The sequence below is a fragment of the Salvia miltiorrhiza genome, chromosome 5, assembly GCF_028751815.1.
Source record: "Salvia miltiorrhiza cultivar Shanhuang (shh) chromosome 5, IMPLAD_Smil_shh, whole genome shotgun sequence".
In the NCBI taxonomy this organism is placed as follows: Eukaryota; Viridiplantae; Streptophyta; class Magnoliopsida; order Lamiales; family Lamiaceae; genus Salvia; species Salvia miltiorrhiza.
In genome coordinates, this window is record NC_080391.1 from 41821367 (window position 1) to 41893455 (window position 72089).

At 39.0% G+C, this 72089-nt stretch overlaps 2 protein-coding genes and 3 long non-coding RNA genes across 7 annotated transcripts; 4 read left to right on the plus strand and 1 right to left on the minus strand.

The window, feature by feature from the left end:
• Positions 1-21209: 21209 nt before the first annotated feature.
• On the plus strand, positions 21210-21683 carry LOC131025947 (uncharacterized). The gene has a single exon (XM_057955726.1). The coding sequence runs from the start codon at positions 21210-21212 to the stop codon at positions 21681-21683; it is 474 nt and encodes a 157-aa protein (XP_057811709.1).
• A 6444-nt stretch (positions 21684-28127) lies between these two features.
• On the minus strand, positions 28128-45542 carry LOC131026486 (uncharacterized). Its single transcript, XR_009102322.1, has 4 exons — positions 44372-45542; positions 29155-29252; positions 28857-28933; positions 28128-28731 (listed from the first exon to the last, which is right to left on the minus strand). It is a non-coding gene; the product is annotated as an uncharacterized LOC131026486 (long non-coding RNA).
• Positions 29580-33276, plus strand: LOC131026484 (uncharacterized). Its single transcript, XR_009102320.1, has 3 exons — positions 29580-30498; positions 32455-32518; positions 33033-33276. It is a non-coding gene; the product is annotated as an uncharacterized LOC131026484 (long non-coding RNA).
• LOC131026485 (uncharacterized) lies at positions 40469-44099 on the plus strand. Its single transcript, XR_009102321.1, has 3 exons — positions 40469-41394; positions 43349-43412; positions 43927-44099. It is a non-coding gene; the product is annotated as an uncharacterized LOC131026485 (long non-coding RNA).
• Positions 45543-59533: 13991 nt separating the features above from the next.
• On the plus strand, positions 59534-64798 carry LOC131024612 (protein decapping 5). 3 transcript variants are annotated; one of them, XM_057954123.1, is made up of 9 exons: positions 59637-59775; positions 59904-60087; positions 61326-61426; positions 61747-61824; positions 61902-62834; positions 63639-63701; positions 63826-64014; positions 64104-64214; positions 64293-64798. In XM_057954123.1, exons 2-9 carry the CDS (start codon positions 59916-59918, stop codon positions 64449-64451), a joined length of 1806 nt encoding a protein of 601 aa, XP_057810106.1. In that variant the 5' UTR covers positions 59637-59775; positions 59904-59915; the 3' UTR covers positions 64452-64798. The 3 variants fall into 3 exon arrangements, with proteins under 3 accessions (XP_057810105.1, XP_057810106.1, XP_057810103.1); XM_057954120.1 differs by having other exon boundaries at positions 59638-59775; positions 63826-64020; XM_057954122.1 differs by having other exon boundaries at positions 59534-60087.
• Positions 64799-72089: the final 7291 nt, after the last annotated feature.

The window sequence follows — 72089 nt, forward strand, 5'->3', positions numbered from 1 at the left end:
ATGTTTGGATGGAAATTAGCATTGTTGAAATCAATCTCTTCTTAGGATTCATATGGATTTTGCTTGAGGACAAGCAAAAGGCTAAGTGTGGGGGGGTTGATTTATGCTTAATTGTGCTAAATTTTGGGGTTTGAAAGCGCATATTTTAAGTTAATCTTCTGGAAATTGGTGCGTTTTATGGTTTATTTTATGCTTTGCAGAAGATTTAGATTTTATAGATGGAAGAGTGCAATTGTGGATGAAATTGGCGTTTTTTTTAGGTGTTTTGGTGGCCAGAGCTGAAGGCCCGCTCGCCAGATCAGAGCCAACATCTCCAGAGCAGAGCAGAGCTAAGTGCCAGAGTCAACCACCAGAGCTGACTTTTCAGCTCTGTAAATGCCAGAGTAAAACGCCAGAGTAAAACTGCCAGAGCTGACTTTTCAGCTCTGGACTTCAAAGTCAACTTCCAGAGCTGACTTTTCAGCTCTGGACTTTCCAGAGTCAACTGCCAGAGCTGACTTTTCAGCTCTGGACTTTTCAGAGCAGCGACGCCAGAGCTGACTTTCCAGCTCTGTCATGCCGTTCCAGAGCCAAATTTCGCCAGAGTTGAGGAGTTTTCCAGAGCGCGCATCCAGCTGGAGTTACCTATGTTTACACGATTCTATTCCTTTTAGAGTCCAATTTTACATGGCAACTTTGATAGTGATCAAGAGGGATTTGAGGTCTATAAATAGGGTTTAGTTTTTATTGTAAAATCAATCCTTCTGCCTCCAGGCGTGTAGTTACACATTCCCCTTGCCCTAATCTTTAGTTTCCGCTAGGCAGCCAAAGTTAGGTTTATTGCTTTCTTAGTCTTAGTTTCGAATTCATGTTCTTAGTTAGTTTAGTATAATTCTTTTAATTCATGTTTTAGCTTAGTTCCCGTTTAGAGTTGTAATTACGTGACAGATTACTTCTCGAGACGATTTACGGTATTTCTTTAATCAAGTTTATTTATTTGCTTTTACTTATGCTTTCTTTAAATTCTGCAAATTTACTTATGCATTTTTATGATGCTTTCTTTAAATTATGCAATTTAGTTTCTGCCTAGTTAGATTAGATTAGAAGTTTTAATTAAAGTTATTTAATTTCAATTTGTCTAGTTAATTCTTTACTTTAAGTTCATTTAATTCTTGCCTAGGGTTTAATAGTTTCACGCCTAGATAATTTTAAGATTAAGTTTTATTTAAGTTTAAATTACAAGCATTAGTTAATAATTCCTTTTTGCCTAGTTAAGTTTAATTCACGTTAATTTATTTTCCAAGTTTTAGTTTAATAATCCCTAGTTTACTGCTTTTGTGTGACATGATTAATTGCCCTTAAAGATCTCTTTGAGAGATGACATTGGGTTAACTTACCATCGCTAGGATGTCCTTGTTCTATTGCAAGTCAATCTAGAGGTGTTTCTAGTTGAGTCACGCGGCAGTGGGGTGCTTACGACGACGACGTATAACCGGTCGGGTAGCTACCCTTTATGCTTTCTTCGTAGGGTTTGGTTGGGTTGTAGGTTGTGGGGGGTGCTTACGGCGACGACGTATAACCGGCCACGTACCTTCCCTTCTTTTGGTTTGGGCTCGTTTGAGGTTGGCATTGGCGACGACGTCTCACCGGGCTTTTTGCCTTCCGAGCTGTTTGGGTTTTGGTTCTCGTGGGGTTAGAGCCAGGATTGTTTGGGGACGATGGTTAGGCCAGAGTTCCGGAAACTTTCTCTTCTGCTCTTCCCTTCGTTGTTTTTTTATCTTGTAGACGAGTACTCTTTTTCCTTTTTACGGTTTTTTCCTTTGGGTTTTCCGTAAAAAGGTTTTATGAGGCTCGGCCCTTAGTCTTCTTTTCTTGTCCTTTCAAGGGTTCTTTTTAGGCTTTTTCTTTTCTTTTATATATAAAATCGCAGTTTAATAATAAGTTTTCGAACATCAGAATTCATGCACAGAGAATTTCTCAATAAAGAATGCAAAAAGCAAAAAAATAAGATTTTTATTTACTTTTTAGACTTTAACTTTATATTTTATAATTTTTTAATTATATAATTTAAATAATAATTAATTTATTTCGGGTGGACCAAAAAGTCCGAAAACCCCGGACTTTTTAGCCCGAAAGCCCGATCAGCCCAACGGGATGACTGGGCGGGCTTTTTAGGCCTGATTTTTTCTGGGCCTCATTTTTTAAAGCCCAGCCCAGCCCTAAACCCGGGTGGATCGGGCCGGCCCATCGGGCCGAGTCGATTTTGACAGCTCAACGTGTAATGTATGGAAAATATTTTTATATTTTATATTTATATAAAATTGATATGAATTCAATTATCATATTTATAAATGTAATAAAAAATTAATTTTAATTAAATATATTTGAGTTTGTTGGGAACTTAATGAAATATCCTAGTCCTAGTTTTGATGATACCAAAATCAATAAGTTTCACTAGTAATAGACTAGAGCTGTTCGAACTCAAGTGTTAGAGTTCTTTTTCTAGTTTAGTTGCTGTTCTAAAGACTAAAGACTGAAGTCGGAGGACTGAAGACTGAAGACTGAAGTTGCGGACTGATGTGATGATTAAGGCAAAGTCAAATACTGATATTTGACTAACCAGTCCAAGAATCAATTACTACTGATTACTTAATGCGAGCCACGTGGATTCAGCGGACCGATATTAAAGTCAAGTATCAGTTAAACATTCTTCCTCGGGCCGAAGCTCCAAAGCTTAAAGGAAGCCACGCACTCCAGAAGTACAGCCGCATTAAATGCAGAGATCTCAGGATCGTCCTTTCTCTGCAGATGCCACTCCTTTTGGTGACTACCTTTTCAGAGATGTCCTATCTCCTGCTCTTCAAAGTAGCCATTTTCACCACACAAAGGAACCTCGAAGATTGAAGCCTCAGCCCAAGTTCAAATTACTCTCTAACGGAAGAATTCTTGAAGACCATTTCAGCCAACGAATCTATTCAAGACGTCTCCTATAAATAGAGCTCGAGGATCACTTCAATCTTCACCGATGCAACTTCATAAGCTGAAATGCTGTCGAATTCGTCACTCAGCATTCAAAGCCATTCCAAAGTTTGAATCGAAGAAGATAATCACAAAGCTTAAAAATCAGTCACTGCTGATTACATACATTCTCTTAGAACTTAGGCAAATATTGTATAGCCAAAGCCTAGTATAACTGATTACAGAGAACCTGTTCTTTGTAATCTAGTTGGCAAGTTTTCAAACCTTTTTTCAACCGACCGAATTGAGAGTTTGAGTTGTAAGGAGTTCAGACCAGTGTTCTGACTCCGAGAGATCTTAGTCTTTGCGGAAAGGCATAGTTTTGTCTCAGTGAAGTTAAGAGTGAGAAATCCAACCCAGTGTGTTGGTACTGAAGATAGGATCTTCAGTTGTCTAAGTTTTACTGTGCACCCGTAAGCACATGCCCAGTGAAGTTGTCAGTCTGATCAACTGACCGTGGATGTAGGAAGTGTTTTCCGAACCACGTAAAAATCTTTGTGTTGTTTACAGCTTTCAGTATTTATCTTCTTGTGTTCAAACTGACTCATCCAAAAACACCTAGCGGATGGACTCGAATTTATACGAGGTCGTCCTAGGGCGGTAAGGTGACTCAAGTCGTCTCACAAGGAAGACTTAGCAGGGCTCTAATCGTATTGCTCACAAGAACTGAAATGAAATCTAAACACTCTAATCGGAAGATTGGGTCTGACAAAGTCTCACACTCTATCACCTAGACGTAAATGAGAGTAAGCAATGACAACAACTAAAGCAGTAAAGATAAAATAGCTAAGAGCAAAGCGATGGAACATTAGGCATATTGACTAGGGTTTCAATCAAGCTCTCTAACCAAACGATCATAAACTCATGAATCATCAACAATTAAACACTACCTAGGCATGAACTAAATCAAGCATAAATTCAAATTCAAAGAAAGCTTTAATCACTATAAGAGAGAAATTCCTAATCATACTCAACTAGAGAAAACCGTAGGCACAACGATGAATCAACAAAGTAAATAAATGCTCGAGACTCAATAACACCAAGAGAATTAATCCAAGACCAATTCATTCAACAAGAACATAAGAGAACAATGAAATAAACCAATGACACAACAATCTTCAATTGGGAGAATAACGAATTCTTACAAAAAGCATGAACTAGAAATCCAATCCAACGGAATGTAAAAAGGGACTTCAAACTTTGATCCAAAGATTCCACAAGTGTTGTTGATGTTCTAATCCCTCAAAAACTAAGCAAAAGAGGTGTAAAATGTTTTGGAGGCTGCTCGGACCAGGATCTCCGCCAAAAAACCTAAAAATGGGTTTTAAACCCCTTGAAACGTAACTGCCGAAAAACGTGGGCGGCGGCCGCCTGGGAGGCGGCGGCCGCCGCCTACCCCCTTCGCAGCTCTTCTCCAATCAGCAGCAGGCGGGCGCCGCCAGGCGGCGGTGGCTGCTCCAATGCTCTTCAAAACGGCCTCCAAAACTTCTAAAACTCGCCCGAGAACCAGATAACCTGCAAGTAACACCCAAGAGCACAAAAGATGAACGAGCAAGTAAAAGAAGATACTTTAAGGCACAGAGCATGCTCGAAAGAGTGCTAAAACATACAAAACGAATACTCAGAAATGAGGTAAACAACCCCCCCACACTTAATCATTTGCTTGTCCTCAAGCAACACCCAAATCATCAAACGAGAATCACTTGTGATCTTACTCACCAACAAATCTCAAACCAATCCATGTCCCTCAAGATTTCAACATTCCCACAAAGTGTCCGAGGTTAACGCTTAAACATGCAACAACAAGATAATACAATTTAATCCGATCAGACCCAGTTCTCCGCTAGGAGTGAGCTTCCTAATGTAATCGCCTTTACAATCAAATCAAATTCATTCTTTTTTTTTTTTTTTTTTTTTTTTTTTTTTTTTGGAACTCGTTATTTTTGCTCTTGACAGATAAGCCATAATTCACGAGATTACAACATTTGGAGGTGATCCAAAGTGTTCTCGCGTGGTTTCCCTTGCTCATGACAAAACATCAGCGGAGCAGAGACCAAGAGCTATCAAGAACTCAATAACAAACCCGAATTCACCAAATTTCAAAAGAGATAAGATATTAGGCAATTACAATGAAAGCACTCCTCCTAGCATCTACCGGACAAATCACATCAAAAATTGCTCATCAAGGTGTTGCACCCAAAACGTTAATCCAACAAGACACTATGCATGAATAAATCAATCAAAGTGGACAAGGACAACCACCCAACAAACACAAAACCAAGATCACAAGGGGCTCTTGCCAGAAACAAAGGTGCACTCAAAAGCAAGTAAAAGAATCATAGTAGGGGGGACCATTTGCTCAACAACAAACAAGCAAAGTAACACAACGTGGGAACCAGTCGTCCCAAGCACCCAAAGAAGAGGCACCTACATCCCCCCCCCACACGAAAATATGCGCTGTCCTCAGGGCAAAATATAGACAAGAATAGAAGAGAGCTTCCCTGAAAAGAAGTGCAACCACGGAGTCAGCGGTGGAGGAGAAAAGCGGTCCAAAACGGCGAGCTGCAAAGACAAAACAAAGCAAACAAACCAAACAAGAAGAAGAGAACGAGAAAAGACAAAGAAAATAAAAATATGTACAAAGGGAACGGAGGAAGGTCAGCTCACAGTGGCCCCGAAGGCGGGGGCGGAGGGTGGTGGAACTGGTCGCGATGCTGCAAAGAGAAGGCCGCCCACTGTGCTTGGATTGCCTGAAGACTGTCATCATTAGTAGCCAGGTGCTGGTTGTAAGAAACCATGCGGGTGTCGAAGGTGGACACCTGGGTGCGTAGATGCGACATCTCCCCAGATAAGGAGTTAAGTTGGCCATACATATGGCCCATCTGTGTCTGCATCGGGTGAACATGGCCCTCAAGGTTGTCCAGATGACCATAGAAGTCATCCATTCGGCCATATAACCCGGTCATTGTGTCCTGCACTTCATCAAAGCGCTGGAAAACGTCTTGACGGAACTGGCCCAATGATGAATCAAAGTGAGCCTGAAACTGGGCAAACGCGTCAGAAGGACCAGCAGGAGGGTCATAAGTATATGTAGGTGGCGGTATTGGATCATCCTCATAAGCTGCCTCCTCCTCTGCAGCGTCAGCATCGGGCACAGCACGCGACCTAGAAGAGGTCGCCCCCAAGGTCCGGGTTTGCAAGAAGGCACGGACCAGCGGACGCTGCGACTGGGGAATGATGGAAGAATCTGCGGTGACAAAGACTTTCAGTTCGGCAAGATCAATAGACCGGGGTGCGACGATAGTCTGAGAAGCCGGGACAGCTGTCGCAGGGAAAATGGAGAAGTGGAGGGCAACGGCTGTGACAACTGGACTAAGAGAAGGCATGAAACTCTCACGTCGAGCCATGAGGTCCATCTGATTCCAAATGAAGGCGGTGGCGTCAATCTTCCTCTTATGCAACGCACACCACAACAAGTACACTTCCGAGGAGTTGACCTTGTTCGCCTGCTCCTTCCCGAAAATGCAAAAAGCAAGGAACTTATGCAAAATGCCCAGCTCGGCATCCTTCAGAAAACCACTTCGAGCGCCCTGCGCGGTCCAGTTATCAAACCCAGTAAGCTCATGCCAGGCTTCTTGCGCAACCCAATTTGTTGGCTTATTGTTCAAGGGACAATGATGAAAACCAAAAATCTCCTTCATCACCCGGTAAGAAAGGACGATGGGCTGACCGAGAAGGCGGCAATGGAGTTCTGATCTGTCGGCAGTGAGGTTCAAAGTGCAAAGGAACTCCAAAGTCAGCGGCTCGAGACCGGAATGAGATGTTTTGGCATACGTGAGGAGGCCAAGGTGCTTAAGATATGTCTCAATTTGCTTATCCACCTTCAAAGTTCGCAACAAGGGCCACTGCAAGAAGCGGGGTTGGGTAATTGTCTTGTTCTTAAGTTCCGTATACCTCGTACCTTCCCATGCTTCAAAGATTGCGAAGGGGGCGCCATAGAGATGCCGACAATCCTCCCGTGGTGTAGGAGGGCGAGAAATGGGCGAAGAGTTGCCCCGCGCTTCGGTGTCGGGGTCAGAGGTGCCAATTGCCCGGCGCTTAGCACGGCGAGACATAACGTCGGCTGGCAGAGCCGCAGAATGCTACAGGCGGCGGTGGCAGGCAGGCGGCGGCGGCCGTAGCAGGGCGGCGGTGGCTGTTGGGCGGCGGTGGAGGGCTCAGCAGCGGCGGCTGCGGAGGTGCGAGGAGGATGGTGCTGTTGACGCTAGAAGGCGGTCGGTGGTGGTGAATGACGGTGGGAAGGTGGTGGTTGGGGTGGGGTGGCGGTGGTGGGCTGCGGTGGTTGGCTCAGCAGCGGCGGCTGCGGAGGTGCGAGGAGGATGGTGGCTGGTGGTGGGCTGAGGTGGGGAGTGAGGGTTGTAGTGGTGGTGGCGGCGGTTGTGGCGGTGGCCGAAGTGGTGGTGACGGCGGTTGTGGCGGTGGCCGGAGTGGTGGTGACGGTGGTGGGCTGAAAGGTGGGTGCGAGTGGGTATGGTGGGGAGTGAGGAGAGGTGCGGCTGGGGGGGTGGGGAGGGAAAAAGTGGGCTAGGGTTTAAAAGGGGCTGGGCTGACGGGCCGGGCCGAGTCGGGCTGATTGGGCTGGTTGGGCTGGGAGATGGCGGCGGCCGCCTACGAGGCGGCGGTGGCCGTGTGCGGCGATGGCCGGGTAGGCGGTGACGCCCACTAGGGTGATCGTAGGAGGGAGCGGGCGGGCGCCGTAGGTGGGCGGGCGCCGTATACGGCGGGCGCCGGAAGGCGGCGGTGGCCGCCCCTGTGCGTTCAGAATTTTGCCCAACTTCTTAGCATCCCAACAAAAACCTGTACCACAATAAAAACAAGTCACAAACGCAGTAGAGCTCCCACAAAACGCGAAACACACTATTCCTAAAAAGATAACAAAAAGAAAAGAAAACAAAGGAAGGGAAAGAAGTGGGTTGCCTCCCACAAAAGCGCTCTAGTTATGGTCGAGAGCACGACAAAAGGTAGGTCGGTTAAGAATCCGGATCATGAAGCACTTGTCTTTCTACCACAACGGAAGAATGATCATGCTCCAAGTAGGGCTTCACCCTATGTCCATTGACCGTAAATTGCTCATCTGTGCCTTCCTTGGTTAACACCACAACTCCGTGATTGAGCACTTCTTTGATGATGAACGGGCCAGTCCAACGGGACTTGAGTTTTCCGGGAAAGAGTTTCAACCGAGAGTTGAACAACAGTACTTTCATGCCCGGGTGGAAATCCTTTTGCACGATACGACGGTCATGTATTTTCTTCACTTTGTCTTTGTAGATGCGCGCATTCTCATATGCTTCATTGCGCAACTCGTCAAGTTCTTCCATTTGTAAGGCTCGGTGCTTCCCTGCGGATTGAAGGTCCAAGTTCGCGGCCTTGATAGCCCAATAAGCGCGATGCTCGATCTCGACCGGCAAATGGCAAGCTTTGCCATACACAAGACGGTAGGGACTCATCCCAAGAACTCCTTTGAATGCGGTCCGATATGCCCATAGGGCATCCGAGAGCTTGATGGACCAATCTTTGCGCGATGGTTGCACGGTCTTTTCAAGTATGCCCTTGATTTGCCGGTTGCTAGTTTCGGCTTGCCCCGAAGTCTGCGGATGATAAGGAGTTGCAACCTTATGGGTGATGCCATTTTTTCTCATAAGCTTCTCAAACAATTTGTTGCAGAAGTGTTTTCCCCCATCACTAATGATAGCCCGGGGGAAACCAAAACGGCACAAAATGTTCTCCTGCACAAACTTGAGGACAACATTAGCATCACAGGTCCTCGTGGGGATTGCCTCAACCCACTTGGACACATAATCAACCGCCAATAAAATATATTCAAATCCATAAGAAACGGGAAATGGCCCCATGAAATCGATGCCCCATACGTCGAAAATTTCCACAACTAAAATGTTAGTTAGGGGCATCTCATTCCTACGACCAATGTTTCCCACCCGTTGACAACGGTCACAAGCAAGATAAAATGAATGAGCATCCTTAAAGAGGGTTGGCCAATACAAACCAGATTGGAGAACTTTGTGGGCTGTCTTTTGTCCGCCGAAATGGCCTCCACAATGAGCGTCATGACACCACTGTAAGACTCGTTGTTGCTCTTCATTGGGCACACACCTTCGTATCACTTCATCCTTTCCCAACTTGAACTGTCTTCCCAATAGTATTGCCTGCAAAGAGATAGAAAACGCTTCCTCTCTTGGGAAGTGAGGTTAGGTCGGAGTTCTCCACAAGCAAGATAATTGACAATATCTGCAAACCACGGGACTGAAGCCAATGCGTATGCATGCTCAAATGGGAAAGACTCATGAATAGCGGCATCGTGTGACTCTACCTCATTTTGTTCAAGTCTAGACAAGTGATCGGCCACAGAGTTTTCACTTCCTTTCCTATCCTTAATCTCAACATCAAATTCTTGCAACAATAAAATCCAGCAGATAAGACGTGGCTTAGCTTGGGACTTAGTCAACAAATATCTAAGAGCGGCATGATCACTATGTACAATTACTTTAGACCCGATAATATAAGCACGAAACTTATCTAAAGCAAAAACCACAGCAAGCAACTCTTTTTCAGTGGTGGTGTAATTCACTTGTGCACTATTGAGAGTCAAACTAGCATAGTAAATCACACGCAACATCTTATCAACACGTTGACCAAGAACCGCACCCACAGCGGAATTAGAAGCATCACACATGATTTCAAAGGGCATTGCCCAATCGGGTGCAACCACGATTGGAGCTGTGCTCAACTTAAGCTTAAGCAACTCAAAAGCATGCATGCAAGAATCATTGAATTCAAATGGCACATCTTGGGCAAGTAAACGGCATAGAGGTTGACTAATTTTAGAAAAATCCTTAATGAAACGCCGGTAAAACCCGGCATGACCTAGGAAGCTTCTAATCCCTTTCACATCAATAGGTGGAGGCAACTTTTGAATGACCTCTACCTTGGCCTTATCGACCTCTATACCATTTTTAGACACGACGTGGCCAAGAACAATGCCACTAGTCACCATGAAGTGACTCTTCTCCCAACTTAAAGTTAACCCACTAGTTATGCACCTCCGCAACACCAAATCAATTTTCGCCAAACAATCATTAAAAGAGCAACCAAACACGGAAAAATCATCCATAAAAATCTCAACAAAATCACCTATCATTTCCGCGAAGATCGACATCATGCACCGTTGGAAAGTCCCCGGTGCATTGCACAATCCGAACGGCATCCTCTTCCATGCAAAGGTGCCGAAGGGAGTGGTGAATGCCGTCTTGTCTTGGTCCTCTGGTGCAATGGCTATTTGGTAGTACCCTGAAAGTCCATCAAGAAAACAGTAAAAATTATGACCAGCTAAATGATCAAGCATTTGATCAATAAAGGGGAGGGGAAAGTGGTCCTTTTTGGTGGCTGCATTCAATTTCCTGTAGTCGATGCACATGCGCCATCCCGTCACGGGGCGGGTTGGCACCAACTCTTGATCGTCATTAAGAATGACGGTGATCCCTCCTTTCTTCGGCACCACGTGCACCGGACTAACCCACTCACTATCGGCGATCGGGTAGATGATCCCCTCCGCCAATAGCTTGAGGATTTCCTTGCGTACCACCTCCATGAGGACCGGATTCAATCTCCTTTGGCCATCTCTCTTGGGCCTCGCCCCTTCCTCAAGGTGGATCCTGTGCATGCAAGTGGCAGGGCTGATGCCTTTAATATCGGCAAGACCCCATCCGAAAGCTGCCTTGTTTTTCCGCAAAACCTCCATCAATGCCAACTCTTGCTCGTGCGTGAGCTCGGCAGATATGATCACGGGCTTTTCCACCTCTCCTTCCAAGTATACATACTTGAGGTGCTTGGGGAGCTCCTTGAGTTCCACGGTCGGCTTAATCTTCGTGGCATAGTCAATCACCACGGCCTCATCAATGGGGAGCTTAGCCTTGCGGGCCCGCTCTCTTTCTTCGGCTTCACGGGCAAACTCCTCCATGTCCGCGGACCCTGCAAAAACCTCAACAACTTCTTGCTCCTGCACAAAGAACATCTCGACCAAGCCATCAATAGCATCAATGTAAGAACATTCATTAGTGAGTGAGGAAGATGGCATAGCACGATTATGATGCACAGAGAAAGACACTGACTCTCCTAACACAGTCATTTTAATTGTGCCATTTTTAACATCTATCAGTGTGTTAGTAGTTGCCATGAATGGTCTTCCTAGCAAAAGGGTATGTTCTTTGCCATTTTCATGTACCTCTCCTATTTCCAAGACAACAAAATCCACAGGTACAATCAACCCACCCACTCGAACAAGGATATCCTCAACTACCCCATGAGGATACCTCACCGACCTATCGGCTAATTGCAAGCACATGCGCGTGGGTTTCAAATTTCCTAACTCTAATTGCTTGAAAATAGAGTAAGGCATTAGATTTATTCCAGCCCCCAAATCTAACATCCCCGAGGCCTCCTTACCATTCCCCAAAGCAATATTAATCACAAAGCTACCTGGATCTCGTTGCTTGGTCGGTAAGGGCTGTTGCATTATGGAGTTTGCAACCTCGGACACCAAAATCTTCTCGTTGTCCTCGAACCTCCTCTTCTTGGAGGCCAACTCTTTAAAGAACTTCAAGTAAGCTGGGACATTCCTGATCACGTCTAGCAATGGCAAGTTCACGTTGACCTTTGCCAACATGTTGTAGAAATCGGTGAACTGTTGGTCCAGCTTTTCATTCTTCAACCGGCTTGGGTAGGGGACCGGTGGCTTATATGGCTTGATAGCCTTGTGGAGCTTCACCTCGGGCTCCTTTTCTTTCTCCTTTTCCTCCTCTCTTGGCTGCAACGGCTCCTTTACTTGTTCTTCCATGCGAGCTTCTTTGGGTGGTTCTTCCACAGGGGCTTCCACTTTGTTATTCACCACCTTCCCATTGCGTAAAACAGTAACTGCTTGGGCTTGGTGGGGCTGCAATCCTTGTCCATGGAGCTTCCCTGGTTGTTGCTGCTGCTGCATCTGGTTCAATGTCCCGGAGAGCTGCCCAACGGTTGTCTCGAGACGCTTGATTGTAGCCGACTGGGACTCCATGCTCTGCTTGGTCATCTCCATAAAAGATTGCATGGTGTCCTCGAGAGTCGGCTTCTGTGGTTGGGCTTGCTTCTGAAACTGCTGGAGAGCAGTCTGAAATTGCTGCTGCTGCTGCTGAAAATTCCCCTACTGCATAGGGAGTTGTTGGTACTGCTGATACTGCGGGGGCTGCTGCTGGTAAGCTTGAGGGTAGTTCTGCTGCTGAGGGAAGGGGAACTGCTGTTGAGGTGGGTAGAACTGCTGCTGGTTCTGATACCCAAATTGCTGAGGAGGACGGCGGAATTGATTTCCTTGATTTGATCCCGACCCTTGGCCAGGCGCTTGGTTCCTCCATCCAGAATTCTGCTGAGTTCTCCACCCCGAGTTGGAATTTTGTTGCCCTTGATTAAACATGGGCCTCTGCTCAAATTGAGGTCTCCCCTGGTATCCCTGGGCAGCATAGACCTCTGCCTCCCCTTCAAGTGTGAACTCCCCCATTCGGTGGCACTCGTTGGTTCCGTGGCTAAAATCGCCACATATGCCACATCCTTCTGCTGGCGGTGCCTGAGCTGGCGGTGCTTGAGCTGGCGGTGCTTGAACGGGTTGAGGCTCCACCTGATTCATTCTTAGATGCTGAACTTGCCTCATCAGATCCGCTACTTGCTTCTGCAGTTCATTGTTTGGGGCTACAGCATTGGCTTCGATCCCTCCTTCCTCTGACTGATTTTTGTTGAGAACTCGCGGCAAGAGTGTTGAAGATCTCCTTGAGCTGATCAGCTGTCTTTCGGGCAATGTTGCCCCCAGCGGTACTATCCACCATAAACTGTGCCGTCTGAATCAATCCGTCATAGAAGAACTGCATCAACATGACGGGGGCCAACTGGTGCTGCGGGCACTGGCGGAGAAGCTCTTGGAATCTCTCCCAAGCCTCGTGAAGGGGCTCGTCAGCTCCTTGCATGAAGTTCATTATCTGTGTCCTAATCTCTTGCGTCTTGTGATTAGGGTAGTATTTGAGCATGAACTTCTCACTCGCCTCTGCCCATGTGGTGATGGAGTTTGGCGGCAAGGACAGTAACCACGTTCTAGCCCGGTCCTTGAGTGCATAAGGTAAGCACTTGAGTCTCAACTGATCCTCGGTGAGCTCCAAGTAGTGGGAAGGTCTGCACTTGAGTGCAGAAGTCACGGATGAACTGTAAGGCGTCCTCACTCGGCATCCCATAAAAGAGCGGCAACAGGTTTGAATCGTTGGGCTTCAGATTGTAATTTCGGACTGCCGTGGGGAGCACTATCGCTGACGTGCTGGTGGTCCCAATGACTGGCCTGGAAAAATCTCCCATGTACTGGACATTCTGCTCCGCCATTGCTTCTTGGTCAAGGTTGGGCCGAGCTTCCTCTTCTTCTTCTTCAGAGTGCTCTAAAAGCGTCTCCTCAACGGCTTCCAGGATGGGATTGGAAGCAATTCTCTCTGCACAGTGTTCCTCTTGAAACTGTGATTCCACAAGGCTTCTCGAACTGGACTCGGACTCCTTCTCCAGGCTTGAAAGGACCTCACGAGGTCGATGAATGTTGTCGTAGTAAGGTGCAAGCTTTCTCTTCAAGCTTCTACGGCCTTGCATACACAACACGAACAAACAAATCAAACGCACCGGAGGGAGAAAATAACCAAGTCAAAACAAAGAAATAAAATAAACACGAAAACAAATGCAACACAACTAAATGCCTAAAGCCTTCCCCGGCAACGGCGCCAAAATTTGACTCATCCAAAAACACCTAGCGGATGGACTCGAATTTATACGAGGTCGTCCTAGGGCGGTAAGGTGACTCAAGTCGTCTCACAAGGAAGACTTAGCAGGGCTCTAATCGTATTGCTCACAAGAACTGAAATGAAATCTAAACACTCTAATCGGAAGATTGGGTCTGACAAAGTCTCACACTCTATCACCTAGACGTAAATGAGAGTAAGCAATGACAACAACTAAAGCAGTAAAGATAAAATAGCTAAGAGCAAAGCGATGGAACATTAGGCATATTGACTAGGGTTTCAATCAAGCTCTCTAACCAAACGATCATAAACTCATGAATCATCAACAATTAAACACTACCTAGGCATGAACTAAATCAAGCATAAATTCAAATTCAAAGAAAGCTTTAATCACTATAAGAGAGAAATTCCTAATCATACTCAACTAGAGAAAAACCGTAGGCACAACGATGAATCAACAAAGTAAATAAATGCTCGAGACTCAATAACACCAAGAGAATTAATCCAAGACCAATTCATTCAACAAGAACATAAGAGAACAATGAAATAAACCAATGACACAACAATCTTCAATTGGGAGAATAACGAATTCTTACAAAAAGCATGAACTAGAAATCCAATCCAACGGAATGTAAAAAGGGACTTCAAACTTTGATCCAAAGATTCCACAAGTGTTGTTGATGTTCTAATCCCTCAAAAACTAAGCAAAAGAGGTGTAAAATGTTTTGGAGGCTGCTCGGACCAGGATCTCCGCCAAAAAACCTAAAAATGGGTTTTAAACCCCTTGAAACGTAACTGCCGAAAAACGTGGGCGGCGGCCGCCTGGGAGGCGGCGGCCGCCGCCTACCCCCTTCGCAGCTCTTCTCCAATCAGCAGCAGGCGGGCGCCGCCAGGCGGCGGGCGGCGCCGAGGCGGCGGCCGCCGTGAGGCAGCGGTGGCTGCTCCAATGCTCTTCAAAACGGCCTCCAAAACTTCTAAAACTCGCCCGAGAACCAGATAACCTGCAAGTAACACCCAAGAGCACAAAAGATGAACGAGCAAGTAAAAGAAGATACTTTAAGGCACAGAGCATGCTCGAAAAAGTGCTAAAACATACAAAACGAACACTCAGAAATGAGGTAAACATTAACTGCAAAGAGAAACCGAATAACCAACAACGTGCTCCACCGAGGCTGTTGCGAAACTAAGTTTAATTTCTGCTGCGAATGATATCAGTCTGACTGATCTATCTTCTGATAGTCAGGAAGAGTGTTATCATCTCTGTTTTAGCAAACTCGACTGAAGCCCTTACTTGCATCAGTTAAGTTCCAGCAACTTAACTGATAACTCTTTACTGAAGAGCTTTCAGTATCAGTCGTCAACCCTGTTTGGTCAAAACTGATTTCTGTTAAACAGGCGTCTTTGTTTGCATGTAAAGTTTCGTTTTGATCTCTGACTGAGATCCCTCTGATTGAGGATTTGTTAAAAATAGCCCATAGGTGTATTCCTCCCCCCCCCATACACCTATTCGAGACCCTCAGGACCTAACACTTAAGCTCGTTTATTCTTGCCTAGGGTCTAATAGTTCATTTTGCTTACGTTCTTGCTTTCGTTCTTTCATGCCTAGTTAATTACAAGTTTAATTTCACGTTAAAGTTTACTTTACAAGTTTTCAAATCCAAGTTTACCGCTTTTTCGTGACATAATTAAAAGCCCTTTAAGATCTTCCTTAAGAGACGACGTTGGGTTAACTTACCACTGCTAGGATGTCCTTGTTCTATTGCAAGTCAATCTAGAGGTGTTTCTAGTTGAGTCAAATTTTGGCGCCGTTGCCGGGGAAGGTTTTAGGTGTGTTAGTTGTGTCGCTTTTCTTTCTGCTTTTATTTACTTTATTTAAATTTCAGTTTTTCTCATTTTTGTTACTTTTTCTCCCTCCGGTGCGATTAATCCGTGTGTTGAAAGGACAACTGGTGTCTCCGTTGGATAACACGAGCACAAGGGTTTTTAGAAAGAAAGGAGAGGAGAGCTCTGATTCTAGTTCAGACGAAAGGGAAACTGACAGAGCTGACGAGCTCTACTCTGACACCAACCGTCCAGAGTTGAATCCAATACAGGAGGAGAAGGAGATGGCGCTAGATAACCCACAGTACATGGGCGACTTTTCACGACCTATAATTGAAGCCACCTGCTCTGCCATAGTTCTACCTACCGCAGTCCGCAACTACATACTGAAGACCCATGATGCCAACCTTCCGCCGTTGTACTATGGGCTGCCGCATGAAGATGCGTTGAACTTTGTTAGAGATTTCTGCACCCAAGTGCAGACGTTCCCACTTATCAACATCACAGAAGATCAATTAAAGTTGAACTGCTTCCAATATGCGCTAAAGGATAGAGCACGGAGCTGGTTGTTGTCTCTGCCGCCAAATTCGATCACTAATTGGAATGAAGCTTGCGAGAAGTTTATGCTGAAATATTATCCAATCATAAGACGCAGGAACTTCGTGCTAAGATTATGGATTTTATACAAGGAGCTGATGAGCCTTTTCATGAGGCTTGGGACAGATTTTAGGAGCTTCTACGGTAGTGCCCTCATCATTAACTTTCAAAGACGATGGTGATGCAATTTTTCTACGACGGGCTAGTGCAAACTGCCTAATTCATGGTGAACAGCACTGCCGAAGGGAACATAGCTCGGAAGACAGCGGAGGAACTCAACCAAATTGTCCAAACTTTAGCCGAGAGTTCTCAACAGAAATTGATCCGTGGAAAAAGGGTTGAGGCCAGCGCGGTATCACCGAATGGAGATTGGCAAAAGTAGATGGCCTCACTTATGAGAGAAGTACAACAGCTCAAGATGAGCAAGATGGAACCGCCTCCTGTCCCTATGCAAAATGTAGAGCCTTGTGGAATATGTGGAGATTTCAGTCATGGAGTGAATGAGTGCCACAGAATGGACGAGTTTACACCAGAGGGTGAAGCGGAAGTTTATGCCGCACAAGGATTCCAGAGCAGACCTGGCTTCGGGCAGAGCTATAATCAAGGGCAACAGAATTTCAATGGTGGCTGGAGAGTTCAGCACAACGCTGGGTGGGAAAATCAAAATGCAGGAGGAAGTCAATTACGTAGATCACCACAAATGGGATATCAAAATCAGCAACCATACTTCCCACCGCAGCAGAGCTTTCCACAACAATATCCACAGCAGTATCAGCCTTTTCCAATGCAGCAAGGGAACTTTCAACCTCAACAATTCCAGAATGCGCAGCAGTCTCAAAAGCAAACTCCACAACAGAGGCCGTCTCTGGAGGAGACTATGCAGTCTTTTATAGAGATTAGCAAGCAGAATATAGAGTCTCAATCCGAAACCATCAAACGCCTTGAGACTACGGTGGGGCAACTGTCGGGCACTCTGAACCAGTTGCAGCAGTAGCAACAGCCCGGGAAATTTCATGGTCAGCCTTTGCAGGCTCATCAGGCTTAAGCTATCATTGTTCTCCGCAGTGGTAAGATGGTGGATAATAAAGTGAATGTACCAGAGCAGACTACGGTACCAGAGCAGACATGGATGCCAGAGTTGATAAAGGCACTAGAGAAGACGGTACCAGAGCAGATGTGGATGCCAGAGACTACGGCACCAGAGCAGAAGAGGGTGCCACAGCAGACTATGGTACCAGAGCAGACATGGATGCCAGAGCTGATAAAGGCACTAGAGAAGACGGTACCAGAGCAGACATGGAAACCAGAGCAGACTAGGGTACCAAAGTAGACAAGAATGCCAGAGCTGATCAGATCGCCAGCTCTGACCAATCCAGCTCTGCAAAATCCAGCTCTGCAGAATCCAGTCCTGAAAAGTTCAGCCCTACAAAGTTCAGCACTGTCGAGCTCAGCTCTGACGAGCCCTTGTGAAGAAGAGAAGGTTGAACAGCAGAGGCAGCCAAAAGACGGAGAGACGGAGAAAGGAAAGGAGGTTAAACTTCACAAGTCTACTACACCTTATGGACCACCGATCCCTTTTCTGAGCAGATTGAGGAATGAAAAGCTGGATAAACAGTTTGCCGACTTCTACAACATGCTTGCTAAGGTCAACGTGAATTTGCCTCTTCTTGACGTGATCAGAAATGTCCTTGCTTATGTGAAGTTCTTCAAGGAATTGGCATCCAATAAAAGAAAGTTCGGAGATAATGAGAAAGTGCTGGTCTCAGAAGTGGCGAACTCGATCATGCAGCAGTCCTTACCACCGAAGTAGTGAGATCCAGGTAGTTTTGTTATTAATATTGCTTTAGGGAATGGTAAGGAAGCTACGGGTATGTTAGATCTAGGTGCGGAAATTAACTTGATGCCTTACTCTATTTTTCAACAATTAGAGTTAGGTAATTTGAAATCTACTCGCATGTGTCTACAACTCGCTGATAGGTCCGTTAGGTATCCTCGTGGGATAGTAGAGGATATTCTGGTCAGAGTCGGGGGATTGATTGTCCCCGTTGATTTTGTAGTGTTGGAGATTGGGGAGGTTCACGAGAATGGTAGAGATCACACTCTGTTGTTAGGAAGACCCTTTATGACACCCACTAACACATTGGTTGATGTTAAAAATGGAACTATTAAAATGACGGTGTTAGGGGAGTAGGTGTCTTTCTCGATGCATGAAAGTCGTGCAATGCCTTCGGCAAGTTTTACTAATGAATGCTTATATATAGATTCTATTGATGCCTTGATTGAGAAGGTATTTGTGCAGGAGCAGGAGTATGTGAAAGTCTGTGCAGGATCGGCCGATATGGATGATCTAGCTTGGGAAGTTGACGAGATGGACAAGGCCAGTTCTAAAAAGGCCAGCTCTGAAAAGGCGTGCAATACAGCGCTGCCGTTGGATGAACCGGTGGAGTCCAGGAAGCCAGAGCTGGAACTAAAGGAACTCCCTGCCAATCTAAAGTATGTGTTTCTAGAAGAAGGAGAGGAGAAGCCAGTCATCATTTCGTCTACTCTGACTCTGGAGCAAGAAGCAGCGATGCTCGAGGTGCTGAAGAGAAACAAGGCAGCGCTGGGATGGAGTCTGGCGGATATACGTGGCATTAGTCCAGCCATATGCATGCATAGAATCAACCTCGAGGAGGGAGCTACACCAAAGCAAGACGGCCAGAGACGACTGAACCCTATTCTGATGGAGGTCGTGCGCAAGGAGATCCTTAAGCTACTGGCCGAAGGGATTATCTACTCTATCGCCGACAGTGAGTGGGTGAGCCCAGTGCATGTCGTGCCCAAGAAAGGAGGGATTACGATTGTGCGCAATGACAAATTGGAGTTGGTACCGACTCATCCTACCACGGGTTGGCGGATGTATGTCGATTATAGGAAATTAAATGTCGTCACAAAAAAGGATCACTTTCCTCTCCCTTTTGTTGATCAAATGTTAGATCGTTTAGCGGGGCATGAATTTTATTATTTTCTTGATGGCTTGTCAGGATACTACCAAATCACGATCGCGCCGGAAGATCAAATCAAAACTACCTTCACCACTCCTTTTGGGACGTTTGCATGGAAGAGGATGTCGTTTGGGTTGTGCAATGCACCCGAGACGTTTCAACGATGCATGATGTCCATCTTCTCGGAAATGATTGGTAAATTCGTGAAGGTGTTTATGGATGATTTTTTGGTGTTTGGGCAGTCCTTCAGTGATTGTTTAACTAAGATTGACTTAGTTTTACAAAGGTGTATTGAAAGTGGCCTAACTTTGAGTTAGGAAAAGAGTCATTTCATGGTTATACGTGGTATTGTCTTGGGTCATGTGGTGTCTAAGCATGGATTAGAGGTCGACAGAGCTAAGGTGGAGGTAATTCAAAAGTTGTCGCCCCCTATTGATGTCAAAGGAATTAGGAGATTTTTAGGTCATGCCGGATTTTACCGGCGTTTCATAAAAGATTTTTCTAAAATTAGTCAACCCCTATGTAAACTGCTAGCTCAGGACGTACCCTTTAAGTTTGATAATTCTTGCATGAATGCCTTTGAGTTGTTGAAACTAAAGTTGAGCTCTGCCCCGGTTGTGATTGCGCCTGATTGGTCTTTGCCGTTTGAAATTATGTGTGATGCGTCTAACTCTGCGGTAGGAGTTGTGTTAGATCAGCGTGTGGACAAGATGTTGTGTGTGATTTATTACGCTAGTTTAACTCTAAACAGTGCTCAAATAAATTACACCGTAACTGAAAAAAAGATGTTCGCCGTGGTCTTTGCCTTAGATAAATTTCGTGCTTACATCATTGGGTCTAAGGTAATTGTTCATAGTGACCATGTTGCGCTAAGATACTTGATGACTAAAACACAAGCTAAACCTCGTTTAATCCGTTGGGTGTTATTGTTGCAAGAGTTCGGTGTTGAGATAAAGGATAGAAAAGGGAGTGAGAATCATGTTGCTGACCATCTTTCACGCATGGATAATAATTTGATTGAATCTGGTCATAACATCATCCCTGAGTCTTTTCCTTTTGAGTATGCATATGAATTGACCTCTGCCAAGCTCAGCTCTGCCGAGCTCAGCTCTGCCCAGTTCAGCCCTACGAGCGCTGTACCTTGGTATGCGGATATTGTTAATTATTTAGTATGTGGAGTATTGAGGCCTAAGCTGACATCGCAGGAGAGGAAGAGGTTTTTAGCTCTGTGCAGGCACTATTATTGGGAGATTCCTCACCTTTTCAAGCTTGGAAAAGATGAATTCATTCGACGGTGTGTGCCGGTAGAGGAGCAGCAGCAAGTTCTGAAAATGTGCCATGAAGATCATTGTGGTGGACACTTTGGGAGGCAGAAGACAGCGCACAAAGTTCTTCAATCAGGTTTGTTCTGGCCTTCTATTTTTAAAGATGCACATATGTTTACTCTTGCGTGCGATAGGTGCCAGAGAGTAGGAATGAGATGCCCCTCCAGAGCATACTAATTGTCGAAATTTTTTATGTATGGGGCATCGATTTTATGGGGCTGTTTTCTGCTTCGCATGGATTTCAATATATATTGCTTGCTGTAGATTATGTGTCCAAATGGGTTGAAGTTATTCCCACGCGGACATGTGATGTTAATGTTGTGCTTAAGTTTGTGCAAGAGAACATTCTTTGTAGATTCGGATTTCCCAGAGCTATCATTAGCGATGGAGGCAAGCACTTTTGCAACAAGTTGTTTGTAAAGCTCATGAAGAAGAATGGAATCACGCACAAGGTGGCAACACCATATCACCCGCAGACCTCTAGGCAAGCTGAGACAAGCAATCGGCAGATCAAAGGCGTTCTAGAGAAGACAGTGCAGCCCTCGCGCAAGGATTGGTCTGCAAAGCTGAATGATCTTCTCTGGGCGTACAGAACTACCTTCAAGGGCGTGCTTGGGATGAGTCCGTACCGCCTCGTTTATGGCAAGGCTTGCCATCTGCCGGTGGAGATTGAGCACAAAGCATACTGGGCAATCAAGGCTGCCAATTATGATTTGGACTCTGCCGTGAAGCAGCGCACGCTGCAAATGGAGGAGTTGGATGAACTATACAATGAGGTGTATGAGAATGCAAGGATTTATAAGGACAAAGTGAAGCGACTGCATGATTGCCGCATTTTCCACAAGAAGCTCTACCCCAGAATGAAGGTGCTATTGTTCAATTCTAGACTGAAGTTGTTTCCGGGCAAGCTGAAATCTAGATGGAGTGGCCCTTTTCTACTCAAGGAGGTGTTTGAGCATGGTGCGATAGAGCTATTTAATGAAAATACGAAAGAGAGTTTCAGAGTTAACGGCCATCGCGTGAAGCCGTACTATGAGCACCAGAGCCCGCCGATGGTGGTGGAGTCTCAAGCTCTGCACAATCCAGGCTGATGACCAGAGCTGAAGTCGGGCTGGCGACTTTAAAACTAGCGCTTGGTGGGAGGCAACCCACTGTGGTTTGGTTTTAGTTTATGTTTTTCTTGTTCTTTGCTTTCCGTTTTTATGTTTCTTTGGTTTTGGTTGCTTGTGCGGTTGCTTTGATTCTGGGTGTTAATGTTTTTGTTTCCAGCGCTGCAATTCTACTCTGACTTTGCCGCCAGCGCTGAAGAATGCCAGCGCTGAAAAGTCCAGAACCAGAACTGAAATTCCACTCTGACACGGACCAGCGCTGACATTTCTACTCTACCGAAGACCGCAAATCCTACTTTTCGCCGCCTCTCACAGAGCTTATGCTTCTCATTGCCGATAATCAGGGATGTTTTTCTAACTCTTTTTATCTTGTGTCCTGAGGACATGGCATTCTTTAAGTGTGGGGGGGTGATTTATTTTGCTTATGCTTTCAATTGGGTTATTGGTCCCTTTATTCTTAGCTTGCTCTTGGATACTTACGAATTTTATATGAATTTGTGGAAGAGAAGATGGTTTTCGATGTGATTTTTGGGTTAGTGTGTTGTTTGGTGGTTATTCTGATTTTACTTTTGATACATGTTTCTTGTTTGTGCAAAGAATTATGAGTTTTGTTGCAACACGATTGTAAGTAAGTAAAACGTGATTTGTCCGGTAGATGCTAGAAGGAGTGTTGTCATTATGATTGCCTACGATCGTATCCTTATCTGTGAAATGTTGGACGAATTGCCAGCTCTGAAACATCTGGCCAGCTCTGAAAATGATAGCTCTGAGTCTCTGCTCCTCTAGTTTAACTATGAGCATGGGAAACCACGTGAAAAGACTTTGGATTACATCCAAATGGTTTTTATTTCATGAATTATGGATTAACTGTCGAAATTTAATTGTTTAAGCACACAAAGTGTGAAAAATGGAGATATTGATTATAAAGGCGATCACATTAGGGAATTCACTTCTAGCGGAGAATTGGGTCTGATCGAATTACTTGCATTACTGTTTTGTTGCTTCGTAAACTTTAAGTTACTTGCATGATCGAGAGATGTGTGTTGATTGGAAAATTTTGAATTGACTCGTTGAATGTTTGCATGGAAATAAGCATCGTTGAAACGCTCTCTTCCTAGTATTCATACTGATTTTGATTGAGGACAAGCAAAAGGCTATGTGTGGGGGGGTTGATTAAGTCCTAATTGTTTGTATTTTAGGGGTTTGCATGTGCTTATTTTGAGTTAAATATCCTGGAAATTGGTGCATTTATGGGTTTGTTTTATGCTTTGCAGGAGATTCTGATTTTATAGATAGAAGAGTGTTATTTGGGAGATTTTGGGTCAGAATTGCGTACTTAGGCGCAAAATGGTGTTCAGAGCTAAAAGTCCGTGCCAGAGCTGAGCTGAGAAGCTGCGCCAGAGCAGAGCTGCGCGGATAGGTCTGTACCCAGAGCATAGCTGACTTGCATAGTTAGAGCTGACCATCTCCAGAGCTGAACTTCACTATCAGAGCTGAATTCTCCAGAGCAGAACAAACTTGTCAAACTCGACAGAGCTAACTTTATGCGCCAGAGTAAACACATTCCAGAGCTGGGAAGATTCAACAGAGCTGAACTATCCAGAGCTGATTTCCAGCTCTGACTACTTTCCAGAGCCGCCTATTTCGCCAAAGTTGACGTTACTTGCAGAGCACGCTGCCAGCTGGACTTGCCTTTGATTGCACGATGCTTATCCTCAAGAGTCCAGTTTTGCAAGGTCGATTTTGATGGTAATTAGGGTTGGAATGAAGTCTATAAATAGGGTCTAAATATTCATGTAACAATCATTCCTTTGCCCTAATCTTTCGTTCCACCTTGGAGAATCATCCTTCCGCAAGGCAACCAAAGACTTAGGCTTTTCAAGTTTTCATTGTTCTTCAAGTTCTCGTTACTTTTTGTTCTTGTTATTTTCAAGTTTAGTTTTACTTTAGTTTTGTTTCGAAGATTGTAATTGAGTGACAGCAATTTTATCTTTGCAACGTTTACGGTATTTCGTATTTATTTCAATCTCTTTTGTTTTGTTATGTTTATGATTTGCTTTCATATTTATGCTTTGATTTCAATTATGCAATTTCAATTCTGCACTTAAATTTTAATTTCCTTTAATTTACAAGTCTTTAAATTCTTAGTTAGAAGCGTTTAAATTCTTAAGCTCGTTTATTCTTGCCTAGGGTCTAATAGTTCATTTTGCTTACGTTCTTGCTTTCGTTCTTTCATGCCTAGTTAATTACAAGTTTAATTTCACGTTAAACTTTACTTTACAAGTTTTCAAATCCAAGTTTACCGCTTTTTCGTGACATAATTAAAAGCCCTTTAAGATCTTCCTTGAGAGACGACGTTGGGTTAACTTACCACTGCTAGGATGTCCTTGTTCTATTGCAAGTCAATCTAGAGGTGGTTCTAGTTGAGTCAATAATAATTAATTCATAAGTATTAATTCATTCCACTAGAGAATCAATACTGACTTACCCCTTTATTACCGGTGATGAGTCGGGGCTTGTATTTAGACTTATTAAATCTCCGTATTTAAAATATCCGGCTTCCATTAATTAGTTAGAGCTCTGACAGCTTAAATTAATTAATCTCTTTGTGATCCTTAAGCAGTACCACTCAAACCTTATTATTGTGCCTGAACATAATCAACCTGCAGGGTTTAACGCAATCAACCGTTTTGAGCTCCTTAAGGGGATGTCATTATCCTATACCGGATACGGGTACTAATACAGATAACCAAATATCATATATTAACCGCTATCACCCAAGATACAGAGTACTCAAGTTAATATATAACTCTCACCCATAGTAAATCAAAGTGATACACGAATCAACATATATATCTGAAATCTTATTAGTATTAAGATTTTATTAAGTCACCGAGATCTTGATTCTTCACTTATGTCAGATAGAAGAATACATCTCACTGTGATCATATCAATACGTTATGACGTACCAGTATAGACAAATAGTCAAGACAAACTATTTCCATCTATACTGCAGCCTAGACCAACGACTCGTCCTAGAGTCATCTCGGTTGTGATCTATTTATATCTCTTAAGTTTATTCCAATTATATGACCTTCTGTGATCCGTTAATCACCATATAATCAACTTATATAGAGATAAAGTGGTGAAGCATGAAATCAATGCCTAATCTAAAAAGCAATAATCGAGACAGGATTTATGTGGGTCGGTCATTAAGACCTACGTCCACGGGAGATCTTCGAGTTCTTCCACTATACTTCGAGATAATTACATTTTACAAGTGTTGCCTATAAATAAATCATACCCTTAATGCTAATGCTAACCTTCTAGTTATAGATGTGAGAGTGGGCCCTAAAGGCCTTAGGCCCATGAACTCTAATAATTGGATTTATGCCCTTTAATGTCTTAATACACCTTAGTCTTGATTTGACCCATCTGTGCTGTCCTTCGTTGCCCGTGTTGAGTAGCTCCCTTGAGCTGCGCAGGCGAGTCTGTGCTGCCAAGTAACTTGGGTAGTCTGCGCCGCCAAGCCCCTTCGTCTGCGCTGCCGAGTCCCTTTATTATCTGAGGTCTTCAATTAGACCTACGCTGGTTGGCTTCGTTCAATAAGAATAATAATAGCAATAATAGTAATCAAGTAAGATGTTCTTGTATTGCTAAGCACAACGCTGATGAGTATTCTAGTCCTCATCAACTACTCCCCCTAGTCTGGTTGAACAGTGTTGTCTTTGTTCAACCAGTGGTGTGTGGTGTGAAATCAGCGTTGTGCTGCTCTCCCATGTAAATTAAGCATACATGATTCCCTGCACTTGTTAGATAAAAACTTGTCAATCTTTACAAAACAATGGTGACAAAGTATTTCAGCGCTGCGAATGAACTAAGATAAAAGAGATAGTCACTTAAGGCTCAAATATCCGCAGAGCGGCTGAGTTGCCACTTAAGGCTCATCCCCAGTCTAACTTTCGCGGCTTATGATGTTTCTACGCGGAGCATAGACATTGAGGTCTGCGTTGCCATGAAGGCCTAAATTTTGCAATTAATGCCTGCGATGCCACAAGGGCTAGATTGCGCAATTTATGCCTTCGTCGTGCAATTAATGCCTTAGTTTTTGCAATTTATGCCTTCATCGTGCCAGAAGGGCTAGATTTTGCAATTAATGCCTTCGTCATGCCACAAGGGCTAGATTTTGCAATTAATTCCTTCGTCGTGCCACAAGGGCTAGATTTTGCAATTAATGCCTTCGTCGTGCCACAAGGGCTAGATTTTGCAATTAATGCCTTCGTCGTGCAATTAATACCTTAGTTGTGCAATTGATGCATTCGTCGTGTAATTAATGCCTTAGTTTTTGTAATTTATGCCTTCGTCGTGCAATTAATGCCTTAGTTAAGATAACTTTAGACGATCTGCGCCGAAGATGACAATCACACTAACTGCGCTGAGATAACCACACTAGCTGCGCTGATATAATCGCCCTGATTACGCTGAGATAGCCACGCTGGCTGCACTAATACAATTGCACTGACTGCGCTGAGAAAGCCACGTTGGCTGCGCTGATATAATTGCCCTGATTGCGCTGAGATAGCCACACTGGCTGCGCTGATACAATCGCCCTGATTGTGCTGAGATAGCCACGCTGGCTGCGCTGATATAATTGCCATGATTGCGCTGAGATAGCCACACTGGCTGCGCTGATACAACCGCCCTGATTGCGCTGAGATAGCCACGCTGGCTGCGCTGATATAATTGCCCTGATTGCGCTGAGATAGCCACACTGGCTGCGCTGATACAATTGCCCTGATTGCGCTGAGATAGCCACACTGATAATTTGAGCACTGATTGTATTGAGATAACTGAAATAACTGAGATGGTTGCGCAGGCTGAGATAACTGAAATAACTAAGATAGATGTGCAGGCTGAGATAACCTGTCCTGACTATGCTGAGAAAGCTCAGATACATTCTGAGGCTGATAGCTGCGCAGGCTGAGATAGCCTGTCCTAACTGCGCTGAGAATGCTCAGATACATTCTGAGGCTTACAGTTCCGGATCGTGGCTAAGTTACCATTTAAGGTTTTAATATCCGCTACGCGGCTGAGTTGCCGTTAAGGCTCAAATATCCTGCTAAGTTTTTCGAGAAAATACACATAGTGGCACATACTCCACTCCCCCCCTCCCTTAGTAACATGTGCATGATTCAACAAAACATGTTATGTGTATGCTTGTGATTGATGTTCCTACTTGTGATGCTAGTGGCAGCGCTGTTATGACTATGGCCCCAAAGTATGTTATTCAAATTATATTCCAAGCCCTAGCACATATACAGAAGGTGTGCAGCTTTGTGTACTTAGTCAATTTATATTCCAGCCCTAGGCACATATTCAGAAGGTGTGCAGCTTCGTGTACTTAATCAATTTATATTCCAGCCCTAGGCACATATGCAGAAGGTGTGCAACTTCAAAGACATAATTACTATTGCATAAATCCCAGCATAGATAATATAAGTCATGCTTATGGCCAAAAACTAAGGTATAACATTTCCTAGTTCCTAATCATGTTTTTATGCTTCGATGAAATAACTAAGATCATGTAGTAAGGGACTATAGTTCTGCGAAGTACCTGAGTCACCACTTGTTAGTGGGTGACCTTTCCATATGTATGGTGTTTACCATATTTATTCAAGTCTTTCCCCAAAGTTGTTTATCCTGCGCTGTAAGAATTCTTAAGCAAAAGTATTAGTAAAATATGAGAACCCCTTTAAACAGGGCTGTAATCCCATTATTAAGAAATATATATATTGCGCAGCTTCGTGCTACTTAACATCAAATTTTCACCTCCCATCAAAGATAATATAAAACATTAGTATGCCCAAATGTTCAAGTAGAGTATCTTTTGATTCCCAATCATGCTCACGTGCTTTGATAAAATAACTAAGATCATGTAATGAAAAGTTTTCGTTCCGCAAAGTACCTGAGTCACCACTTATTAGTGGATTAGCTTTCAAGTGATGGTGTTTACTATCTTGACTTTCCTCATATCTGTTTACCTTGTGTTGTATGGTTTCTTAAGCGTGAGATTAGTAAAATATAGCGGCCCCTTAAAATAGGGCTGTGAATCCATTGCCAGGATAACCCGAAGCTTCGATCGTGTAATATATTATTGTGCCTTTATTTCACTATGTTTATCACAACAAGGTATTCCCTGTTCTTAGAATCAATCAAGTCGTGCTTAAACACAGCTCAACACAACAAAACTCCCTTCCATATTTTCACTAGTCATGTTGAAGATAGCCGCAATCATTAAAACGAGAAAATAAACTCTTTTCCCAAGAAAACAGAAATAGAGCAGGTTCTTAGCGCCATCGCCGGAGATAGTAACTGTCTTAGCTATGAAATCCCCGTTGTTTGGTACTTCTATGGATGTCGGTGATATGGAAATAAAAGGGTCCATAGCTGGTTGCGCAGCTGAACATCAGAAGAGAGAGATGACCATAGGTGGCTGCGCAGTTGAACATCAAAAGAAAGAGAAGACCATAGGTGGCTGCGCAGCTGAATATCAGAAGATCATGAATCCGCGCTGCCCATTTAGTCCTTTTCGTGAACCTATGCTGCCCTTTAAGACTACAGTACTGCGCTGCCCCTTTGTGTGTCAATAAGCCATCTACAAGACAGCCACATGGGCTTGGAAGTCCAGTAGAGTTGGAGGCTACATCAGGATGAATAGCAGACCCGCCGCAAGAAGCGTGTACCCGTTTGTCGCTCCAACTGATGAGGAGTAAGGATCTCATCAGCCATCCTACCCTAGACGAGGGTCAACGGCGCTGATTTAGGCCCCAAACATGCTTGATTCAAAGAACATAGGTGCATCACATGATGGTCAAAGCAAGTCAGTGGCGCAGACTAGAAGAGACAGCCTAACCCCAAGGTAACACTCGGAAAGGACTCAAAGAAGTAAACATCTTCAGCGAGAACAAGGATCAGAAGAGCTGCGCGGACAAGACCAGAAGGCAATACATACGAGGGGGCTGATCACGCCCTGTATAAAGTACAACGCAGATGAAGGCTCGTCTCATCTAAGACGGCACCGACACAGGGCCATCCCGTTCCAGGAAACGCAGACAAAAGTTCGTCTTGATTAAGTTAATACAGATGAAAGCTCACCCTGATAAGGTCTGCGCAGACAAAGAACGGAAGCAACCAACGCCGAAGCTTGGAAGGACCACATGTTCAACATAAAGCTGCAAAGTAGTTAGGAAAAGTTTGTTAGTAGATAGGGAATCATTCACGTACGCTGCCTAAGGAGCACGTGAATGACTTGTAAAGTCTCTTTTACCCCTCGCCCTAATGTAACTCTATAAATACTCCTAGTAAGTCATTATAATACACACGCAAAATTACTTTAAGGAATTCATCTGCAAGTTTCAAGCAAGTTTTCTCTCATATCGCTACACAAGTTAACCTGATCTCATTTTTCGACTTGTTTAGATTTAGGTTTAAATGTTGAGCTTCACCACCAACGCTGAGCTATGGACTGAGTAACGATAATCTCCGTCCCACCTGTACTGTAACACCCCGTACTTTTCCTATGTTGTGAGATAGTGTCTTAACACTATTGAGAGTACTGAGATGTCGAATTACGAGACTACTTTTTTTTATGACCAAATAAGACTGATTGTCTTTTAAATAGAAATACGAGTGAATAAACCGACGATGGAATTAGAGTGATGAGATTTGAGAAATGAGTTGAGATAGAGATGCTGATTGAATTGAGCTGAGATTTTATTTTATTTCCAACTACCGGGAATAGAGATACCGGATACTGAGATATCAGAGATTGACTGTCATATTAAGAAAATAGGAATAATGAGTTGGAAATAGAGTCGAGAAAGAAAGAGTGAGAACCTTGATGAAAATAGTCGGTTAGAGAGAGACGTTTAGTCTGTTTGTGTTTGCCGACTGCTTTGATGTGATGTTATGTGAAATTACGTGACTGATTGATTATGTGATTTCTGTTACGTGTGTCATTATGACCAAATTATTGTGATTTTTATTTGAGACTTTAGCACTTGGAATTTTGATTAAGTTTCCAAAGCAAGTGCGGTTTATTTTTACCGAGAAATCGAATGATGCCGGTTTATGGAAATTTTTCCAAGCATAATATTTTTAAATTATTTTTCCTATGATGAGGAATATTATAATTGAGTGAGTGCACTAATATTAGTGCTATAATTATTTTATTTTGGGTCACATGAATAATTATACTATGGTACTTTATTAATGAGTAATATTTCCATAGTTTTTGTGATTATTATTTAATCACCCTTCTCACACTTTATTTTAATTCTCTCTACCATATGTTATATGCCTAAATTTTGCTAAGTATAGAATTGAGAGAGTAGAGAGTTGAGAGTATATTATGGAGAGAGTAAGGATTGATAGTGTAGAGATTAGAGAGAGATTAGAGTGAGAGAGAGATCAAAGGCATTAATTGCCAATATTCTTTAAGATTTGCAAAATCTCTATAAGATCATCTAAATCTTGCAAATCCATTCATATCTCTCAAGCAACTCTCTCTCTCCTTCATCCTCACCAATCGGCCACCTCTCTCTCTCCTTTCTCTCTCATAATTCCTCCATTGTCAACCATTGGAGAGACCTCCGAAGCTTCACCAAAATATGCCAAACACATAAATCACCAACAAAATTCCACCTAAACACCTCCTATCAACTTGAATCCAAGGAAATCCTTGAAGATGGGCTTCAAGACTAGTGAGAGAAAGTTTGTTTGTTGGTGAAAAACTTGAGTAAGTGATCTCTATATTCATAGATTAAACTTGTGTGATGATATATATGAGTATATTTGAAGGATTGAAGCAAGAAAATCACCCCCCTCTTTTATTCTTCAAGATTTTCGAAAATTTGGGTGTTCTACCCTTCAAAAAAAATTTCTTCTTCTTTCCTTGAATAGAAGTGAGAAAAATGATCTATGTGATGTTTGGTAATGATTTGTGTGTGTTTTGAAAAGCTATGCCTTGTGATGTAAAAATTTGGTTGAGTTAGTTTACCCCAATTTGGGAATTTTTGAGTTGATGATCAAGGTGATGGATTGATGATGTATATGAGTCCATGAGATGTATATGATGATGATTAGTGGAGTAAATTGAGCATATGATGTCAAATGATGATTTTGATATGAGTTAGTTCACTAAAATTAGGGCTATGTGTATCTATGCTCTAATTTGTAAATGGATGGAGTATATGTGAGTTTAAATGACTAAAATTGATAGATATATGATGAGATTAAAGATCCATGTGAGTTTATAAAATTTCAAAGAGTTTAGTTTGGTAAAAATTAGGACTTTCTTGTCTATGTGTCTATTAAGTGATTTAGCTTAAGATATATGTTTTTGAGCATGATATTAGTGTTTTAATATGTTTGATTAAGTCTAATGTAAGCTAAATAAAATTTGGACTTAGTTTAGTTTGAAGGAGTTTTTGAGTTCTCATATGATGTGGGGTTAACGAATGATAAAATGAGGTCAAATTGATTTATGATCATTTTGTGAAGTTGTCATGTTTTTGTTGAGAGTTTATGTGAATATATGAGTTTTTATTAAAGTTTGGTTGGTATGATTATAGGGGATTGATGTGTATAAAATGAGTTATATGAAGTATGAGGTCATTTTGAATGATTGAGTGTTTTTAAGCATGAAATTGAGAAGAGGATTTACTTGATACGTTGTAGAAACGTTTTCCTTGAGATTTGAGTTAAGATGTAAAAGAGGAGAGTTAATTTGAGTATGATGAGTATTTTAAATGTTTTTGAATGTTTTTGAGTGTTATATGTGTTTAAAATGAGCTTTGATTGGTTTTCTTTGAAGGAATGTTGAATTGAGCATTTAAGAGTTTGAGATGAGTTTTTGGTGATTTTTCGTAGGCTACTGACCTACTGTGATCGACGGGTTGTCGATGTCTAATGGCTTTTAAAATTGTACAGCATGTCCCTACATGAGTCTTAAGCATACCGGTAAAATTTCAAGTCATTTGGACTTGATTTACTATTTTTATAAAATGAAAAACCAAATCTGCACATTTCTACCGGGAATTTCAGAGAACAGGGGACAAAGTCATTCATTTCAGTAGCTTCCTGTATGATCTAGCTTTCCAAATTTTTATGGTATCAACCTTACTGTATGGGGTAGATATCCACCAAATTTGAGCTCAGTTTAACAACTTTTACTATTTTTCAAAAATCAATGTTCCCGATTGCTCAAAACTGCCGAATATGGTAGACCATGGTAAAAACGCCATATCTCCCAAACCACTTGGAGTTTCTGACTTTACTTTTTTTTAAATGAAACTAGACTCAAATACCTTTCTTTTGGTATGAGTCTGGAGTCCAGGAGATGTCGGAGTCAGAACGTGTTAAATTTTGAAGTTGAGTCAGTGGGAAAACAGGACATGATTTGTTGATGTTTGATTGTATTTTCTTATGTGCCTTATGTGTTTATGTTGCCTAAGTGTTTTAATGAGATTAGACGAGTCTTATATGAGAGATAAATCGAGACTTAGAACCATGATTTTCTTGAAACCTATCCTTGGACTTAAGGATTTGAATTGAGTGAAGAAGTTTATGTAGAGTTGATTAAGAGATAGAATATAAGATAGAGCATGAGTTAAGGCATGAGTTTTTGTCGTTGAGTTCTAATCGAGATTCATTTTATGACATGAACCTTCGATGATGACGATGATCCCTGAAGACACGAGCAGAGCAGGGAAGTAAGTAACTCCGCTTTGACGGGAGTTTTTGAGTAAGGTCTTCAGGTGGGCAATATTTTGAGTATACGTATATCGTACGAGTTTTCTAAAATGATTTAATGATATTATGAGTTGATCACATGCTTTGAGATAAACGATATTTGACAATTGTTTGACTTGCCAATTTTTTGATGTTGAGCTTGTGTGTTACCCTCTACTGATGAGACGAATTCGGTCCTGCCACAAGCGGGATTTTGTGCACAGAGGTGACTGTGAGCCGTCTTCGGGTCGGCCGGTCACGGTACTTGAGAGGGAGGCCTACTTCTCAGTACCTTTGATAATGATGAGTTGTAGATGTGGTACATGCATGATGAGTACTTTGATAGCGCTATCGTTTCTTTATGATATCATGATTATGAAAACTGCATGCACAGATTCATTTAATGCTAACTTATTTCTGTGTATTGCTGAGATGTGGCAAGCTTCAAACTTATAGCTCTAAGAGCGCCTTTCTTGTTTTTCGGCGTTTGCCCACTGAGTATTATATACTCACGCCCTGCATGTATTTCTAAATGTGCAGACTAAGCGAGGAGCGAGATTGGTCTGGTGCTGGCGGGGAAATGTTGGAGGATGTATTTACTTTATCGTATTTCCATTTTGACGATAAAGTCTTGATGATTGATATACTTTAATTTTCTTTTGAAGTTAAGCAATGTACTCACGGTTATATGTCTTCATACATATAATCGGTTCGCCTTTTGCTGCGATACTCTGCATATTATGATTCCTTACGAAAAATGAGCGATACCCGTTTTGTTTTTGTTCGGGAAATTCCTGATAATTAAAAAGTTATAACGACATTGACGATTTTACCCTTGGGTTCATTTATAATGATTTCTTTAACACCTTTTGATGCGAGCTTCCGCTTGATGTTCGACCTATTCTTCTTATCTTTTATTCTTTTAAAAATAGTCGTATCGATACTCGTACCCCACTATCACTAGTGTCGGGAATCGGGCTGCGACAGGGTGGTATCAGAGCAGGTCGTCTGCTCTGAGTCTATTGCTTGACTGAGTTGAACCTTTGATTGTTTCTACTCTTTTAAAATTGAGTACTAGCCTAATTTGAATTCTTAGGCTAATTTGAGAGAGTCAGTTTGAAACGAAACCCCAGCACCCCATCTCCTCCGGCTTAACGAGGTAAGAGGTTGATGTTGTTTCTTGTTGCTTTCTTGTTGAGAGCTGAGTTTGATTCACTAATGAGTTATGTATTGTTTTAATGACGAAATTGTGTGAGATGATGAATTCTGATACGAGGCAGTTGATGTGAAATACGAGGAGAGATGTTGAGACTAGTATCTACGGGATTGACGAGGCTGAGGCCATCACTCACCTGATTCCACAGCTGCCCCTCGAGTGGCAAGACTGGGCGACTTCGCTGGTGCCGCAGTATATCAGGAGGACTGAGTTTGGGCGGTTGGTGAGCGCCAATTTTCGTGGTTTCATCGCGACGTTGAGCCACCGCTACCTTGTTTATGGCGAGCCACCTTCACCGCCGTATGGAGAGTCTGAGGGACCAGCCCAGGGAAGGGAGCTTGTTGTTGTGCCCCCACTTCCCGAGGAGCCGTTTCCGATTGCCCCTCTACCCCCAGCTGATCCGATTCCAGTTTCTTTTGAGCCTGATGTTTCAGAGCCGATGGTTTTCGAGGCGTACTCTCCAGTGGTAGAGCATGACCCGTTTGCATTTCTATCCCTTATTCTTTTTCCCAGCGCTGAGTTACCGCCTTGGGATTTGACACTGGCAACGGCACCTTTGCCATTGCCACCTGTTGAGTCGGCATAGCCGATTGTTTCTGTTGAGCCTCAGATACAGTATGTGCCCTTTGATCCTTATCCGAGGGTTGCCCCGTTGCCTGAGCCGGGCATTTTGGCTTTTCAGACGTATATACACTCGATTTTTTTTTCACCGTCCCGAGACGCCCAGGAGGGAAGGTCTCGGCCAGTACACCTGGACAGTGATGAGGAGGACCCGGATGAGGAAACTCCAGAGATGACGGTCGGCCACGGACGGACCCAGCCATTACAGCGTCATATCGCTGTCAACGGAATCGAGACATGGGTACCTGTTCCCGAGGTGCCGGTTTATGGTCCGATGATGGACACCGACGTCGAGGATGAGCCGAGCGACGATAGCGTCTGCCGACTGATCGACGAGTACGAGAGTCAGGAGTCGGAGCCGAGTGAGGAGACGGAGTCGAGTGAGGATATGGAGGTTGACGATGCGACGAGCAGGATTTCAGGAGACGACGACTAGCGATCACGTGTATCTAGTAGACGCGTACATATGTATAGATGCATAGTTGATATATACGTATATGTATATATATAGGTAGAGAGGCATAATATAGTGTGTATGTGTACATAGCATAGATCTATAGATGCTTAGTACCTATGATGCTTGTATAGTTAAAGCATCATTTTAGTGTTAGGACCTTTCTACATAGGATCCTACTTTTGTAAAAGACCTCGAGAGAGAGGCAATTTTCTATATATATATATATACAGAGATGTAGATGATTAGTGAGTTTCACTATCTTTATCAGAGCTTTGAGAAAGATGATGATGTTGAGGCTTGATGATAAATGAGAAATAGAGATTGATGAGAATTTCGAACGATGATAGACGAGAATTTTGAGAACTTTGAGATCACAAATGAGATATAGAAGTGAAGTAAGAAAAACGAGGATTTGTATTTTGTAATGACGAACGGTTAGTTTAGAAGTCGATAGTTATATAACTCTTTTTCCTTTATAGTATACCTCCGAGAAGAAGAGGGAACCGAAGGAACATAAACCGAGAAGAAGATGAAGAAGAGGAGCAGAGAAACCAACCGTTGAGATAATACGACGAGAGTTAGAGTTTTCATCGCGATTTATAGACACGACCTTAATAGGACGAACGTAGTATGGAGACCTCATGGGATGCATAATACTATTGACCAATTGTACTTCGCAATAGAGGTACTTTCACCGGGACCGCGCGTATTATCGCTAGAGTAGTCATGAGGGTAGACTTATTGAGTCCCTATCCCGCTTGGTCGTATTTAAAATTTTTCTGCATCCATTTGAACTCCCACAGGAGAAGAACTATTTACTATTGAGAAAATTTTTCCGGATCCACTGTATTTGAGCCTGACCCGTTTGTGTTGGAAATTTTTACCCCTTGCTTTAACAGTGGACAATATATTCATTTTCCACTTAGTGGATTGTTTCTACCTCCAGTATTGATTTATTCCTATCATATCGTATCTCAGTTTCATTCTAGATTCTGTTCTAGCTTTTGATCTTACCTTGATTTTAACTTCCTCATTATCCTTGAAATAGCACTGGCTATTATGGAATTATTCCATTACTTGAGCTCGTCTTGTTCAAGATCGGACATTTTATTCATCACATCCTATTCCCTACCACATCCGACAAGAGCTAGGAATGTCTAGGTAACTAGGATGGTATAATAAGAAGAGTGTTTGGAAGAAACACGAGTTATGGCAGCAGTCGTAGAATATATTATTACGGGACGAGCACAACTTTTCGATTATGGATTTTCTTCTATTAGCCAAGTATGTAGAAAGCTAACCAATTCGAGGATGAGAAGAAGTGATGCTAAGCCAGAATAGGCAACAGCAAATTCAAGGAGATCGAGATGACAGACTAGAGCAAATAATGTTTTCCACGATAGTAGACTGAGATGACGACTAGCATAGATGTAGCATCGTCGTAGTATTAGGGGATGTTTTATTTACGTTATGCCCCGCAATTAGTAAGAGCTCTCGAAGGAGAAAATTTCCTTATATATATGTCTATAAGACGATGACCAGAGAGTCTCTATGCTTGAGTAGAGTTTTGAGCTAATGTTGCGATGATAGACATGAGATATGTCTTTGACGATGAGTTATGAGAATCGAGAAAATAATATGATGTCGAGTAAGAGTCTTACGATTTGTGAGTTATGAGAATTAGTTCTAAGGTTGATATATGTTCCCTTAGACTTTTGTCGAGAAAGAGAAACAAATTGAAAGAAAGAAATAGAGTTGATGATATGAGATAAGGCAATAAAACCGTAGCTGAATACGAACGTCAGTTTCGCGACTTGGTTCGGTATGCCACATATCGAGAAGAGATGAACGAGAAAATGTCAGATTTGTTTCGATCAGGTTTGAGATAAGAGGTTCGAGACGATTTAATGAGTCAGAATGCGGTTATGTGTACTGAAGCATTAAATAGAGCATTTGATATAGAACTGGCAATGCAGCCAGAGAACGTGATTTGAGTTTCAGCACCCAAACGAGTTAGAGCACACAAACGTGCAATCCATCCTTTTCTGGATGCGGGCAAAAAGAAAAGAGAGAATGGGACGACCGAAGTCAAGATCCCTAAGGAGCCGTGACAGAGTCAAAATGCGCCACCGCAATATCAGATCTGAGACGAACAGCCTTATGTTGACCCGACTGCCCAAGCAGCAGTTTTTCAAGGACCGCGAGGGTCATCGACTTGTCGAAGAGAAATAAATTACGTCGGAGATAACGCAAGATGAAAAAGAATAGCTGTTACACCTGCGGAAGGGTCGGGCACTACTCGAAACAGTGTTCGAATCGTCAGCAAAGTGGAAGCGGAGGACGACCAAGTCAGTTTCGGCCGCAACTCAAAGCAATGGAGGGAATCATATCGCTACCTCCACCACAGCGACAACAGCCAGCCTATCGACCACGTCAGTTAAGAAGGCAACTACCAGCCCCGCAGGCAAATCAACCGCATCACCAGAGACTGTTTGCGCTTAAGTAGAAAGCACCAGACGAGAATAGAGGAAATTTGTCAAATATAGGCAAGTTGAATGATGTGCCCATAGTATTTTTGTTCGACACTGAACGTAGAGCTTGCTCCACAACCTCTAAAGAGTAACTGCACCCATAGGTAGAATTACTACGGTTTTATCCGTATGCCCTAACTTAGAATTTAAGTTAAAATCGATTAAGCTCGAGGTTAGAAACCTGAGATTGATGCCTATGTGGCACTTGGATATAATTTTGGAATGGACTGGTTAGAGGGAAAACCATGCGAAGATACAATGCAAGGAGAGACGGATATCTTTTTAGCCACCTGGCTAAGAACCTACTTCCTTCATTGGTATTGAGAGAAAATGGAAGAAGACGCCGATCATCTCGGCACTGCAAGCAAGAAATCTCTTGCGAAGAAAAGATACAACCGCGTATGTTGTATAGCTGAACCAGAGAGACGAATCCTAGGCAAATGTCGATGACGCGCCAGTCGTGTGAGATTACAAAGACGTTTTCCCTGAAACTTTACCGGGATTTCCCCAGACCGACAGCTTGAGTTTACGATCGATTTAGAGCCTGGCACGGCACCGACGTCGAAAGCGTCGTACAGAATGACCCCTGCTGAGTTACAAGAGTTAAAGCTGCAACTCCAAGAACTTCTAGATATGAGTTCCTTTCGACCTAGTGTTTTTCCGTTGGGAGCACTAGTTCTTTTTGTTAAAAAGAAGGATGGAAGCTTGAGGTTGTGTATCGAATATCGAGAGTTGAACAAAGTGACGTTAAAGAATAAATATCCGTTACCCCGGATCGATGATCTATTCGATCAACTACAAGGAGCGAGCACTTTTTCAAAGTTTGACATGAGAACGGGATACCATCAGCTGAAGATATGATCGGAAGATATTTCCGAAGACGGCATCGCGTATGCATTATGGCATTACTATAAACTCAAAGATGTTTGGAAGATATGTCTTTCGGTTTGACGAACGTCCCGACAGTATTCATGGATCACATGAACCGCGTTTTTCGTGAATACCTAGACAAGTTCGTGTTAGTCTTCATAGACGATATCCTGATTTACTCGAAGAGTAAACGAAAACACGAAGAGCATTTGAGGATCGTGTTGGAAAGATTACGAGTGGAAAAGCTGTATGCGAAGTTTAGCAAATGCGAGTTTTGGCTTAAACAAATCAATTTTCTCGCCCATATTGTTTCTGCGAGAGGAATTAAAGTGGACCCAGCGAAAGTCCAAGCGATACATGAGTGGAGATCGCCAACCACAATGCACGAGAGTCATAGTTTTCTGGGATTAGCAGGATACTATCGACGTTTTATTGAGGGCTTTTCAAAAATCGCTAAGCCATTGACGCACCTGCTGAAGAAAGAAGTCAAGTTCGTTTGAACGAACAAATGCGAGCGAAGTTTTCAGAGTTAAAGAAGAGACTTACTATTACCCCAGCTTAGCTGTTCCGAAAGCGGATAGAGAGTATGCAGTTATACTGATGCGAGAGGAAAAAGTTATAGCGTATGCTTCGCGACAACAGAGACCACACGAGATGAGTTATCTAACGCATGATTTAGAATTAGCAGCCGTAGTGCTTGCTTTGAGGATCTGGAGACACCGTCTCTACGTAGCACTGTGTGAGATATACACCGATCATAAAAGTCTCAAATAATTCTTGAGCAAGAAGATCTGAACATGCGATAAAGAAGATGATGAAAGTTAGTGCAGGATTACGATCGAGGAGCAAATTATCACCCTGGAAAAAGCTAACGTTGTAACTGACGCATTGAGCAGAAAGAATCAGGGAGAGTTAAGATTTCTCCTTACACGAGAAGTGAACCCAATCAAGGAATTCGAGAAGATGAATTAGGAGGTAGAGATACCACCACCAACGACAGAAATAATAATTTCTGCACTGAGCATGACACCTGACTTACGATCGAGAATAGTCACAGCTCAGAGAGAGGATGAGAAGATGGAAAGATTGCGAATGAAGATTCGAATCGAGAAAATAGAGAATTATCAAGAGGCGACAGATAATGCCATTTTAGTTTTAAGAGAGCGACTGTGTGTGCCCGATAAAGAAGAGCTGAGAAACGAAATTTCGAGAGAAGCTCATGATACCCCTTACACCGCACATGCGAAAAGTATAAAAATGTGCCAAAACTGAAACGACGTTTTGATAGGAGAATAAGAAGCGAGAGAGGGCATCTTCCGTAGAAAGATGTTTGACGTGTTAACACATGAAGGCGCCACTTTGGCAACCTTATACAATTATACCTATTAAAGACTTCCACAATAGAAGTGAGACCACTTAGCCATGAGTTATGGCAATCGATTAGCAAAATCGAGAAAAGAAAACTCAACAATTGAGTAATCACTGATAGATTCTTTTGACGTTAGAAATGATGTTTGTGTAGGTTTTTCCCTATCTCGGGGAGCATGTTATTTTCGAGCTAACAAGAACTCAAACCGAGATATATAGGACCTTATGATGTATTAGAGTAAATAGGCCATGTAGCCTATAAGCTAGCGTTTCCTCTGAGCTTCGCGAACGTCCATGACGTTTTCCATGTTTCTCAATTGAGAAAGTTCGTGTTTGATCCAAAACACGTCATCTGTCAAGAAGAAGTGTCCCTGGAACCAGATTCGAGCTATGAAGAGAGACCTGATGCTATGCTGGACCAGAAGATCCAACAATTGAGGAACAAGACGATTTCTTAGTAAAAATCCAAAGGAGACCTCACAGTCAAGAAGAATCAACATAGGAACTTGAAGAGAAGATGAAAGAGAAGTACCCAGAGCTTTTTTCCAAAGAAGAATAACTCAAATTTCGGGACGAAATTTTTTTTAAGGGGGGTAGGATGTAACACCCCGTACTTTTCCTATGTTGTGAGATAGTGTCTTAACACTATTGAGAGTACTGAGATGTCGAATTACGAGACTACTTTTTTTTATGACCAAATAAGACTGATTGTCTTTTAAATAGAAATACGAGTGAATAAACCGACGATGGAATTAGAGTGATGAGATTTGAGAAATGAGTTGAGATAGAGATGCTGATTGAATTGAGCTGAGATTTTATTTTATTTCCAACTACCGGGAATAGAGATACCGGATACTGAGATATCAGAGATTGACTGTCATATTAAGAAAATAGGAATAATGAGTTGGAAATAGAGTCGAGAAAGAAAGAGTGAGAACCTTGATGAAAATAGTCGGTTAGAGAGAGACGTTTAGTCTGTTTGTGTTTGCCGACTGCTTTGATGTGATGTTATGTGAAATTACGTGACTGATTGATTATGTGATTTCTGTTACGTGTGTCATTATGACCAAATTATTGTGATTTTTATTTGAGACTTTAGCACTTGGAATTTTGATTAAGTTTCCAAAGCAAGTGCGGTTTATTTTTACCGAGAAATCGAATGATGCCGGTTTATGGAAATTTTTCCAAGCATAATATTTTTAAATTATTTTTCCTATGATGAGGAATATTATAATTGAGTGAGTGCACTAATATTAGTGCTATAATTATTTTATTTTGGGTCACATGAATAATTATACTATGGTACTTTATTAATGAGTAATATTTCCATAGTTTTTGTGATTATTATTTAATCACCCTTCTCACACTTTATTTTAATTCTCTCTACCATATGTTATATGCCTAAATTTTGCTAAGTATAGAATTGAGAGAGTAGAGAGTTGAGAGTATATTATGGAGAGAGTAAGGATTGATAGTGTAGAGATTAGAGAGAGATTAGAGTGAGAGAGAGATCAAAGGCATTAATTGCCAATATTCTTTAAGATTTGCAAAATCTCTATAAGATCATCTAAATCTTGCAAATCCATTCATATCTCTCAAGCAACTCTCTCTCTCCTTCATCCTCACCAATCGGCCACCTCTCTCTCTCCTTTCTCTCTCATAATTCCTCCATTGTCAACCATTGGAGAGACCTCCGAAGCTTCACCAAAATATGCCAAACACATAAATCACCAACAAAATTCCACCTAAACACCTCCTATCAACTTGAATCCAAGGAAATCCTTGAAGATGGGCTTCAAGACTAGTGAGAGAAAGTTTGTTTGTTGGTGAAAAACTTGAGTAAGTGATCTCTATATTCATAGATTAAACTTGTGTGATGATATATGAGTATATTTGAAGGATTGAAGCAAGAAAATCACCCCCCTCTTTTATTCTTCAAGATTTTCGAAAATTTGGGTGTTCTACCCTTCAAAAAAATTTTCTTCTTCTTTCCTTGAATAGAAGTGAGAAAAATGATCTATGTGATGTTTGGTAATGATTTGTGTGTGTTTTGAAAAGCTATGCCTTGTGATGTAAAAATTTGGTTGAGTTAGTTTACCCCAATTTGGGAATTTTTGAGTTGATGATCAAGGTGATGGATTGATGATGTATATGAGTCCATGAGATGTATATGATGATGATTAGTGGAGTAAATTGAGCATATGATGTCAAATGATGATTTTGATATGAGTTAGTTCACTAAAATTAGGGCTATGTGTATCTATGCTCTAATTTGTAAATGGATGGAGTATATGTGAGTTTAAATGACTAAAATTGATAGATATATGATGAGATTAAAGATCCATGTGAGTTTATAAAATTTCAAAGAGTTTAGTTTGGTAAAAATTAGGACTTTCTTGTCTATGTGTCTATTAAGTGATTTAGCTTAAGATATATGTTTTTGAGCATGATATTAGTGTTTTAATATGTTTGATTAAGTCTAATGTAAGCTAAGTAAAATTTGGACTTAGTTTAGTTTGAAGGAGTTTTTGAGTTCTCATATGATGTGGGGTTAACGAATGATAAAATGAGGTCAAATTGATTTATGATCATTTTGTGAAGTTGTCATGTTTTTGTTGAGAGTTTATGTGAATATATGAGTTTTTATTAAAGTTTGGTTGGTATGATTATAGGGGATTGATGTGTATAAAATGAGTTATATGAAGTATGAGGTCATTTTGAATGATTGAGTGTTTTTAAGCATGAAATTGAGAAGAGGATTTACTTGATACGTTGTAGAAACGTTTTCCTTGAGATTTGAGTTAAGATGTAAAAGAGGAGAGTTAATTTGAGTATGATGAGTATTTTAAATGTTTTTGAATGTTTTTGAGTGTTATATGTGTTTAAAATGAGCTTTGATTGGTTTTCTTTGAAGGAATGTTGAATTGAGCATTTAAGAGTTTGAGATGAGTTTTTGGTGATTTTTCGTAGGCTACTGACCTACTGTGATCGACGGGTTGTCGATGTCTAATGGCTTTGAAAATTGTACAGCATGTCCCTACATGAGTCTTAAGCATACCGGTAAAATTTCAAGTCATTTGGACTTGATTTACTATTTTTATAAAATGAAAAACCAAATCTGCACATTTCTACCGGGAATTTCAGAGAACAGGGGACAAAGTCATTCATTTCAGTAGCTTCCTGTATGATCTAGCTTTCCAAATTTTTATGGTATCAACCTTACTGTATGGGGTAGATATCCACCAAATTTGAGCTCAGTTTAACAACTTTTACTATTTTTCAAAAATCAATGTTCCCGATTGCTCAAAACTGCCGAATATGGTAGACCATGGTAAAAACGCCATATCTCCCAAACCACTTGGAGTTTCTGACTTTACTTTTTTTTAAATGAAACTAGACTCAAATACCTTTCTTTTGGTATGAGTCTGGAGTCCAGGAGATGTCGGAGTCAGAACGTGTTAAATTTTGAAGTTGAGTCAGTGGGAAAACAGGACATGATTTGTTGATGTTTGATTGTATTTTCTTATGTGCCTTATGTGTTTATGTTGCCTAAGTGTTTTAATGAGATTAGACGAGTCTTATATGAGAGATAAATCGAGACTTAGAACCATGATTTTCTTGAAACCTATCCTTGGACTTAAGGATTTGAATTGAGTGAAGAAGTTTATGTAGAGTTGATTAAGAGATAGAATATAAGATAGAGCATGAGTTAAGGCATGAGTTTTTGTCGTTGAGTTCTAATCGAGATTCATTTTATGACATGAACCTTCGATGATGACGATGATCCCTGAAGACACGAGCAGAGCAGGGAAGTAAGTAACTCCGCTTTGACGGGAGTTTTTGAGTAAGGTCTTCAGGTGGGCAATATTTTGAGTATACGTATATCGTACGAGTTTTCTAAAATGATTTAATGATATTATGAGTTGATCACATGCTTTGAGATAAACGATATTTGACAATTGTTTGACTTGCCAATTTTTTGATGTTGAGCTTGTGTGTTACCCTCTACTGATGAGACGAATTCGGTCCTGCCACAAGCGGGATTTTGTGCACAGAGGTGACTGTGAGCCGTCTTCGGGTCGGCCGGTCACGGTACTTGAGAGGGAGGCCTACTTCTCAGTACCTTTGATAATGATGAGTTGTAGATGTGGTACATGCATGATGAGTACTTTGATAGCGCTATCGTTTCTTTATGATATCATGATTATGAAAACTGCATGCACAGATTCATTTAATGCTAACTTATTTCTGTGTATTGCTGAGATGTGGCAAGCTTCAAACTTATAGCTCTAAGAGCGCCTTTCTTGTTTTTCGGCGTTTGCCCACTGAGTATTATATACTCACGCCCTGCATGTATTTCTAAATGTGCAGACTAAGCGAGGAGCGAGATTGGTCTGGTGCTGGCGGGGAAATGTTGGAGGATGTATTTACTTTATCGTATTTCCATTTTGACGATAAAGTCTTGATGATTGATATACTTTAATTTTCTTTTGAAGTTAAGCAATGTACTCACGGTTATATGTCTTCATACATATAATCGGTTCGCTTTTTGCTGCGATACTCTGCATATTATGATTCCTTACGAAAAATGAGCGATACCCGTTTTGTTTTTGTTCGGGAAATTCCTGATAATTAAAAAGTTATAACGACATTGACGATTTTACCCTTGGGTTCATTTATAATGATTTCTTTAACACCTTTTGATGCGAGCTTCCGCTTGATGTTCGACCTATTCTTCTTATCTTTTATTCTTTTAAAAATAGTCGTATCGATACTCGTACCCCACTATCACTAGTGTCGGGAATCGGGCTGCGACATGTACAGATTCAGATGTCCTACTGCTCCGATAACAATGAACCTCACGGACTTGAATTAATAGCATGGCATGTTAAACCCTCGTAGAGTTCATCCTTTTGAGTAAAAAGTTTCTTGAGGACAGCCCTGCTAGAAAGCTACAAGAAAGACACACAAAATCACCAATCCATTGAACAAGATTTCAGCCCCTCTCGAGCTATGCTAAGAATAAAGATAAATAATGAAGAATTGAAACTTATATCAATATAATAACACAAGATTCTTCCCTGAATTAACTTGGGAACGTCGAATACTAGAAATCGGTTGTATCGGGCTGAGCAGTGCGGTCACATGAGTCGCCAGAATTCTCTTTGATGATGTCGCACAACATAGTGCTAATGCACAATAACAGCCCCCATTAACCAAATCGTTGGTTCGACTATCTCTGCGTTGAAGAATAGATCGATGAGGAGCGTCGAACTCCCGTGGAACAACGATTGACACCCGTCTCGTCGGATTTCAAGGCCGCGGCGACGGGAATCTTGGTAAGAAAATGATGTGGTAGCGCATCGGTAACACGGCGTCCCCTAATCAGCGGCGAGATCAAAATAAATCGGTATGGGGGGAAATCAGGGCACGATCTGGGGTATGAGTGAAGCTCCGTCACCCAGATTTCTTCCGATGATTTTTGTTGCTATTTTTGGGGATTGCCTCAAATCCATAAGAGATTCCCCGATTCTCATCGGAGAATTGGTGCGATGCCAAGAATCGACTCGTTGGCCGCGATCCAAACGTGGTGAGAAGACGAATTTCCCCCAACCAAGAACTTAGAAATTTTTCCAGAAGCTGGATGTTTTGTTCTCCAGATCTGGACTGATGGACGAATTTTCAGGATTGGTGTTTCATCGTTCACTGATGATTTCTAGATTTGGGGAATTTCTAGCAATTTTTAACTGGTGAATCTGGAAATAGCTGAAGTGAGATTGACGAGAGAGAGATGTAGAAATTGGTTCCACGTCTCCCAACAGAATCGGTAAGAAGGAATTATCACCATACATTCCCGAAAAAGAAACCAGCTAAGTGGGGGACTTCCCCAGTGATTTAATCGGTGGTGGTTGATAAATAAAAACTGCCCAGATTTTGAAAATAGAGGTACCAGAATTCGAGAGCAATCTGGATCTGTTATTCTCATGAAAACCCCTCTTTCGACCATAACCCAACAGCACAAATTGACCTTTCTTAACAGAAGCTCGCCGGAACTCACGACGTATCCTTGATTCTTTCCCACAGACGACGCCAGTTGGTGAAGCATGAAATCAACGCCTAATCTAAAAAGTAATAATCGAGACAGGATTTATGTGGTTCAGTCATTAAGACCTACGTCCACGGGAGATCTTCGAGTTCTTCCACTATACTTCGAGATAATTACATTTTACAAGTGTTGCTTAGAAATAAATCATACCCTTAATGCTAATGCTAACCTTCTAGTTATAGATGTGAGAGTGAGCCCTAAAGGCCTTAGGCCCATGAACTCTAATAATTGGATTTAGGCCCTTTAATGTCTTAATACACCTTAGTCTTGATTTGACCCATCTGCGATGTCCTTCGTTGCCCGTGTTGAGTAGCTCCCTTGAGCTGCGCAGGCGAGTCTGTGCTGCCAAGTAACTTGTGTAGTCTGCGCCGCCAAGTCCCTTCGTCTGCGCTGCCGAGTCCCTTTATTATCTGAGGTCTTCAATTAGACCTGCGCTGGTTGGCTTCGTTCAATAAGAATAATAATAGCAATAATAGTAATCAAGTAAGATGTTCTTGTATTGCTAAGCACAACGCTGATGAGTATTCTAGTCCTCATCATAAAGGACATACATATGCAATCATGAACACAATCAGATAGGAGATAAAATAGTGAACACAGGAATCATTGTATACAAGCATAAAACGTTCTTGCTTTCAGTCTACAAATCCAACAAGAGCTTGTTCTGTGGGCATAATGTGCAGGTAGGGCATAATGATGCTGCATTCCGCGAAAGAGGCATGGATATGATGTAGAGGTGTCTGGGGGCATACATCAACTTAATTTTAAGACCAAAAGTCTGAGAAAAAGGTGGTTGGGCAAGCCGATCCTTTGCTCATAAGTACCGCGCAGGAACTTGTAACATCAGAGAAAGGATGAAGGCAGAAGACGGCACAGCAGGCGGACGTGGTAGATAAATCCTTCGTCGAAATTGTAATGTATTCCCATGTTATCTTAGTATGAGTTCTTGAGAATATCCATCTCTATTTCTATTCTAGTTTGTAAATCATTCATGTCTTATAGATAAATTTTTTTATTATTATTCATCGTCGATCCTAATCATAGTTCACGGTCCAATCGATCAAGCTAATTATGATTATCTCGACCAGGCTATGACAGGAGATGAACTAGGGCTTAGTTTTCAGCCCTTGTCATCCAATGAAATGAAGAGGAGAAGAAAATGAGATATGGAAGAGTGTTGAATTGTCGTCCTCTCAGCAGCCACGACGGCGGATTCAGACGGTGGAGAAGAAGTTAGGGCACGACCTTGGCTTGTTGTGCGAAGAGAAAAGAAGGAGGATGGAGCAACAATCACTCGATGATGGCAGCGATGATGATTTCTGGTGGAGGAGAAAATTTGGGCTCAATTTGATTTTGAAAATTTGGGAATAGGGAAGGAATTGAAATTTAGAGATAACAAGGACAAAGGTGTGAGGATGAGAGAGGGGGATGGCTCAATGAGGCGATCGATGGTGGCAACATTGGACCCCTCGCCGGAAATGAGATCGAGAGATAAAGATGTGAGTTTTCAGCTTTGAGAATTCTGAAGAGAAAAGATTGTCCAGCCGTTAAATTGAAAGAGGAAAAGAAAAATGGGCCAGTTTTCTTGGGCCGAATTATTGTAATTCAACTGGGCCGAAGTTTTTAGAGGAGGGTTGTTATTCTTTTAATGTTTGGCTGGAATTTATTTAAAAGTGGTTATTCTTTTATCTTTGAATGGGTTGACTCATTCCTTAAGATGGGTTATCTTTTGGGCCAAAATTCATCTAAGAGTGGCTGTTATTACTTATATTTTCCTAAAATGGGCAGATTACCAAAGCTTCATTGGGCGATTATTATTTTATTTAATTGAGCCCAATTCGAAGACTAGTCCTAGATTAATTATGTGATTACTTGGACTTAGTTGTTCTAATTGTAGAATAATTTAGAACGAGATTATTTAATTAGTAGCGGGTTAAAAAAATTTAAGATGAATGGATTAATTTAGATTGTTAATCCAATCCCATAAGACGAGCCAAAGTTTTATTAATTTAATTCTAAAGCCTGGATTAGTAATAGAATTTTTTGAATTATTATTTCAGAATGATAATTACTTGAATAGAGTCATGCATAGTTAAATTATGCATTCTCAATTGAGAATTTTCCTCGAGCCAATGTCTTACATCATATTCTCGCAATAAAGGTAAAGCGCAAGAGTTAAAGCCACTCGAGAAGCCACAGAGCCTTAGCGAAGCTTTGCTATTAGGTGAGCATTTCTTACGCATAAAATAAAATACTATTGAAGAACTATGAAAGTATTTATGTTTCAAAATGCGAATTAGATTTTCAAATGATTTATGTTCTGCTATTTATAATTGTTACGCCTAAATGATTTACGATATGCTATTTACGCTTAAGTGATTTACACCTTGTCATGCCTAAATGATTTACGCCTTGTTATTAATACATATCTGATGCTAATTGAATTCGGATCCTTAGCGTATAACTATCCTGTCAGGATTAATGTACACATAGTGATCGTGAGTTAATGAGAGGGTTGGTCGGTAAAGTGTCCATTGGGGGAGGCCTCCCTCAATGATATGATGCAAATCGAATTCGGATCCTTAGCAGATAGGTATCCTGCCAGGATTAGTGTACACTTAGTGACCGTAAGTCAATGAGAGGGTTGATCGGTCAAGTATCTGTGCGGGAGGCCTCCCTCACGACATGATGCATGCTGATATGGTTATTAATGATGAAAAGAGCATGCATGCTATCTTTGAATATGAAAATATTTAGTAAGCATAGGATATGAAAGAAGGCTCATGTGTCTTACAAATGTTATGGTTTTTCTAACCCAACTTCTTAATCCCCTTCCCTAGTCACGATTTCCCGGATTAGCTATCTTTAGCGAAATGCGGTCGTGATAATAAGCAAGGAAAAATAAAAGAGTGATGCTAAACAACCACATTCTGGTTGCCCACACATGGTTAAAATAAAATACAAGTGTTAATTATTATATAAAATATTATTTATAATTAGTGAAGATAAAATTACTTGTGTACCCTTTGATGCTTTTTCAAAATTTAAAATTTGAAATTTTAAGTTTAAGAATTAAAGTGCACAGTAACCACCGATCACCAGTCATTCATCAAAAAGTAATACTCTCATTATGACACATTTATCATTCTTTAATAAAAATATTAATTATATAGGGCTTATTGAGCAGCCACAATGTTAAATAATAATTTAATATACACACTAGGTTTATATATATTTTCACATAATGATTAACGTACACTCATGAAAAATTTACATACAAGTCGTACATATATTTGTTTTGTTCACTAAAAGTTACAGAAATTAAAGCTAAAAGATGAGCAAATACGAAATTTTACGTTATATTTGAAGGGTTACGAATCGGTGTATTCTCAAATTGGAAAAATTGTGCACCGGTTGTGCTCGGATATAAAGGCTGCGTGTATAAGTCATTTCCTATTCAAGATGAAGCAGTGGATGCTTACGAGAGGTGATTTATGCCTAATTGTTCTTATTTTGGGGGTTTGATTGTGCTAAGTATAAGTTAATTATTCTGGAATTTGGTGCGTTTATGAGTTTGTTTAATGCTTTGTAGGAGATTTTGATATAATAGGAGGAATAATGCTTTGTTCGAGTTTTTGGATCAGAAATTGCTTATTTGGGCACAAAGTGGTGCCCAGCGCTGACGGCGCATACTCTGCTGCCTCACCACAGCTGACAGAGCTGAAGTTCATTTGTCAGAGTGGATTTCCAGTGCCAGAGCTGACAGAGCTTAATTCCATTTGGGTGAGGTTACATCTGATTCTCACTTTTTTTTCAATTTTCTAATGTTTTAGATTTGATTGTATTATTCCAGTTTTGTGTTGTTTGGTTACTTTAGTATATACACGAATCAGTTTAATTTATTCTTGGTAAATCACACAGATCCGTACGATCTCAGAGAGAGAGAGAGAATCTGTTGTAGTTTATGTCTCCAAAATTATTTGAGTATGATAAGATTGTGATAGGATAAGAGTGCTCATTTATTCAATCATGCATAAAATGAAGTATTTGGTATAGTTCACACAAATCCGTACGATCTCAGAGAGAGAGAGAGAGAGAGATAGAGAGAGAGAGAGAGAGGGAGAATCTATTGTAGTTTATGTCTCCAAAATTATTTGAGTAGGATAAGATTGTGATGGAATAAGAGTGCCCATTTATTCAATCATGCATAAAATGAAGTATTCGGTATAGTTCACACAAATCCGTACGATGTCAGAGAGAGAGAGAGAGGGAGAATCTATTGTAGTTTATGTCTCCAAAATTATTTGAGTAGGATAAGATTGTGATCGGATAGGAGTGCTCATTTATTCAATCATGTACAAAAGGAAGTATTTGGTATAGCAGTCTTCAAACGTAGTAGAGAATTTTCCACTTAGCATTCCCACACCTAAAGCTAGCATTGAAACTGATCCATTGGTTCTCATTCGAAAAGGAAGGCCGAGGACTAATCGATTTAAAGATCCAACTAAATCAAAAGAGGTTGAGATGGAGGTCGAGGTCGAGGTCGAGGTCGAAGTCATGCTAGCAAAGAAGATATCAATTAGTGCATTTGTGGCAGAGGTCATGATAGCAAAGGAGATATCATTTAGTGCATTTGTGGCAATGTATTTGTTGTGTAGTTGTGTATTTGTTGTGCATCTGTGTGTTTGATATCAAGTATTTGTTTTTCTGGTTGGATGAGGTTACATGTAATTCTCAGTTTATTTCAAGTTTCGAATGTTTACATCTGATTCTCACTTTTTTTCAAGTTTCTAATATTTTAGATTTGATTGTATTATTGCAGTTTTGTGTTGTTTGGTTACTTTAGTATATACACGAATCAGTTTAATTTATGCTTGGTAAATCACACAGATCCGTACGCTCTCAGAGAGAGAGAGAGAGAGAGAGAGAGAGAGAGAATCTGATGTAGTTTATGTCTCCAAAATTATTTGAGTAGGATAAGATTGTGATGGGATAAGAGTGCTCATTTATTCAATCATGCATAAAATGAAGTATTTGGTATAGTTCACACAAATCCGTACGATCTCAGAGAGAGAGAGGGAGAATCTATTGTAGTTTATGTCTCCAAAATTATTTGAGTAGGATAAGATTGTGATCGGATAGGAGTGCTCATTTATTCAATCATGTACAAAAGGAAGTATTTGGTATAGCAGTCTTCAAACGTAGTAGAGAATTTTCCACTTAGCATTCCCACACCTAAAGCTAGCATTGAAACTGATCCATTGGTTCTTATTCGAAAAGGAAGGCCGAGGACTAATCGATTTAAAGATCCAACTAAATCAAAAGAGGTTGAGCTGGAGGTCGAGGTCGAGGTCGTGCTAGCAAAGAAGATATCAATTAGTGCATTTGTGGCAGAGGTCATGCTAGCAAAGGAGATATCATTTAGTGCATTTGTGGCAATGTGTTTGTTGTGTAGTTGTGTATTTGTTGTGCATCTGTGTGTGTTTCATATCAAGTATCTGTTTTTCTGGTTGGATGAGATTACATGTAATTCTCAGTTTATTTCAAGTTTCGAATATTTTGTTTATCTTGTTGGGTGAGGTTACATCTGATTCTCACTTTTTTTTTTCAAGTTTCTTATATTTTAGATTTGATTGTATTATTGCAGTTTTGTGTTGTTTGGTTACTTTAGTATATACACGAATAAGTTTAATTTATGCTTGGTAAATCACACAAATCCGTACGATCTCAGAGAGAGAGAGAGAGAGAGAATCTGTTGTAGTTTATGTCTCCAAAATTATTTGAGTAGGATAAGATTGTGATGGGATAAGATTGCTCATTTATTCAATCATGCATAAAATGAAGTATTTGGTATAGTTTACACAAATCCGTACGATCTCAGAGAGAAAGAGAGAGATAGAGTCTATTGTAGTTTATGTCTCCAAAATTATTTGAGTAGGATAAGATTGTGATCGGATAGGAGTGCTCATTTATTCAATTATGCACTAAATGAAGTATTTGGTATAGTAGTCTTCGAACATAGTTGAGAATTTTTCACTTAGCATTCCCACACCTAAAGCTAGCATTGAAATTGCTCTCATCAGTTTCCTCACATCCATATCTACACTTGTTCTTTTCAAAACAATCTTGCCCTATGAGCTGAGGATCTTATATAGCAACATACACATAGACACACACACACATTTGAAATGAATAGTTATGTGCATCTTATAGCAGTCATGTGAGTGACCATTAAGCCATTTTTGGGATGCCCACTTATAATTAAGTTGTAAGAGCTAGTTTCGTATGATACTTTTCAAATGGTGGCTAAAATACCACTTTATATATTAAGGTATTTATGTTACATATATATGTAATGTTATACATAATACAGAGGTCGAATCTTTGCATTGGAGATGTCCCTATACACCACCATGCCCGCATCTCCCTATCCATCTATCAATACATATGCATGCTTTTCTATTTCAATAAATCACTATTATTTTTACTCGCTATCTATCAAGTTGCACAATAGCAGCATAAATAATTTTTGATTATACAAAGGTGGAATACCGTATAACAATTGGAATACACATATAAGACATTCAAGTATATGAGACAAAGAAATTTAGGCCAGAGGATAAACAAAACTAAGTACATTTGAATTAATATAATCTTAATGTGTTACATTCGACAATATATGTGAACAAATTATCACTACTAGAGCAACTCTACCACAACAGAAGGCCAAATCAAATAATCCCTCAAACATCAAAAAAAGAACATAGTACACCATGAACTAAAATAACATAAAGCCCTATAACTTATTTTAGAGCAACAATACTAGAACTTCTCAAGGATCTTCCGCTCGAATTCCACCTACGATTCGTCAAAATCGCTAGTGAGGATTCATCGAATAGAATTCCATTACCTTAGCAAATATTCCAAATAGCGAGCCCTAGGTTACCCATTTAATCAGCTGTAAAAAAATAAATCAAGATGAAGCTGAAACTCGATTGAAACTCGAGATGAAATTGTCGCTGGAATTCTTCATTATACTCGTTGAAACATATGACGAACAATTTCTCAAGGATCTTCATTAACAGATCGAGATTTTTTGAAAACTTGCTCGAAGGAGAATTAGGTGCCGCTTTGAGTGAAGAACTGGGCGCCTTGAAGAATGAAACCGCTTGAAAAAAAAATGGAAAGATAAGTGAAGGGAAGAATTTGGGGATGGGAGGGAACAAAAATGATATACTCCCTCCATCCACAACAAGTTCTATCCACACGATAAGTGTGGTTTTTTTTTTGTCATTTTCGTCCGTCCATAATAAGTGTGGTCTTTCCATCTTAGGGCATATACTCTTAACTTTATTGTCATTCACACACAATATTTAGAAAAAACTCATTTCACACAACATTTATTAATTAACTAATAATTCAACTTTAGTGGGACATTTTCTCTACTTTATACACATCTCCCAATATTTTCTTAAAACTCGTGTCCTCACCATCCGCACCACACTTATCGTGGACGAATGGAGTATAATTTTTAGGGCCAAAACCTTTAAAGGTTAAAATAGTAAAATTATTAAATTGATTTCTTTAATTTGAAAATACTATTTTAATACATGTGGGATTCATTTTTATTTTCTCCAACGCTTAATAAAAAGTTTTATTACATGAAGATTGAAAAAAAAAATAGAAGTTTTCTAGTACGATGCACAAATATCATAGTTTTTAGTACTCCCTGGCCTACAATAAGTGTGGTGTGGATGAAAGGACACAGATTTTAATAAAATATTGATACATGTGTATAAAGTGGAGAAATGGTCTCACCGAGTTAATTTGTTAGGTAATAAATAAATGGTTTGTGTAGTAACATCCAAGGCTAATCGGAACCGGGTGAACCAGCCCGTGGTCAACGGTCCGAGACCCGAATTGTTGACCACGTGCTGAAACCGAAATTGTGAAACTCCCAGTCTAGTTTCGGGCCCAAAAATCTGAAACTGAAAATCGGCGGTTAACCGCCCAAAATAGAAGATTTTTCGATTTTTTAATTTTTTTAATTTTTTTAATTTAAATTTTAAACTAGTTATTGGTGTAACACTAGTAAAATTATTAAGAATGTCTAGATTACTTGTTCAATTTTGTAATTTGAAGATTGTAGTTTATTTGTACATGTAAATTGTAACTTTTTTTACTTTGAATTAAGAAAAAATGCGAATTTTATTACTTTTTTGGTGTTAAAGTGTTATAATTTTATTTCGTTTATAGTTTTTTCAATAATTTTTTACATGTAATGTATTAAATAATGTAATTTAGGAAAATACAAACAGTGCAATAAAACGATAAAAAAAATCGACAATTCAATCCTTGAACCGGCGATTTTTGGCCCGGCCCGGAATCGGCCCTTCTCTACCTCTTCACGGGCCCATTACAGTTCACCTTCTCAGTGAACTTTGAACCACCGGTTCAGGTCCGGAACTGGCGGTTTCTGGCCCATGAACATCACTAGATTTGTGGGATGAGTTTTTTGTAAATATTGTGTGTGAATGAGATAAAGTGTATGTGTATAGTTTCTAGAATGGAAAGACAACACTTAGAGAAATGAGTAATTAATATGCAAATTGGTGATTGTACACTATCGTTTGGTTTGGTGGATGTATGGGATAGATGAGATTGATATGAATGATAGGGTTGGAGATTTGGAGGGGTGATTAAATAATCCACTTAACTTTAGGGTGATAAATAATCACTCAATTGAATGATCAAATGAGGGTCAGATTATCAATCATGAGCTCAATCATGTAAACCAAACACATGATTAAGATGAATTATTTTATCAATCATGCATTATCACTCAAACCAAATGCCTCCTAAAATAACTAAATGTAAAAATTCAAAAGGTACAAAATAATGCACTCTTTTATGAATCGTCAGTCAAATTTAATAATAATGTGATCTCATACGTTTTTGTATCTACTACAAGATTAAGTATCTTGATTGCAATTATATTATCTATTTTTTATTACAAAAATATGATTATTAAAAAAATATATGGTATATTATTTTGCAAATCTAATCTTAAAAGGGTTATTGGCGCATAAATACACCAACTTCGGGGGTAGTTCGATTTTGCACATGAACTTTAATGTTGTAGCAATTTTATGACAAATTCAAATATTAGATATTCAAACTCTATAAAACTCTTATAATTTACGGGTTTAGAGATGTCTTGTACGATATCTTTTAGAGATGTCCTATACGATGTCATTTTTTAAAACGCCCAACGAATACACGTCGATATTTCGACTTGCCACGTCATCTTTAATTTGAGCAAAAATTGAAATAAAACGTCTGACGAATACACATTGATATTTCGACTTGCCACATCATCTTGAATTTGAGCAAAAATTGAATTTGTGACATCGTATAGGACATCTCTAAAAGATATCGTATAAGACATCTCTAAGCTCGTAAATCGTAAGATTTTTATGGAGTTCGAATATCTAATATTTGAGTTTGTGATAAAATTGCTACAACATTAAAGTTTATGTATTTTTTTCACCTTTTAAAGTTCATGTGCAAAACCAAACTACCCCCAAAGTTGATGTATTTAAGCGCTAATAACCCATCTTAAAATTAAAAGTTTATGATTAGAGCCACAAATTTTACTTGAAAAAGAATAATCTATTAATTCGAACTGAAAATAACCCAAAATCGAACAGTATACTCTTGCTAACATCCCTAATATTTACTAATAATTTTTTGAATGGATCTTTCAATCGTAATGTACTTGGGTGCAATTTTGCGTCTCTTCGGCTGTCATATGTAAGTGGAGTCTACTATTGAACTTGAACACATATTGTAATTTTTTTGTCTTTTTCATATACGATATTCAGTACTCCGTCCATTAAAAAAAATCACATATTCAAATTGGACATGGGTTTAATAGTTGTTAAAATTGTTATAAATAAAATAAATATACAATTTGCAGGGGTAGTGTTAATACAAAAAAGTAGAATAAATGTACATTATTAATTAAAAAATGAAACAACGTATGATTTATAGTTAAATATATGAGAGAAGGTATAATGTGATAGTTCAAGAAGTAAAACAAGACTCTTTTTATGTGGAAAAAAATGAAGGTAAATGAAACTTTTGCTTTTGTGGAACGAAGAGAGTAATATTAATTGTCTTCTTGATATTATATTTGAGCGCAATTTGGATCCATGAAAAGCACATTAATTGAATTATTTGAAATAATGAGTTAAGCTTGTGCGGCCGTTACTATTTTTTCTAGGTCGGGCCATTACTACATTTAAACATATTGTTTCTCATTAGCATTCAACATTTAATTAACATTGTTATTGCTATTATTATTATTTTTTTTGCCACAATTAGTAATTTTAGTATCAACATTATTGTTGCATTAAAATTATTATTGTTTTTAAGTTATGTAAGATGAAGCACTTCTAGCCATAAAATCTTGTTATTGATACATGATAAACATGTATTTTTGCCTTGGTATGCCATATTTGATGTTTAGTTACGAGGATTTTGTGTGTTTGATTGTTTATTTGAGCATATATTGGTTTATTGTCAAGAACTTGTTACTTCCTTATTGTTTGAACGAATTTTTATAAATAATGAAACAGAATTTGGAAGAATAGCCTAAAATACAAGTTGTAGATCTTCTCGATACAAGTTTGTGAGCGCAAACGGATCGCAAATTGAAATTCGGACGAGAAAGATATGGCTGAAATAAAAAGTGTCCCGCGTAGTAGTCACAAAAACGGCGAGCGCCGATTTTGCACTTGGATCATGAAGAATTTTGGCGATCCGGACGGCGATCGCCGAACATGTTGCATTGTCCACATTTTTGCAGAATTTTGGGCTTTTATTAGTATTTTCGAGCTCCGTATTGTATTTGACACCATGGCCTATAAATACCCCTCAAAAGCTTCAACAAAAAGATCTAGACTTTTATTTTCAGTTTTACAGCTGCAGAATTCCAGTGCTTTGTCTGAACTGAAGATTCAACAATTTCTCTACGGTTTTTCTGTTTAATGTTATTTTATTTTATTTTTGTATATGTTCTTGTTCATATGTCTATGTGTGGCTAGAACGTTTTTATCCTAGGATTTACGAAGTAAACAGATTTGGATTCCTAACTTTATTTAATTCAATTTATCAAGATTTATTTATCCTTTTTATGTTCTTGTGCCTGTTGTTTGCTTAATTGCCTGATCACCAAATTTGCATGATCTTAGATTTTAATTTGATACCGAGAGATGATAATCATTACCTGAACAAAGAATATAAAACATACTTATTGATATTCGAGAGAGAGTTGAGATAAGTGTGAGGACATTAATCCTAGGAACTATCTGGAGTTGCATGTGTTAAGAGTGATCCGGGGACGGTAGTCTTGCATGTAATCAACTGTTTGTATGCCACGGGAGTGAGTATAGACTAGCTTTGGGATTGTCTTAGAATAATTTGTCTTGATTTATTGAACTAAATCTATTGGGATATTTGAATCTGTTGAAACCTTTACCCTGAGATAATTTATTCACATTTGATTCTTCGTATCTGTCAACTTGAATTATTTTTCTTTCTTGTTATTTAGTTTTAAAAATCAAACCCAACACTTCTGTTATCCAGATAGAGAATAACGATTTAGGATAGTAATTAGTTTTAATCAGTCTCTGTGGATTCGACCTTGCTTGCCTATACACAATTGCACATATGCACTTGCAACGTATAAAAAAATAAGCGAACAATATGGGTTAATATCTCTAATTAACCATTTTGCTAAACAAAAAGTTAATACTAACCATAAAAATAAAATAAAAATATTAAATATAATCATTTTTTGTGTAAGTATACGAGTTTACCTTTAATGAAAATCTAATAAATAATAAATAAGAAAAAATAAAATAATAAAATATAATTAAAAATCTGAAAGAAAAAAAACTTAAAAAATCAAACTACCTAAAACCCCTTTCCCCATATCCCATTTCCCCCCAATTCCCTTCTCTGTGGAGCTAAACGCTGCAGCTCCGATGGCGGCGCCGCCATTTCTCCTCTTCTAGCTCATTTCTCTCCCCGAGCAGGTAGCTCCCTGCTCTCGAACTAAATTTCTTCATCTCACCAATTCCCCTCTCTATAATTACACCATTTTCAGGCTATAGAAATTTATCCTCACACTGTGAGTTCTTTCAGTGTCATATTTTCTTTCATTATCTCATCATCACCAGATGCTTCTTCGATTAATTATATAATTCTTCATTGCTAGTTTCGAAAATAACATGATTAATTGCACCAAAAAGAGACAGACAAAGAGAGACATGTGTAAAAATTGATGATGCAGACAGTTGGTGTTGATCATGGTGGAGATGCCGAAGGCGTAAACATTGGGGGCGGTGGGGGTTTGAAATTTTTTGATTTTTTTTTCCTCAAATATCAGTTTTTATAATTTAAATTTCAAAATTTTAAATTCTTGTTAATTTTTAAAATGAAATAATAAAATGGTAAGTAAGAGTGTTTATAATTAATATATTATTATTTTTATGGCTACAATTAACTTTTAGTTAAGCAAATTGGTTATTTTAATACTCCCTCCGTCCCATTAAGCGTGACCCATTTCTTTTCGACACGGGAATTAAGAAATTGATATTTTGTGTGTTAAGTGTGGTAGGTGAAAAAGTGAAAAGGTGAATAAAGGGTAAATTTTTTGCCATTTTTAGAAACAGGTCAAATTTCGTGGGACAACCCAAAAAGGAAAGTGGGTCACGTTTCGTGGGACGGATGGAGTATTTGCCTATTAATATTTTCTAAAATGCCAAATCGACTTGCACCTAATAAAGTGTTGAAATGTGCTTATAGACATATCTTAATTTGCATAGTTTATAGCATATTTGATTTTGAAATAATAATATATTAATAGTGATGCCAAATATATATTTGTAATTAAACTTTTATACTCTTAGGGGGGTGCATTCACTTTGAGGTATAAGGGAGGGATAACCTACATTTATTACCTTATACCTTGTTTGTTTTAATGTATGAAAAAATTCAGGCAGGTGGTATAATTTTTCGAGCAGCCTCTTATCCCTTGGGAAAGGGATAATTTTATACCTAAAAAATGGTGATATAATTTTATACCACATATAAAGAGAGGGATAAATGTATTATCATTCAAACCAAAACAAGATATAAAATATGTGGTCCCCACTTAAAAGATTAATTTATACCTCCTTATATTATCTCTCTATTTAGATGGATAAAAAGCAAACGCACTCTTAGTGCTCGTTTAGTTCAAGTAGAGGAATGTAAAGAGAATGGAATGGTAACAATAATCATTACTTTTATTGAGTGTTTGGTTTAACAATGGATATGAATCATTAGTAAGGGATTCCATTTTTTTTGTTTCCCCTCTATGTTGAGGGGTAACAAATTGGGCGATTGAGTTACCCTCAACTATGAGTAATGATTATCTCATTACCCAAACCAAACAACAAGTAATGGATTCAATTACTTGATTCTCTTTCCAACCTCTAAACATAATTAATCAAACGTGGGCTTAATATGATACCAAAGTTTATAGAGTTAATTAATACTCCCTCCGTCTATGAAAGAATTTCCTATCTTTCCTTTTTGGGACGTCCACGAAAAAATTTCCTATCTATTTTTGGACTATATCTCACCACTCTCAATACACTCAATAATTTTTTCTCAATTCTTAATACATTCAACAACTTTTTTCTTAAAGCTCGTGTCACTCCTTAGAAAGTTCTTCCGTGGACGGAGGGAGTATAAATAACGACAGTTGACTACTTTTTGCACTTGTAACTTTTGCATTTGTAAGTAACTAAGTATGAATGTTAGTGAAATTATCAATAATTTACGAAAATAAAATCAAATAAAATTTAGAAGCCAGTAAAAATTCTTGATTTATTGAGTAATTATCCATAGCAGGTATCTGGGTCGCTCCCAAAAAGAGCATGAATTCCCAATTGAGCTTAGAAATAGTGTGATTGTGGTGAAACAAAAAGAGGAAAGGGATAAAACAGAAAACCCTACGTTATCTCGGCCCATTAGACACACCTCCACCACTTCGAAGAAGGGTCAAAATTCTCTCTCGGACTACACAGTCCGATTGTTTCCTTCTACATATACATTCGATACGTATATATCTGAAATATATGCTTCTGTTTTCTTGTGAAATTATAATTTGATAGAATAATTCATTTAGAGGTACAAGAAGATGGCGGCGGAGGCTTCGACGGCGGCTACGAGCAGTAGATCTGGCGTCGGAGGAGCTTCGGCGGACTCATATATTGGCAGCTTGATAAGCTTGACTTCCAAGAGTGAGATCAGGTACGAAGGCATACTATACAACATCAACACCGAAGAGTCTAGCATCGGATTACGCAACGGTGAGATTAATTAGGAAAATCAGGGATTTTCTTCTTTGTATTATGATCTACTCCGTTTATAGGGTTTTGTTTTATTATTTTTTCATTCGGATTTTGTCTGATTTGTTTTCTGGTTTTCCCCGTCAAGCTATTCAAGGTTCATTTTGAAAAATATTGTTTCATTGTTTTTTTCTCACTTGTAACTATTTTGATTTTTCTCATTGGAAATGCTGTTTGGAATGTGGTGAATATGTAAGAAATTACCTGGTTTTGTTGTTTTTGCCATCACATCGTATTGTCATTTATGAGAAAGAGATCGTTGACACGCCCTTTGATGCTTTCTTTTAGGCTCTTTGTTATTTCTGGGATCTTGTATATATCGGTGTGGTATTAAGTGATAAATGTTAGTCTACTGCATTTTGGCTATATAGGTTTGGTTCTGGAGAAATTGAAGGATGTCTCTTTACTAGCTTAAGATATATCCTCTGTTTTGTGTGTATAAAGCAGAAATGTCTTAATGAAAATGAACTAGTACAAGGGAAATGTATCAGTACAAAATGGTCTCATAATCACTGTTGCTTATAAACCATCTTATGTTGAAATATATTCCAATTTCTAGTATGTATTAAGTTCTTTATGATTTGAGGCCCACCCAATCCTATCCTTCTCTGTAATTGTCAAATGCTCGACAATTTCTTTTATCTAAAGTGACCAACTTAGAGCTGGAAGAATGGTTCTCCATAGTACTTTATTTTCTTAAGATAAGCAGACTAGAACGAACATAATCTTGGCTCGACAATTTCTAGGGTTTATCTTGAATTGCCTCGTACATTTCTTGAGGTTTACTAAATCTGTATTAGTAAGAAATATGGTAGATTGCTACATTGGAAATTGGACTAAGCCTATTGCTCATGTTAAATAGAACAAGCACAATATGTGTTTGGCGTAGCTTGCTTTCCTCCTGTAACTCGAGACTAAATGAATTTGAAGTTTTTGGTTCCACAACATGCCTATTGTTGATGTGACTCGAATTAAAATTCTCCTAAACTTAGCTTGCTTGGTCATGAATCATTCATGTCTGTAAACTTACCGTCAAGAAAAAGTATGCTTCTTGGCTATTGATGATAGCTCTACTCACCTAAAAGAATCATACTTGTTTGTTGAGCTAATAATGTATTGCAATATCTAAGTTATATGGACGCGTGACACACTATGATTGCAGACTAAATGACTAATACATCTCAAAATATCCTATGCAGTGCGATCATTTGGTACGGAAGGACGTAAGAAAGATGGTCCACAAGTTCCTCCCGGTGACAAAATTTATGAATACATACTCTTTAGAGGAAGTGATATAAAGGTACATATTGATGCGTGGAAATGCCCATATTTGAGTTTCAATTATCCCTTGGCAGTATAAATTTTTAGTTGCATTACAGAGAAAGTGAACTTTATATTCACATTACAGACAAAGCAGATGCTGCTCTCAATTAATTTTCTAGGTAAACTAGATCTAGTATTCAATTTTATAGTTGAAGATAACAGAACTCATATTTTCTAGCATTTCCCTGTTCAGTTCTGTCACTTTTCAATCTAATCTTTTTTTCTCTTGTATGGCTTGAATTGTACTTCATTTTTTTGTTAGCTAAATCTCTATAAAACAAAATCTATTATCCACAGGATTTACAGGTCAAAGCGTCTCCACCACCATCAGTGCAAGCAGCTCCATCCATTAACAGTGATCCTGCAATTATTCAGGCAAGCAGCATTACAAACTACCCTAATCATGTTATGTTAGAGAAATTTGATGCTTACTAATTTAGGCTTCGGTGCAGTCTCATTATCCGCGTCCAACAAATCCTTCTACAAGCTTGCCTACAGCCCCGTCCGGGTCTTTGACAGATCATGGTTCTCATTCTGCACAAGTGGGACTCCCCGGGCCTAATTTCCAGAGTAATCTGCATTTATATCAACCTGCAGGGAACTTGAATTCCTGGGGCCCTTCTCCGCCAAATGCAAATGGCAGTGGCCTAGCTATGCCAATGTACTGGCAGGGATTCTATGGCACACCAAATGGGCTCCCTCAACTTCCTCAGCAGTCCTTGCTTAGGCCACCTGCTGGTCTGTCAGTTCCGCCATCCATGCAACAGATTCAGTTTCCTGGCTACACTTCGTCTTTACCGACAATGGCATCTAGTTCATCTAATTCTGCCTTGCCCGATTATAATTCTTTTTTGTTGCCAAACAATGCAAGTTCTTCTGGTTTAATATCTGCTTCATTACCTGCTCCGACTTCATCTTTGAATGTTCCCCCCCTACAGCCCAATCCACTACCATCGGAAACAACTGTCAATCCTCCAAACAGAGCTCCTATTGCTATTCCTTCTTCAAGTTCTGGCACTAGCCTGGCATCTGTAGCTCATCTTCAGACGTCAACAACTGATAATGTAGTTGCTAACAAAGCTGTCTCAATACCTGGCCCAGCAGCAGCCTTGCCGCAGCAGAACTTATCTCACACCATGACATCTATTCCTGGGGCATCCGGTTCCAATCTTACCGAAACACTTACACCTTCTCTTGTAACACCAGGGCAGCTTCTGCATTCTGGATCTTCCACTGTTACTGCATCTCAACCCTCACAAACAGTCCAGAAAGATGTTGAAGTAGTAAAAGTGTCTTCTAAACCATCAACAGAACCACCAGTTTCGGCAACAGGAGACGCTCAACCACCAATATTACCTTTACCGCCAAATTCTCGACTTCAAAGGGTATTCTCCACTTCTTATGCAAAACTAGAGCGGGCTGAGTTATTTATACTGAAGTTTGGTCTTTCTGTTTGAACGCTGAAAAGATTAGTGCAAGCTTGGGTTCTTACTTTTTATTAATTGAGTTGGATTTATGGGTTTTGTGAGGCTAAAGGTGCAGAGAATATCATAAAAAAATGTGATTAAAGTGAAAAGATAAGGCATGTCATGCAGTTTCGGTGTATGTAGACTTGATTTAACATGGACTTTGGTGGATCCGTAATCCGTTTTAAGTTGATAGCTTATAGCTTATGAATTGACTATTAGTGCAACCACAATTACAATTTTAGGAAGTCCTAGCTGAAAAAGGTGGTATACCGATACATTGTTTCCAAATCTATTTGGGAAATTTTCTAATTGATGGATGTGGGAAAGCAAACACTCATCTTTCTCTGCTCTGTATAATTTGTAGTCGTGATTGTGACATAAGTGACATAATTATAGTGAAATTTATATATGCTTCAGTGCAAAGTGAAATTGACCTTTTGTATTTAGTAATAAATGACACTTTTAACAGATGCTTTCCAAAATTCTATTTTGGAAATTTTTCTAATTGAATATCTTGCAATATTGTGAAATTTAAGGGATAATTTTGCCACTTTATTTGTTACAAGCCAATATGCTTATTCAGGTTAACTAGTAGTTGTGCATTACCATGGCCTCTTTGCATGTTATCAATATCACAAAGCTATATTGTGCTCTAAGAATTGTTTGTTGATGACTTTATTGTTACTAGAATCTAATGTTGTATAAGTGCTGTCCTTTCAGCCAAATGGAGGCGCTTATCACATGCGTAACAATTACAGAGGGCGTGGTGGAAGAGGAGCTGGGGTAAGAACTTGACTTGGTTGCATGTACCACCTCTATTAATTAAATTGATGAAGATTGTTGCTGTCAATGTTCATATTTTTCCAGATCAATGTAATGTGAAATAATGAACTGTTTTTCCTTGAAGGGTTCACGTCCGGTGACAAAATTCACTGAAGATTTTGATTTCATGGCAATGAATGAGAAATTCAAAAAAGATGAGGTATGGGGTCATTTGGGGAAAAGCAAATCTCAATCGAAGGATAAAGATGGAAATGGAAGTGGCAGTGACGAAGAGTCACAGGATGAGGATGATGCTGAATTGCCTAAGATTGAGGTGAAGGTGATTGTTTAATAATTGCCCAACCTACCATTACAATCTGAGGAGGATTTCTTATAAAGTTGCATTCCTTTTGCCTTTTGCAGCCTCTTTATAATAAGGATGACTTTTTTGATTCTATTTCCTGCAATGCGATGGATAATGACCCCAATAATGGACGGACGAGGTATTCGGAGCAAATGAAATTGGATACAGAGGTATTCCCAATACTGATACTGCTATCCTTGACATTTAATCTCTAAGGTTACTGATGTATCTTCTTCAATGCAATGCAGACGTTTGGGGAATTCTCAAGGTATCGGGGTGGTCGAGGAGGTCGTTATAATGGTCGTGGTGGTGGACGTTTCCGTGGTTCTTATTACGGAAGAGGCTATGGTGGGTATGGCTATGGAAACAGGGGCCGCGGGCGAGGTACTCAGCATCGTGCTTCCTAGAGCACATGAAATCATATCCAAGTAAATGTTGATGGCAATCTTGTCCATTTGGACATAAGATTGATTCAGTACGTGCTTGTAATTTCCGCGCATCATTTTACTTGGTCGTTTTAATTAATAAAATCAGGAATTTAGACTTGAGATTTCGCCCAGTTTCTGTCTGATACTCTCCTACAGTTCTACTTGAGGTTGTCAGGTTGTAGTAAAAAGATTCCCTATTTATAGCTTGGTGGATCCTAACTAGTCTTGTTTTCTTGTAATATTGTTTAGAAGCCCACATGTGAAAATGTAACTGTAAGAATTTAGAAAATATCGACATATGTGATCTAATTTTGGGTTGGGATGCTTGAGTACCTCTTCTGCCGGCGTCATTGTAGCTCAACAAGCTTCTTGCAAAGGTGGATTATCTTGTTGATTTTTGTCAGTCATATTATCACTTTCAACCTTATATTAATAAATGATACTATATTTATATTTGAATGACACTTTTAATTATGTATAATGATACTATTTTTCTTATAAAATTATACTATTTACATTAATTATTGGTACTATATGTATATTTGAATGACACTTTTAATCTATCTAAATAATATTATTTTTCTTACTCAATGACACTATTTGCATTAATAAATAAATTATTCAGATATACAAATGACACTATAAGATTGAAATTGATACTATAATATTGTAAACGACGCTATGTGTAATTGACATTATTCGGATATATAAATGACACTATAAGATCAAAATTGACAATATAACATTTTAAATGACAATATAAGGTTGAAAGTGATAATATGACACTATAAGGTTGAAATTGACACTATAAAATTGAAAATTGACAATATTAATTTTGTTATGTTGATGGTTAAATGTTACTAGCATTTGCACTCGTGCAACGCACGAAAGATTATTTTATATTTCATTATATATAAAATTGATATTATTTGATTATTATATAAACTTTTTAAATATAATTGAAAAATACTTTCATTTAAGATTAATATTTAGTTTAATATAAAAAAATAAAGAATAATTCACATTAATAAAAATTGATATTGTGAAAAAAAATATACTAGTATAAGCTAAAAGATAATTGAAAAAAATAGATTTATTCAGAAAAAAGAGGAGAGAGGAGAGAGAATTTTCTTAAGTTTTAATCTTCAAATAAATATAATTTTTATATTTTAAATCTAATATTTACATAACATACATCAAATTAAAGCCCTTGTCGTGATCTTTAATTTGATATGCATATCAAATATTTTATAATTAGTCGAATTTCACAATTTTAGAAAGAAAAAAAATAGAAAAATAAAAGGTTAAAGAAAAACAAAAAAAAGATGTATAGCTTATAAATAAACATTTTATTTTATTATAATCACAAATTTGCCACTCAATTTTGAAATTGATTTGAAATCAATTTGAAATTAAGAACTCCCTTTTTAATATAGTACTAGCATTTGCACCCCGTGCAATGCACGGGAAATATTTTTATATTTCTAAATTTATATAAAATTGATAACAACTCAATATCACATTTATACATATAATAAAAAAAATTAACTTTAACTAATTAAATATATTTTATTGAATATTGAAAAAAAAAAAGAATCCACAATAATAAAAAAAATTGATATTATGTAAATAAAAAAAATAAGTTAAAAAATTAAAAATTTAAACAATTAAAAAAATTATTCAAAAAAAAATGAGAGGAGAGATAATTTTTAAAAAATTTAATTTTTAAATAAATATAAATTTTATATTATAAATAAAATATATCAAATTAAAGTTCTTATCACAATCTTTAATTTAATATGCATATTAAATATTTTATAATTAAACGAATTTCAAAAATTTTGAAAGGAACAAACAAAGAAATAAAAAGATAAAGAAAAAGAAAATAAAACCCTTTTTATAGATTCTAGAACTGTAAATAAGCGTTTGTTAGAAATGTGAGTTAGTTGACTTAAATATTTTAATATTTTATTTTAAATTATGAATCGTAAAAAAAAAGTTTACAAAATTAAAAAATAATGAAAAATGAATTAAAGAATAGATTTAGTAAAAAAAAGATGAGAGAGGAGAGAGAACTTTTTAAAATTTTAATATTTAAACTAATATAATTTTTACATTTTAAATCTTATATTTACATAAACTATATCAAATTAAAGCTCTTATCGTGATCTTTAATTTGATAGGCATATTGAATATTTTATAATTAATCAATTTCATAATTTTAGAAATAAATAAAACAAAAAAATAAGAAGTTAAAGAAAAGAAAATGAAAAGAATAAATAGAGTTTATAAATAAATCTTCAATTTTGTCTTAACTACAAAATCGCCATTCAATTTTCAAATTGATTTGAAATCAATTTCTAATTGAAAACTGCTGTTTTAATATAGTATAGATAGATTTGCTCAAAATGAGATTAACTTAAATTATTTGCTTTCAATATACAAAATTTAATTATTATTATTATTATTATTATTATTATTATTATTATTATTATTATTATTATTATTATTATTATTATTATTATTATACGTATTTTAATTATTATTATACATTACTCATTAAATTTAATATTATACTCATTACGTTGATAATATTGTTATTATATACTATTTTTTTAGCACAATTATTATACATTATTTTAAATCAAATACCAATTAGGGCTGCCACTGGTTCAGGAACCGCCGGTTCCGGTTCAAAAAATTCATGAACCTGAACCGGCCCGCCTAAAATTTGAAGGGCCGGTTTTCGGACCCTGAACCGGCGGTTTCGGGCCGGGACGAAAACCGACGGTTCCGGGCCGAAAACCGGCGGTTGTCGGGCTTTTTCTCTTTTTTTTTTTTTTTTTGAAAAATTTTGAAATTACTCAACTTAAATAACATTTTAATTTTAAACAAATGTAGGTTCTCTATTTATAGTGTACTACACATTGTAGAGAATCCTACATTTTTCAATGTGGGATAATTTCAACTTAATGTAGCTTCACTATTTGTAGTGTACTACACATTGTAGAGAATCCTACATTTTTCAATGTGGGATAATTTCAACTTAATGTAGCTTCCTATTTATAGTGTACTACACATTGTAGAGAATCCTACATTTTTCAATGTGGGATAATTTTAACTTAATGTAGCTTTACTATTTATATTGTACTACACATTGTAAATAATCCTATATTTTTCAATGTGAGATCACTCAACTTAAATTATCTATAGCATATATCGAATTTTTATTCGAATGGATGTATCATGGCACACTTATTTAAAATAATGTGTTTTTTAGTAGATTTGACATAATTACTTTTACTAATTTTGAAACCCCTCTTCTCTCAATCAAATTGTTGGACTAACATTAAATTATGGGAGAAAACCCATCAAATGAACCGTCAGGTATGGCTTTCAAAGGCATACATATGTCAATTGATGGTGCCAGGTATATTTCTAAGTTATAAGTTATAAGTTATATATTTATAAATTATAAGTTATAAGTTATATATTTATAAGTTATAAGTTATAATATATTACATGAGAATTGAATTGAAATAAAATAAAGGAAAAATAATTAACACATTGAGAACCAAAAATTCAAATGAATTCATAAAAATAGATATCTTTATTGAATTTATTCTACGTACCAAAAGAATATTACAAGGATACAAATTACATAATCTTTAAAATTGAATAAGTAAACTAACTAATACTAACTAATTGATCCCTAGACCTTATAAGTAATAAGTTACATATTTATAAGTTATATATTTAGAAGTTATAAGTTATTACATGAATATAAGTTATATATTTATAAGTTAGGTTGAGTGATCCTACATTGAAAAATGTAGGATTCTTTATAATGCGTAGTACATTATAGATAGTGAAGCTACATTATCCCACATTGAAAAATGTAGGATTCTCTACCATGTGTAGTACACTATAAATAGTAAAGCTACATTATCCCACATTGAAAAATGTAGGATTTTCTACCATGTGTAGTACACTATAAATAGTGAAACTACATTTAGTTAAAATTATTAGGATTTGAATATAAAATTAAAAAAAAAATAAAAAATTGACCGGGCCCGGCGGTTCAGGGCCTAACCGGCGGTTCAGGGCCGAACCGACGGGCCGGACCGGTGGTTCAGGGTTGGCAACCCTATGAACCTTAACCGGCCCGGATAACTGGCGGTTCGGCCCTGAATCGGCCCGTTGGTCAACGGTCCGGGCCGGAACCGTTGACCGGCGGGCCGGTTCAGGGTCGAACCGTCGGTTCCGGTCGGCCCTTGGCAACACTAATACCAATATTTAAATTAACATAATTTTTTTATTATCAATTAATATAACTTATAAAATAATGACATTTTGATATTTTTATATAATTTTAATTTTAAAAATAAATAAATACAGTATATTATAATTCGTGGGCGTACTAGTAAATGTTAAACAAGGGGTCCGATTGAAATATTTATAGCTGCACCTTTTCTAGCTCAATCTAACCAAAAAATGATATTGGGTCAAGTCACCCTCTCGGGTCAGGCCTGCCCAAAAATATTTCTAGCGTAAAATTTATGCACAAATCCAAATTGAAATTGGGCCACTAGACAATTTTATTTGTAATAGGGATCTCAATCTAATTTGGAATTAATTGGTCGACCTCAATAGATAGACAATTTAATAGGGTTAAGAGTTAAAAAATTTCAAAAAAAAAAATTGAAAAAAAAACTGCTCAACAAAATTTCAATCCAAATAACGCATAATCAAATTGCCCCAGTAATCTAATAGCGTTGACTCAAATATAAATGAATTGGTTTGCTTAGGTTAAATTTTTTGGTTATTTAATTTTCAAACTTTATTATTCTACTTTTGTTAGTAAAGTTACTTCTATCATTTCACTTTTCTATATTTTTATTTTAATAGTTAACATAAAATTTTAGATCCCAACTAGTCTGATAACTATGGGTGTAATCTGACTCAACCTAAAACACTTTTAGATTGACTTGCAATATAACAAGGACACTCTAACAATGATAAGTTGACCCAATGTCGTCTCTTAAGGAAGATCTTAAAGGGCTCTTAATTGTATCACGAGAAAGCAGTAAAAGTTGGATTGAAAGCAGTAAAATTAACTAAAGATTGGAATTAAAACTTAACTAGAAACTTAAACTTAAGAATTATCTAGGCGGAAAAGAATTATTAACTAATGATTGTAAATTAAACTTAACTTAAAACTTAATCTTAAAATTAACTAGGCAGAAAAGAATCATTAACTAGGTAGAAAATAATTAAACTAATGCTTGTGCGAAAATTAACCATTAAAACCCTAGGCAAAATTAAAAGCATAAAGTAAAAGAATTAACTAGGCGAGTTGAATTAAACGCTACGAGGCTAAGAATTTGACTAACTTTAATTAAAAGCTTCTAATCTAACTAGGCAGAAATGAAATTGCATAATTGAAAGCAAAGCATAATTAAAGTAGAAGCAAGTAAATAAACGTAAATAAAATAAATACCGAAATCGTCGAGAAGCAAATCTGTCACTTGATTACAACTCGAACGAATAACTAACTAAAGCTGAATTGAAAGCTAACTAAGAACTAACTAAAGCTCGAAACTAAAGAACTATCTAGAACGAGAATTAAAACTAAGATTGTTTTGATTGCCTAAGGTCGAAACTATTCTTTGAACGAAAGCTAAAAGATTATTATATATAGACTACCGATCAACCCTAAAAACCCTCAAAACGGCCCATCAAAACTGGGCTTAAAAGATAAGTATCAAGCAGTGTGCGCTCACAGGGGACTTCAGGATAACTTGCTCGGCAAGTCTTGACAGCTCTGGCAAGTCTTGGCAGCTCTGGCGGTCATGGCAGAGCTAGAAGTCAGCTCTGGATAGTAGGCAGCTCTGTAGATATATCAGCTCTGTAACAGTAGTCAGCTCTGGAATTCAGCTCTGTAAACTCTGGAATTTTCAGAGCTGTAACTAAGCTCTGGAAACGTAGTCTGCTCTGGAACAGTGTTGGCTCTGGTGAGTAAAGTCAGCTCTAGAACAATGTTGGTAGCTCTGGCCAGTCATGGCAGAGCTAGAAGTCAGCTCTGGAATTGTGTTGACTCTGGCGAGTAAAGTCCGCTCTGTCGACTCTGGAATTCAACTCTGAGTTTTGGTCAGTTCTGGAAAGTACAGCTTTGTAGAGTTGTAGTCTGTTCTGAAACATTCAGCTCTGGAGATAAAGTTCAGCTCTGGAGATAGTGAGCTCTGACTATGGAAGTCAGCTCTGGCTATGGCATTTCAGCTCTGCTCTGGCGCGGGCTTTTCAGCTCAGGGCACCAGTTTGCACCAGAATACACAATTCTAATCCAAAATCTCCAGAATATCATTTTTTCTCCTATTTTATAAAAATCTCCTGCAAAGCATAAAACAGACTCATAAACGCATCAAATTCCAGAATATTTAACTCAAACATGGCACAATCAAACCCCTAAAATACGAACAATTAGGCATAAATCATAATCGAATCGAGCCGAACCGAATACTGGCGTGTTCAAGTTTGATTTGTTTAGTATCGAGTCGTAACCCAAATTTTATTTATCGAATACTTTGAGGCTCGCGAATTTAATCGAGCCTATACGAATTTTATAAATTAATATTTATATCCAAAATATTGATTTTTTTAAAATAATTTATTTAATTCAAAATTATAAATATATTAATTATTTCTCTATAACAAATAGAGCTAATCAAATATTTAATATAATTATTAATAATTTTAGTAGATAAATATAAGTTGTACCTATTAATAATTTATAGTTTTCAAGTAGAATCACTTAACGAACGTGTTCACGAGCTAACAAGCCGAATACTATCAAGCTCACATTTGATTTGTTTATTTATCGAACTTATCTAAACGAACTGGAACGAGCTTTTTCGGAGCCGAGCTCCAAATAGTTTGTGAGCAGCTTGGTTTGTTTACAGCCCTACTGATAATAAGAGCATCCACATTGGGGTTACATGATAGCCTACATGATTTTTTTAGTCTTGATTTTTCTTGTATTAATTTTGAAATCCTAAAAATTACATAAAACTTAATAAAATCAAAACAAATCCTAAAAATAACTATTCCGGCCCTAGAGGTCCGAAACGTGCCCAAACATGCTCCATCAAATCGCGTTGGAGCGCGGCGTGCAACTGCCTATCTCGGATAATAGTATCTCTTTGCACATATTCCTCGAAGGAAACCTGGGTTGCTCGACTACTCTCCGTCGAGTCACTGCTAGACGCCCCGTGTCCTACATCATCATCTCTCCAATTGGTTGCTCCTTCACCTTCGTGCACCACAATCATGTTGTGGAGAATGATGCAATACAACATGATGTTCCTGAGGTGCTCCACGTACCAATTATGCGCCGGACTGCGAATGATTCCCCACCGAGCTTGAAGGACTCCAAAGGCACGTTCGACATCCTTCCGTGCCGATTCTTGCATCTTCTTGACCCCCGCCTCCTTCTGATTGGTCGCTATCGGTGGACGAAACAATGCCACTCCGGATATATGCCGTCGCACAAGTAGTAGCCCATCTGGTAGTAGCGATGGTTCGCCTGAAAGAGCACGGGCGGCGTAGTTCCTTCCAACA

Excerpts from the sequence above, each read along its gene's own strand:
- LOC131024612 (XM_057954120.1), top strand. The coding sequence starts at position 59,916 with ATGGCGGCGGAGGCTTCGACGGCGGCTACGAGCAGTAGATCTGGCGTC. Across the intron at positions 61,825-61,901 it reads GTGATCCTGCAATTATTCAG|TCTCATTATCCGCGTCCAAC; the intron begins GCAAGCAGCATT and ends GCTTCGGTGCAG. Across the intron at positions 63,702-63,825 it reads GTGGTGGAAGAGGAGCTGGG|GGTTCACGTCCGGTGACAAA; the intron begins GTAAGAACTTGA and ends TTTTCCTTGAAG.
- LOC131025947 (XM_057955726.1), top strand. The coding sequence starts at position 21,210 with ATGAGTCCGTACCGCCTCGTTTATGGCAAGGCTTGCCATCTGCCGGTG.